We start from the raw sequence: 54964 nt of genomic DNA, 5'->3' as shown, positions 1-54964 counted from the left end.
ATCTCTTCTTTTGTTTTTTTTTTTAAATGAACCATATTCATAACTGAAGATTTACATCATCTCACTGATAACAGTTGACTAAATACATTGAGAAAAATTTTCCAAAATATATATGTCTTCATCAAGATTAAGAGCATCTTTAGTCAGAAAATGAGCTGCCATATTAGTACCTCTACTAGTGTGAATCACTGACCAAGTAGCAAAGGAATTAAGAACTTTTCTTGCATCATCGATCAATAAGCCCCCTAAACTCCAATCTGTGGCAGCATTATTCACCATGTTAACCACTTGTAATGCATCCCCCTCAAGGATGATATTTGTGGGACCCAATTCTTTGCAAAATATAGCAGCTGCCAACAAACCATAAGCTTCTGCAGTGAAGGAATTGTCATTCAATTGTCTAGGAGCTATAAGAGTGCCAAGAACTTGACCCTTACAATCCCTAGCTATCATGCCAATGCCATCTGCGCTTTTAGTAGCAGCATCCCAATTAATCTTATAAGCTCCATCTGCTTTTTTTTTTTTTTTTTTTTTTCCATTTGAGTGGGGATTGAGCTAACCTAGTTGACTCCTTGTGGGTAAGGATAATGGAGTTTTTAAATTGCACCAACTCCTCTCTTGCACGCTTGAGAAATACAACTGGGTGTTTGAAACCTTTCCCCTGTGTAAGCTCATTTCTTCTTGTCCAAATCAGTCTTGTGGTCACAACAGCCTCCTCAAGCTCATCCTGCTCCAAGTTTTGGACCATTTGGTTCCAAATATCCAGAAAAAATCACTCTGGCTCCAAACATCACTTGCAACAGCACAACCCCAAAGCACATGGCTTGAAGTTTCAGAGCTCAAACCACAGATAGGGCATACACCATCATCTGCTATCTTTCTCTTCACTAGATTGGAAAGAGTGGGAAGAGCTTCACTACAAGCCCACCAAATAAACATTTTCACTGCATTAGAAACCTTCAATTTCCAAATGGCTTTCCAACATCCAGTTCCTCCTCCCATTGGATGACCTACGATCTTTGTGGAAATGATATGCACTCTTGAGAGAGAAGAGACCATTAGAATGAAGCCACACTAGTTTGCCGCCTCTGCCCCCCAGGCTAATTGGAATAGACTTGATCAACCCAACTTCCTGAGGAGAGAATAGCTGTTGCAAATAGTCTTCTTTCCATGCTTTCACATCAGAATCCTTCAAGTAAGAAATAAGAACATGACTACCAGAAAACACTCTCGGAGATAAAACTCTAAATGAATGAGGTCTTGGTATCCACCTATCTTTCCAAATTTTCACTCCTTTGCCATCACCAATTCTCTAGAATAGGCATTTCTTGAGCAACTTCAAACGTGCAAAAATATTCCTCCATGCATAAGAAGGGTTATAGCCCAGTTTAGCCTCCAACGGGTTCCCATCTTTGAAGTATTTCTGCTTGGAAACTTGTAAGGAGAGATGTGGGATTCTGAAGCATCCTCTAGGTTTGTTTGGCAAGCATGGCAATATTAAAGCTCCTGAAATCTCTAAAACCCAACCCAACTTGATCCTTGCAATGGCTCACTTGGTCCCATTTAATCCACTGAATTTTCGAGTGGTCTTCATTTTAGGCCCACCAGAATTTTTTCAAGAGCTTGTTAAGCCTTTGAGTAATAGAGAGTGGAAGAAGAAAGATTCCCATAGCATAAGTGCGAATGACTTGAAGAATAGCCTTCAGAAGCACCTATTTGCCAGCAGCTGAAAGGGATTTTGTTTTCTAGTTTGAAATCCTTGTCCAGATTCTGTCAATAAGAGAATGAAATACAGTAGATTTTGATCTTCTCACCACAGCAGGTTGCCCAAGATACTTCTCAAATGAACCAAATGATTAACAATTCTAAGAATAGTCCTCTGAGTAGCTTTAGGTGTGTTCCTGCTGAAGAATATAGAGGTCTTGTCTTTGTTAAGACCTGACCTGAAGCCAGTTCATAAGTTTCTAGGATCTGAGAAATCCTACACCACTCTTCAACATTAGCCTTGCAAAAAAGAAGGTTGTTATCTGCAAAAAACAAGTGGTTGATGCTAGTAGGGCCAATTCCAATTGGAACACTTGTAATACTGCCCCTAGCCTCAGCTTGAGATAAAAGGGAAGATAAAGCTTTTGCACAAATAATAAACAAGTATGGAGAGAGGAGATCTCCCTGTCTGACGCCCCTAGAAGGATTGAAAAGTAGCTTGGGGCTCACCATTAATCAATATTGAGTAGGATACATAAGTAATACAAGCCATAATGAGAGAGATCCATCTTTGATGAAAGCCCAATCTGATCATCACTGCTTCAAGAAAACCTCGCTCAACTTTATCATAAGCTTTGCTCATGTCAAGCTTAAGAGCCACAAAACCTGTTTTCCTTTTCATCCGAGAGTTCATTGAGTGGAGAGTCTCATAAGCCACTAAAATGTTATCAGTAATAAGCCTTCCAGGTACAAAGCACTTTGGTTCAAGGAAATGATTTCAGGTAGTGCTGATTTAAGCCTAATAGCCAGTGTTTTTGAAATTATTTTGTAAATCACATTGCACAAGCTGAACAGCCTGAAGTCAGTCAATTTTTTAGGTTCCTTGAGTTTGGGGATAAGGGTGATGAATGTATCATTGATCCCATTGAGAAGCCCACCCTGGTTGAGGATATGAAGAGTGAAATTGCATGTCCTTCCCAACTACCTCCCATTGCCTTTGATAGAACTGAGCTAGGAACCCATTAGAGCCTGGGGATCCCAATGGATTCATTTGAAAAACTGCCTCCCTAACCTCCGCTTCAGTGAACTGTCTCATTAGTGTCAAATTCATATCATGAGTGACCTTTAGGACCAAACCAAGCAAACAACTATTAATTCCAAGCGGTAAAAAGGGAAGAAAAGAAACCTGTAAAAGCCTCACCAATTTGATCCTGCTCAGTGACCAAAACACCATTCTGGTCCATGATACTTTTGATGGCATTAGTTTTCCTTCGCTGATTTGCCTGCATATGGAGGAACTTCGTGTTTCTATCACTATTTCTCAACTAGTGTTGCTTGGCTCGTTGCTTCAATTTAGTATCCTCTTAAGCTAGTGATTGTTCCACCTCGAGTTGCAGTTTCTTAACTTGGTCAATATGATCACCTGTGCCATGCTCTTGAAGTTCTCCAATTATAGACAAGCCCCTTCTGATTACTCTTGAATCCTGTCTAACTCTTCCAGCATTCCACTTATGTAGAGCTACCTGAAAATTTGCTAGCTTATTCCTAATCATAGTAGCCCCATCATCTCCCATTGTCCCTTTACACCAAGCCGTTTCAACTGTTTTAGAACAATTCTCCCTTGATGCCCAAGCAGCTTCATATCTAAAAATAATCTTCAACCTCCTCCTTCCTATAAAGTTCCTGGCCATATTGATGTGAAGAGGAGAAGGATCAGACTTTATAACGGGTGGCACATTACAAATAGCATCTGGGAACAAATCCTTCCACTCTTGGTTTGCCATGGCTCTATCAATCCTCTCTTTAGTGAATTCCCTTCCATGTCTGTTATTAGACTATGAAAACTTTTGGCCTAAGGTGGATAAATCATTCAGAGAGCAAAAATCAATACCCTGTTTTAAAGACTCCATTTGTTTATAAGGTCTATAGGTTGCCCCCACCTTTTCACTCTAACAAGTAATTTCATTGAAGTCACAGTGCAAAGCCATGCCATAGATGATGGAGGTTTGAGATATTTCAAAAGCTCCCAACTATCATCCCTTTTCGAGGTCTTAGGATGCTCATAGAATCCTATAAATTAAAATGGATAGTACTATAAATTTCATTATAGTTACAAATATTTTAATCATTATAAACGAGTAAAAAGATAAAAATACTTCATTTTAAATAAAATAGATCAAAAGATAATGATAAATAATTCAAGAAGGATGAAAGATATACCTTGAGAAGTAGTAGTCCACAATGGAGGATGACATGAGATAAAAACACTTGCCTTGAGTTTGAAAAAACACTTGGCCATCAATATCATCACCATCTCTTATCTTTTTTAAACTCATGACTCTCGAACGCATGTGTATGTATGTATATATGTAGATACGTATGTATATATGTATATACGTATGTATGTATGTATGGATGGATGCATAGATGTATGTATGTATTTATGTATGCATATATGTATGTACAGATGGATGGATGAATGTATGTATGTACGTACATTAGTTTGCATTGATATATGCATGTATACACCTTTGGTCACCCCACGGCTTTTCCTTGTCTTTAGTGCACAATTTTAGAGAGAGAGAGATCTTCAATTAAATAATTAACCTTGTGTGAAACTTTTCTTCGGTAGCAATCAATTATGTTTTTGTTGTACGTTAATTTCTTCTTATTCATCCCTAAAATCGTTAGCAAGCTTAAAAATATAATTAGATGAGATTATCACAAGATATGTGATGCAAAAAATTAAAAAAGAAAATAAAGAAAATCACTTACCTTCCAATGCAGAATATGTAATAATTAACCAAACAAGTACATTAACAAGTACATACCTCGCCTTTTGTTATGCCATACAAGGTTGCTGCAAAAAAAATTCCCAAATATTTTGAAAATGATAACATCTATTAATATAAAATATTTAGTAATAAGATGGTATCTATTAATTCCAAATATTTGAAAAGATATATAAATTTGATAATATTATAAGTGAAATAACTAATTTTTTTTTATAGTTTTAACAGTGTGGATAGTACTATAAATTTTATTAGAGTTACAAATATTTTAGTCATTGGAAAATGAATAAAAAGATAAAAACACTCAATTTTTTAACTATAATGATTAATTTCAAATGAAATAGATCAAAATACTATAATAAATAATTCGATTGGAATGAAAGATATATTTGAGAAGTAGTAGTCCACGAGGGATGAGGCATGAGACGGCCATCAATATCACTACCATCACTCCAATCTCCTCTTTTTTAAACCCACAACCACTCTTTTTTAAAGTTTTTCAATCTTTTAGTTTATATAATTTAATTAGTTTGTTTTTTAAAAAAGACAAGATTTATGATTTATTATAGCTTTTAAGTATTTTTTTTATTTTCATTTTCTAATGAATTTGATTATTTTAAATTTAGTTATTTTGTAAACTTTATTTTATTTTATATTTAATTTTTTAATACTCAAGGTTGATGAGATATTGTTGACTATGATTTTCTAAAGGATGGCCATTGGCATCCGTCAACGAGCAACGGTTTTTGTGTTTTTTTTGGGTTCATTTAAAATTCAACTTGGATGATCCAAGACCCGAATATATCTTCTAATGGGTATTTGGGTACTGAATATCTCATATATTAAGAATAATCTATTATTATTTATTACTTTATTATTTTTTTTACCTACTATTAACTATTATTCATTACTTTTTACTATTATTTAATATTTATATTATTATTTTTCAATACTTTTTTACTATTATTCACAATTATTCTCAACACTTCTCACTACCTAAACGTACCTGTGAGAATTTGTATTACAAATTTTAAATTTACAATGTGGGACTTAAATTCAGACTCGAACATAATTTTACTCATTAAGATTTTTAGTCTCAAACTATATATTTAGAAAGAAAATTTAAATCTTCCCAACAAATATGTAATAATAATAGAGAATATTCAAAAAAATAATTCTATTTGAAGGCCTTTACACCATATACTATTTATATAGCATAATTTGACTGGAAAAATAAATTTTAAAATTCAAATTTTATAAATTAAATTATGCTATGTAAATGATTTGTGGTGTAAAAATTTAATTTATTTTTTTTTAAACACACTACACGTTTGATGTAAAAGTCATGTAAAATGAATATTGTTTAGTGAAAAATGATCAGGGTACAAAGGCATATCACCAATGCATTGACCGATAGTGTTTTTTTTTTAAATATTAAAAAAATGATAAAGAAAAAAAAAAGTTCTATTAATCAGATGCATCAGAAAGCACCAACCTTAGGGTCCATTCCTTCCTAGAAAGGTAAGGTGGATGTCCTTTCTTTCCTAGAGAAGGGTAAGGCGGTGGTTAGGTTTTATTTACTATCAACTAGGGTGAGAAAGAGTGTAGTCAGAGCTTATGGCTAAAGAACTGGAACAATTGTGGGAAGGATTTACACTAATAGAGGAAGATCAAGAAGTAGTAAAATTCACAGAAGAAGAGGCAAGAAGATCTAATATGCGTGGACAAAACTGCTTACTAATACTTGTTCTGATGAAAAAAAATCAATAAAGAAGCCTTCAAAGCTACTATGACAAAAATCTGGAACCCAGAAGGTTGGCTAATCTTTAACGAGGTGGGAAACAACAAATTTTTAATTGAATTTCAAAAAGGTATGGATTTAGAAAGAGTTCTCAATGGAAGACCATGGTCTTTTGACAAATTCTTAATCTGCATACAAAAACTTGACAGTAATACTCCTCCTAGTGAAATAAATTTTACTCATGAACTCTTTTGGCTCCAATTACATGGTATGCCTTTGGCTGCCATGACTTTTGAAGGGGGGAAAGGATTGGGTCTACAGTGGGGGAAGTTATAACAGTTGATGTAGATGAGGAAGGAGTTGGATGAGGAAAGTATCTCAAAGTTAAGAGTTAAAATTGATATTACTAAACCCTTAGTTAGAGGAAGGATGATCAGAATTGAATGATAACAAAGGTGGATTGAATTTAAATATGAAAGGTTACCTCTGTTTTGTTTTCAGTGTGGCACCATCAAGCATGTAGATAGGGTCTGTGCCATGGAAAAAGCTAGAAGGAACACAATAGGAATAGCTAAAGCAAAATATGGTCAATGGTTGAGGGCCTTACCTGCAATTTCTATCGGCTCTGGAGATAAAAGATTTGGGGCAAGAAGCAAAACTCAGTCTGATTATTATCCATTAATTGCTGAGGGAAATGAAATAAGGGGAGGCATAGTTAATCTGGCTGAGAAACCATGGGAGGAACATTTACAGAAGAATATTGGAAACATTGAAGAAGACAAGACAATATCAGCAAACCAGATGGAATATGATGAAAATACCAAGGGAGGATTGTAGGAGGAATCTAGCAGACTTTTGAGGAATGGGGCTTCCAGCTCATCAGAGATTGAGGAAATTGAAAATAAGAAAAAAAAAATGGAAGAAAAGAGCAAGAGAAGTATCTTTGGCAAGGGATGCTAATATGACAAATGTGGGAACTTGTTCAAATGAAACCAATAGTAGGAAAAGACAGAACTCAGGTGTAGATAGCACTGAACAACCGAGATTATTCAAGAAACAAAAAGATAAGCTTAGTCCTAAAAGGAGCATCACTCAGGATTCAATGGTGGAGGCTGCTCAGCAACCCCACCAGAAATGAGATGCCTAAGTTGGAACTGTCGAGGGCTTGGGAACCCTCGAACAGTCAGAGAGCTTCACTTTATGGTGAAGCAAAAGAGCCCACATGTAAAGTAAGAGTAGGGGTGTAAAAAAAAAACCGATGAACTGGACCGGACAGGATCGAACCGATGGGTTTGGTCTGATACCGAGTTTGGTTCGTTTCGATCTGGTATCAGTTTTATTTTTCTTAAAACTGGTCAAAATCGATCTGGTTCAAGTTTTTCTTTTTCTAAAATCGGACCGAACCGGTTCATATATATTATAATTTTTTATATTGTATATAATTTTTATATACAATATATAATTATATAAAATAGTTTTGTATTATATGACAAATTACTAATTAATATAATATTAAATTTTAAAATATTATATCACTATAGTCTATTGTCTTAATAGTTATACTAATACTATATCACTATATATTATAGTATACTATAATATATCACTATAGTCTATAATATAATATATCACTACAGTCTATAATACAATTATAATATATATTATAATATACTATAATATATTATCACTATAGTATTATAAACTATAATATACTATTATATATATTATATTATATAATATATAATATATTAAAACAGAAAAATCGGACCGAACAGGATTGGAATCGATAAAACCAAAAGTACCAGTTTAGGGGGATAACCGGTGCGAAATCGGTTCTTGAAAATGCAAAACCGGTGCATACCGGTTCGGTTATAAATTTTGTCCAAAACCAAACCAAATCGGACTGGTTACACTCCTAAGTAAGAGGGAGAAGATGGAAAGAATCAGAAATAAACTTGGTTTTGACAAAAGTTTTATAATAGATAGTAAAGGATACAGTGGAAGGTTAGCAATAATGTGGAAATCAATGATTCAAATAGAACTGGAGTCCTATTTTACTTATCATATATATGTCAATGTTACTGATCCAGAAAATAGAAAGACATGGTTACTCGCAGGCTTCTATGATAATCCTTGCACAACACTCAGAAAGGGGAGTTGGCAATTATTAAGAAGGTTAAAACCAATAGATAACAGACCCTGGCTTTGAATGGGGGATTTCAATGAAATAGTACAACAAGATGAGAAAGTTGGGAGAGCTTTAAGGCCTCAAGCATAGATGGAGTCCTTTATTCAAGCATTGCAAGAAACTGATCTGAATATCTAAATGATATGGGATATAGAGGCCCAAAATATACTTGGGACAACAACAGAGAAGGTGATAATTTTACAAAAGAAAGGTTGGATGGAGTTCTAGCTAATTCTCAATACATGAATTTGTACCAAGAGATCAATGTCAACATATTACCAACTCGCACTTCAGACCATAATTCTCTCTTTTAGATCTTAATACTCAATTTCAATTTGAAAGAAGGAAGGTAAGAGTATTTAGATATAATATAGTTGGGGACAGAAGAGTGAATGCAAGGGAATAATCTCAACAACATGGAAGGGTAATTCAAATACTGGAAGTACTATTATAGTAGTTTCAAACAAGCTCAACAGTTGCAAGGATAAGTTATTGAAATGGTGCATGTTTCAGAAAAGGGAGACAAAGGGAATTATTGAGAATAGAAAGACAAAACTGATCCAACTTCAGGAGAGGAATACAAGAAGCGATATAGAAGAAATAAAACAAATAAAGAAAGAAGTGTCATTGAGATTAGAGGAAGAGGAAATTAAGTGGAGACAGAGAGCAAAACAAATTTGGCTTCAGAAGGGGAGAGAAATACCAAATATTTTCACACATGTGCATCTCAGAGGAAAAAAGCAAATTATATCAACAGCATTAGTGATGAAAATGGGCATTTATACAATTCATCACAAGGGATAAACCAAATCTTTCAGAATTTCTTCACCAATCTGGTTACAACTTCAAATCCTACTGGTCAATTAGAACGTCTGGAATCTATGCAACCACAAGTTTCTGAGGAAATGAACAGGATACTACTAACAGAATTTACATTTATTGGGTGGAAGAGGCAGTTTTCAGCATGAACCCTATGAGCTCTCCAGGACCAGATGGATTTTCAGCTGGATTTTTTTGACAGAACTGGCAAACAGTAGGTAATGACCTTTGTAAAGCAGTAACATTGGTTTTAAACACAAACAAATGGGACAGTTCAATAAATGAAACATTCGTAGTTCTCATTCCAAAATGCAAAAATCCCAAAAAGGTTATTGAATTTTGACCAATTAGTTTGTGTAATGTCATCTACAAGATTATTGCCAAGGTCTTAGCCAACAGATTAAAAATCATTCTGCCAGAAATCATAGCTGAAACTCAAAGTACATTTGTGCCTGAGAGATTAATTGCTGATAATGTTATAGTTGCTTTTGAGGTTTTACATTCTATGCAAAGCAGATTGAGAGGATCAGATGGGTATATGGCATTAAAGTTAGACATGAGCAAGGCATATGATAGATTGGAATGGAGATTTATAGAAGCTGTAATGCAAAGGATGGGTTTTGAAAATAGGTGGACAGAACTTATTCTTAACTGTGTTAAAACAATTTCTTATTCCATCTTGTTAAATGGGAACCCACAATAATCATTCACACCCACGAGAGGCATAAGACAGGGTGATCCTTTGTCACCCTATCGTTTTGTCCTGTGTTTAGAGGCTTTCAGTCAGTTACTTAACAAGGCAAAAAGAATAAGAGTGATTTCAGGATTTCGAATGGCAAGATGATATCTAACAATAAATCATCTGCATTCAGTCAGTTACTCAACAAGGCAGAAAGAATGAGAGTGATTTCAAGATTTCCAATGGCAAAATGACATCTAACAATAAATCATCTATTTTTTGCAGATGATAACTTATTATTTTGTCAAGCTGCATCATTAGAATGGAGTAGGATGCTTGATTTGATAGGTCAATATGAAATAGCATCGGGTCAAAGGGTGAACAAAGAAAAATCCTTCTTATTTTTCAGCAAAAATACAAGAGAACATACAAGATATAGTATACTCAGTATTGCAGGGATAAGGGCTACAAATTCTTATGAGAAATATTTGGGACTACTAGCTTTGATTGGAAGATCCAGAACAAAGGCTTTCAACAGTATTCTTGACAAAGTCATAGGAAGAATTAACAACTGGAAAATGAAGTTTCTGTCAAAGGCAGGTAAAGAGATTTTGCTCAAATCAGTGATCCAAGCTTTACCTACCTACTCTAAGGGACTTTTCAAACTACCTAAAGGATTGTTGGAAGACCTTAACAGATTGATGAAAGGCTACTGGCGGGGTCAAAAAAATCAGGAAAGAAAGCTTAGTTGGATAAATTGGAAACAAATGGGGAAATCTAAAGCTAAAGGAGGTTTGGGATTTTGAGATTTTGAAAACCTCAACATTGCTTTGTTGGGAAAACAAGGATGGAGATTGATTCATTTTCCTAATTCTCTAGCTTCACAAGTGTTACATCATAAATATTTTCCCAACTCTGAATTTTTTCATGCTAAGTTAGGCAACTCTCCATCCTATATTTGGAGGAGCATCTTATATGCTAGATCCTTTATTCAAGAAGGAACTAAATGGAGGATTGGGAATGGAAATTCATTAAGAATATGGTCAGATAAATGGTTGCCAAAATCAAATACTTTCATACATCAAATTGGCTTGAATATACTGGGAACAGATGCAAGGGTAGAGGCATTAATCAATGAAGAAACAAGGGAATGGAACCACGATCTGGTAAAAGAAGTCTTTTCGACTGAAGATGCTGAAACAATATGCCAGATTCCAATTAGCCTTTACAACAGGACAGATAAACTGATGTAGATAAGTACAAAAAATGATTTATTTACAGTTATGAGTGCTTATTATCTACAAGGAGAGCTTCAAGAAAGAAAAAAAGTTCCCAAAACTCCTACAATGTAAAAGGTTGGAGCAAAATATGGAAACTAGATATCCCTCCTGCTACAAAGAGTTTCTTGTGGAGAGCCTGCCTCAACATTCTACCTACTAAGGTCAACTTGTGCAAGAAAAAGATTTTGGAAGATCAGATTTGTCCTCAATGCTTAAAAGAACCAGAAACCATAGAACATATTCTATGGGAATGCATCTCTGCAAATGATATCCTAGGTCAATGTTCAATGAAGATCCAAAAAAACAAGGCATCATGTAAGAGTCTAAAGGTACTTCTAGAAGATATGCTCAGTAAAAATAAAAAATAAAATAAAAAAATGGAAGAACTGTCCCTAATCTTTTGGAATTTGTGGTGGAGGAGGAATGAATTTATTTTCAAAAACATTTTGATTGATCCTAAATCAGTACTGAACAGGGTTCATCAAATGTTACAAGACTTTGTAACAATGGAAACAAGGGAATCCAACAGAGACAATAGGAACACAACAAGAAGTGGTACTTGGCTGAACCCACCACAGGTTTTAGCAAGATCAATTGGGACGTGGTAGTCAATAAAAATCAGTGTATGATTGGAATTGGAATTGTTGTCAAGGATGAGGAAGGCAACATATTGGCCACCATGAGAAAGAAACAAACTCTACTTCATGATCCGCTATTTGCAGAAGCAAAAGGAGTTGTCACAACAGTAAACTTTGGAGTTCATCTGGGAATGAGGAAGATAATTTTAGAAGGTGATTGCAAAAAAGTAGTAATGGATATTCAGAAACAACCAGCAGATGAGAGTTATTTTGGTATGATCATATCAGAAATCCGATCAAGTATCTTATGTTTTGATGTTTGTACTCTTAAACATATCCATAGAGAGAGCAATGTAATAGCACATACACTAGGTAAAAATGCTTTGTCTACTTGATGGAATCACAATGTATGGTGGATATAGAGGAAACTCCCCCATTGTATTCAGCACTTGTTATGATACAGTTTAATCAATGAAATGAGGTTTATCAAAAAAAAAAAAAAAATACCAGATGCATCGGTACCAAAGCACCTCCCTTATATTTAGTTCATGTTATTAGTTTCATTTCACTAAATTAATAAATATAAATTTGACTTGTATATTTATTTGTAATATATCAATTTGCAGAGCTTATGCATTACAAAGTACATCTCCGTGTCTATGGCATTGCTCTCTTTTTTATTTGAATAATGGTAGATAGAAATTTAGGATGTGTAATTCTTTATTAAAAAAATTAAATTAAATGAACCCCTACATTTAATCATCTAAATTGAATAAACCCATTAGAAGAGAGATTCGGGTCTCGGATCCAAATTGAATTTTAAATGAACCTAAAAAAAAAAAAACAAATAGCCGTTGCTCGTTGACGTCATCCCCTTTGAATTTTAAAAAATAAATACAAAATCTTGTTCGCTGCCGCAACGGTAAAAAAAACAAAAATCCCACCAATTTATATACAGATATCCGGAGTGATTTGAGCGAGCGAGCGAGCGAGAGAGAATTGAATTGAGACAAATATAGGATTTCCTTCTCTCTTTTCATCAATGGGAAACTTTTCGTAAGGTCCCTGAATCAATTATTTCCCGACATTTTCTTTAGTTTTCTATAATCTAAACATTGTGGGAAAACTTAAGGGAGGGTTCTCTGAGCGGCGAAACCTACCAGCACTCCCAAAGACCTCAAGCGGCGGCGATCCAAAACAAGATGGGTGAAGAGGAAGTTAAGGGAGGACCGGTGGTTCCAGAGTCGGTATTGAAGAAGCAGAAAAGGATTAATGAGGAATGGACTCTGGCAAAGAAGCAGGAGCTCGATGCTGCGAAGAAAAAAAGAGTTGAAAGCCGTAAGCTGATTTATTGCAGAGCTAAACTCTATGCAAAGGAGTATGATAAGCAACAAAAAGAGCTTATTCGATTGAAGCGTGAGGCAAAACTTAAGGGAGGGTTTTATGTTGATCCACAAGCTAAGCTGTTGTTCTTTATCAGGATCCGTGGTATCAATGCGAGGCACCCAAAGACCAGGAAGATTTTACAGATTCTGCGTTTGAGACAGATATTCAATGGTGTCTTTCTGAAAGTAAACAAGGCAACGATGAATATGCTGCACAGAGTTGAGCCTTATGTGACCTACGGGTATCCAAATTTGAAGAGTGTCAAAGAATTGATTTACAAAAGGGGATATGGAAAACTCAAAAAGCAGAGAATTGCTTTGACTGATAATTCCATCGTTGAATAGGCTTTGGGTAGGTAAGGAATCATTTGCACGGAAGATCTTATCCATGAGATTATGACGGTTGGACCCCATTTCAAGGAGGCAAACAATTTCTTATGGCCATTCAAGCTTAAGGCACCCCTGGGTGGTTTGAAGAGGAAGAGAAATCACTATGTTGAAGGAGGTGATGCCGGAAACCGTGAAGATTACATCAATGAGCTCATCAGAAGGATGAATTAGGTCCATGCAGCAGGATATTATCCTCTCAAAATTTTGAGGTTCTACCTACTTATAAAAAAATTGAGTTTCTTGCTGCCATGTTTTTTGTTCAACGAATTTATCAGACTTAAGTTCCCTCTCTTTAGCCAACCAGACAGGATTGTGTCCTCAAAGGCACATTACAGTTTGTTAGTTTTGACATGCATGGGTTTCGGGTTTAGTTTCTATTTTGATAATTTACATTGGTTTCCTCTATATATATTAGGTTTGCATATTTTTAGCCAAAAAAAAAACATTGTAACTATCTTTTATGTGTGTTCGTTCCAGGTTGAAAAGAATTTGCGGAAAGAAGTTATAATATACATAGATGGCGATCAAAGGCATTCGATCAAGGTACTTTCTTTTTTTCATTTTATGGATTATTTATGAATTTGGTATCATCAGTATCAACTGTTATTCAGGGGTTTTGTTTTCTTATGATTGTTTTTTTTTTTTTTTTTTCATTGTTTTATTTGGTTTCAGAAACCGACGAATTCAATATCAAACCATGGCTGGAAAAGTGTAATTATCTTACTTTCTCTATCTCTCATTTTTTAATTGAATGGAAAATCCCAAATATAGTGTTTGGCTGCCGTCGTTGAAGAAAAGCGAAGTATTTTCTTGCTTGGTTGCCTTGATTGAAAGGAAAATCAAAGAGAGAAAATCCGAATAAGTTTGTTTAATTTTATAATTTTGTACTCAAATCCTGATTGCTGCACTAATATTTGTTGTTCTTTCAAATTCCTAGCAAATTAAAGCATCTTTGTTCAAACCACTTAAGCTATAGGTGGAACCTATTGAGATGACATTTCTCTTGTTCTTTAAAATATCTAACATATGCACTTTATGCCTTAAAATGACCTTTTCTTTTCTTCGTTCCCCCTTTTATGCCTTAAAAAATATTGAGATGACCTGAAGATTTAGGGATTGGGCTTAAAAAGAGAGAAAATAAAATATAGATTTATTGAACATTTAGGAATTGTGCTTATAGTTTAGATATTTTCTGCTAAGCATTTGATGCTATCTGTGAGGGAGAGAAACATACAACAAAATATAAAGTAAATTTTAAAAAAAAAACAAAAATCCGTTATCTTTTTGCTGTATGACCTGTTTATTTGGCACTTACTGGGAATCGTAGTATATGAGATCCAACATGTGCATGCTGGGATCTGGATTGGCTATATGAAGCTGGGATCTGGCACCATATTCTTAGTAACATCTGGAATTATCTTGACAAAACCTGACATCTAACTTTTAGTGTGTGGGATATTATGTTGGACCCCTAAGAATAAGGTTTTTGTGAATTTTTAAGCTTTTTTTGGTTGGCCTAGTCCACTCGATCCGAAAATCTATTGAAAGTTGAATCAATAATGTGCTTGTCAGTATGCATGGTGTTTCTTTATAGATGTTGGATTCACAGACACCCTTATCTACAGATTAGCTAAGAGAATTTGATTATATGAAAGTGTTTAATACCTGATCGACCTCGATATATAATTCCTATTTACATGTTAATGCTATGTGCATCTAAAGTAACATAGCATTCCTTTGCCGAATCGGAATATTTGATGCATTCTCATTTGTTAAGAATAAATTGACAAGAAGCTATTGGCTATGCTAATCATACCAAGTTCTATCAAAAACAAAATAGAGAACTCAAATTTACGGGAGACTTCAAACATGCCCTAAACCTGTAATAAAGGTGTGATATATATATATTTTTTTTTATCACCAAGAGTTTCTGTTTAGGGGCTGTTCAAATTTCTTCTCAATGCCTCGTGTAGTTGTTCAATGAGACTTGGGGACTGGTTAAAGTTCTGCAATATGTAAGATCAGGAACTTTACAAACAAAATTGGATTCAAGCTTGAGTTCATCTGTTTTGTATTCCTTGACATAGAGCTTAGTTGATACTAATGGCCTATTTACTTGATCAAATAAAATCTTATTTTACCTTTAAAAAATGCTCTGCGTGAGCTACAACTCTCAAGCCCACTTGGATTGATTTAACTTACTTGCAGGCTTGATGCAGCTGCAGCATAGATCTCTTGAAAGGTGTTTTGAAAGTGGTCTTGTAACTTGCAGTAAGTGCATTCCTTTCACCCAGTTAGATCAAATTGCTATACGGTGTTTATTTTGGATTTTCCAGCTATTATATCGACTCATTTCTTTCAGGTTGCATTCTTGAAAGGGTTTTTGAAAGTGGTCTTATAACTTGCTGCATTAAGTACATTTTTGTTTAGCTTTATTTCAAATGAAGCTAAACAAATCCATGGTTTTGTGAGTATGTTGCTGCTAGCTTGAGCATTTTTTGTATGATTCTTTTTATTGGATTTATAGTTTTTTTTTTTGTGGAAATAAATTAAAATGTTAGCGATTCAGGAACTAGATGGCTAGATGCTATATGCTGAGTGGTAAATGAAAACAATAAACCTCAAAATGAACTTGTAGGATTGTGCTTATAATTTTGATCTTTTGTACTTAAAACATGAGATGTAAATTGGTGAGGGAGAAAATAATTGATATGTATATTAAAGTTTTTATTGAATAATTAATGAATTTATTTCAGACTCATTTAAGTAAGATTTCTAATGTTTGACTTAAGGATATATATTTAGAGCCATATTTTTTTATTTTTTATGATCAGTGCATTTTGTATTTCTTTGTAGATGTTGAAATGCTTCACAGACGTTCTTATGCTTAGAAGTTCAGAAATGCCTATTACTTTGATAATTTTATATTTCATTATCTACAGTTTAGAAATGCCTGATTGAACTCTTTGTTAGAACTGAACTGATTTCATTTATACGTGTTTTCTGCCGTTTGAATAAATTAGAAAGATCAATACATTTACAAATTTATGCTTAGCCATGTGATGAAATGGGTACAACTCTTCAGTATGAATAAGAGGATATGGCCTTGCATACTGCGCGCGCGCACATGGGAAAGTCGTGGAATGATTAAAGGAGTGTGTATGTGGGTGAGATCGAGATGAAAGTAAGTAAGAAATAATTATCCGAACAAACACACAATTTGACAAGTTCATTCCTCTAATTTTTACAAATATTTCTTAAGCGAGATGATTTGAGGTGCTTGTTTGGATTTTTGTAAGGTATTCATACGTATATACATACATACAATGCGTAAATACATATACATACTATATACATACATACATACATACATACATACATATATACATACATACATCCATACATACATACATACATACATACAAACTAACACACACATACATACATACATACATCCATGCATGCATGCATGCGCTTTCCAGAGTTGTGGGTTTAAAAAATATGGGAGATTGGAGTGATGGTGATGATATTGATGGCCAAGTATTTTTTCCAACACGAGGCAAATAGCCGATGTTTTTTTTCTCAATCTTCATTTTGGTTCTTTGGCCATCTCGTGCCATCATTCCTTATGGACTACTACTTCTCAAGGTATATATCTCTTTCATCCTAGTTGAATTATTTTCCATTGTCTTTTTATCTGTTTTATTTAAAATTTTATTGCAAAAAAAATAGTGTGTTTTTGTCTTTATATTTTGTTTACAATGATTAAAATATATTTGTAACTATAATCAAATTTATTGTATTATCCATGCCGTTAAAAATATAAAATATTTTAGTTATTTCACTTACAATAGAATCACTTTTATATTTTATCTTATCTCTATATTTGAAATTAATAGATACGATAACCGAACATTTTATATTAATAGATGCCATCATTTTCAAGATGTTAGGAAATTCTTTTGCAGTGCTATCCTAGAAGACAAAACAAAAGGGGGTACGTACTTGTTTGGTTAAATATTGTAATATATCTGTAAGAATCAACTCTTGTACTCTTCATCTAATTATTTTTTAAACTTGTTAAAGTAAAGTAGAAGCATGATGATTGATTGATGCGGAAGGGAAGCTTCACGCAAGGTAAATAATTTAATTGAATATATCTCTCTGTCTCTCACTCTCTATTTCTCTCTCTATTTGCCTGAACTCTCTTGGTTATCGTATTCTAGGGTAAATACTGCATGAAGAAAACTCGTGCAATGACTAAAGGTGTGTACGTGGGTGAGGTCGAGATAAAAGTAAGTAAGAAATAATTATAAAGGTTAAACAAACAATTTGACAAGTTCATTCCCCTAATTTTGACAGATAGGTAAAATCTTCAATATTTCTTAAGCGAGATGATTTGAGGTACTTCTTCGGATTTTTGTAAGGTATTCAAACGTATACATACTATATACATACATGCATACATACATACACATACATGCATACATGCATACATACATACATACATACATACATACATGCATGAACTTGCATCCCCGTCCATGCATACATACATACATATACACACGCATGCATACATACATGCATACATGCATGAACTTACATCCCCATCCATGCATGCATGCAAACTCAAACTAGCATACATACATACATACATACATACATACATACATACAAACAAACATATTACAAAGTCGTGGGTTTAAAATAGATGGAGTGATGGTGATGATACTAAGGTGATGATACCAATGCCGAAGTATTTTTTCAAACTCGAAGCAAATAGCCAAGGCTTCTTGGTTGGTTTCTCAGTCTTCTTCATCTTGGTTCTTTGGTCATCTCGTGTCATCATCCCTTATCGACTATCAAGGTATATCTCTTTCATCCCAGTTAAATTATTTACGATTGTCTTTTGATTTGTTTTATTTAAAATTTTATCAGCATAAAAAATGGTGTATTTTTGCCTTTGTATTCTCGTTTACAATGATTAAAATATTTTTAAACTATAAAGAAACTTTTTGTACTACCCACGCTGTTAAAAATATAAAAAATATTTTAGTTATTTAACTTAATATATTTTATCTTATTGAAATATTTGAAATTATTTGATATTATCTTATACCAAACATTTTATATTAATAGATGCTATCATTTTCAATATGTTAGAAAATTCTTTTGCAGCACTCTTGGAAGACAGAACAAAAGGAGGTATGTACTTATTTGGTTAAATATTATAATATATCTGTAAGAATCAATTCTTGTATTCTTCATTAGAGGGTTCATCTAATTATTTTTTAAACTTGCTAACGATTTTATGGATGAATTAGAAAAAATTAAAATACAAAATAAGCTTGAATGATTGTTACGGAAGGGAATCTACACACAAGGTAAATATTTTAATTGAAGCTCTCTCTCTATCTCTCTCGCTCTCTACTCTATCTTTGCCTTAACTCTCTTGATTATCGCATTCTAGGGTAAAATTGTGCACTGGAGGCGAAGAGAAGTCGTTGAATGACCAAAATTGCGTACGTGGGTGTGGTCAAGATGAAAGTAAGTACGAAATAATTATAAAGGTTAAACACACAATTTGACAAATCCATTCCTCTAATTTTGACAGATAGGTAAATGTTCAACATTTCTTAAGCGAGATGATTTGAGGTGCTTCTTCAAATTTTTGTAAGGTATTCATACATATATATACATACATACAATGCATAAATACATACATATATACAAACATATACGAATGCATACATTTGAATATGCATACATACATACATACGCATTCCAGAGTTGTGGGTTTAAAAAAGATGAGAGATCGGAGGGATAGTAATGATATTGATTGCCAAGTATTTTTTTCAAACACGAGGCAAATAGCCGAGGCTTTTTGGTTAAAGTAAGTAGGAAATAATTATAAAGGTAAAACACACAATTTGATAAGTTCATTTCTCTAATTTTGACAGATATGTAAAAACTTCAATGTTTCTTAAACGAGATGATTTGAGGTGCTTCTTCGGAATTTCATAAGGTATTCATACGTATATATACATACATACATATATACATCCATACATACATACATCCATCCATACATCCATGCATGGATTCATACATGCATACATTCATCTATATATACATGCATGCATGCTTGCAAGCAAAACATACATGCATGCAAACTAACAGGCACATACATACATACATACATACACGTTGGAGTGATGGTGATGATATTGATGGCAAATAATTTTTTCAAACTTGAGGCAAATAGTTGAGGCTTTTTGGTTTCTCAGTCGTCTTCATCTTGGTTCTTTGGCCGTCTCATGTCATCTTCTCTTTCATCCCAGTTGAATCACTTACGATTATCTTTTAATCTGTTTTATTTAAAAATTTATCAACATAAAAAATGGAGTATTTTTGTCTTTGTATTCATTTACTATGATTAATTTTTTTTTTAACTATAATGAAATTTATTGTACTATCCATGCTATTAAAAATATAAAATATTTTAGTTATTTAACTTACAATAATAGAATCACTTTTATATTTTATCTTATTGAAATATTTGGAATTATTAGATACTATCTTATATCGAGCATTTTATATTAAAAGATGCTATCATTTTCAAGATGTTAGAAAATTCTTTTGCAGCACTCTTGGAAGACAGAATAATTGGAAGACAAAATAAAATAAGGTATGTACTTGTTTGGTTTAATATTATAATATATCTATAAGAATCAACTCATGTATTCTTTTTCATTGGAGGGTACTCTCATTTAATTATTTTTTAAACTTGCTAATGATTTTGGGGATGAATTAGAAAAAATTAAAGTATAACAGAAGCATGAATGATTGCTACAGAAGTGAAGCTCACGCAAGGTAAATAATTTAATTTAAGATCTCTCTCTATCTCTCACTCCCTATTTCTCTTTTTGCCTGAACTCTCTTGGTTATCACCTCACCCACATATACACAATTTGACAAGTTCATTTCTCTAATTTTGACAGATAGTTAAAAGCTTCAATGTTTCTTAAGCAAGATGATTTGAGGTACTTCTTCCAAAATTTCATAAGATATTCATACGTACATACGTATATACGTACATACGTACATACATACATACCTACATACATACATCCATACATACATACATACATACATACATACATACATACATACATACATACATGCATGCATGCATATTTACATACATAATACACATGCGTTCCTCAGTCTTCTTCATTTTGGTTCTTTGGCCGTCTCGTGCCATTATCCTTTATGGACTATTACTTCTCAAGGTATATCTCTTTCATCCTATTTGAATTATTTACCATTGTCTTTTAATCTGTTTTATTTAAAATTTTATCTTCATAAAAAATTGAGTGTTTTTGTCATTATATCTATTTACAATGATTAAAATATTTGTAACTATAATCAAATTTATTGTACTATCCAATGGGTCTTAGGTCCCTCACGCATGTCGCAAGGCCTCGAGCCCCACCCAGGTCCCACTTAGATTAACTCTAACACCTTTTGCAGAGATTTGAATGCTATAGGTTTCTAGAAAAAGACAATTTTCACCCTTCGACTACCAACAAAACAAATTCTCACATTGCCTATTGACCTAATTTCTTGTTTATCTAAAATGATAGTATGGCCGAGCAACATTCTTCCAATAATGTTCTTCCAATAATGTTCAGATTTGAATCAGAAACCCTTTACGCCTCAACCATTCATTTTCTCTCCTAAGTCCGTCAACACCATGATAGGAGCAGAGAGGCTTTTTTCTAGCAGGACTGATGCTAAGCTTGCTGCAGGATAAAAAATGTTCTGTGCTCAATATGATGCCACTATTATGACAATGTCTCGGAGGTTACTAGCAAGGGTGAGTAAGGTTGATCGGCTTAACAATCAAATATCTGAGTTGCATCAAAGGCTTGCTAATGAAAGTGGAAAGAATGAAATATTAAAACAAGAAAACAAGGAGTTGAAGAAATTTGTCGACTAGTACACTCATGACCTGCAAACCCAAATAGAGGAGCTGAAACGAGAGAGAGAACAGATACAAAGTCAACATCAACAGCTAACAGCAGAGGTTTAGCGTTTACGAGAAAAATAGAGATAGACTGTAATTAATCTCGCTGGTTTAGCTAAATAAAATATGCATCCAGCATATCTTGTAATCTTGACTAAGTTTTGAAAAACTGATAGTTTGTATTTTTATTAGTTCCATATCTATAAAATCAGTCTTGAGTTTCATCTAATTCAAATCAAATCTTCTTTGTTCTCTCTGTAATTCATTTGCATTCTCACTCTCTAAGCTTTTACCCCTTCTTTTTTAATGGCTCAGCAATCTTCTTCCAACAATCCCCTTCTTCACTACATGGAGTATTCTGCACCTCGGCCATCAGTTATTTCTCTACATCTACCATAGGTGTCATGATGTAGTAAGAAAATGATTTGACTAACAACTCGGATGATGACAACATTTATGAACTTGTGAGTCTTGGTACTTGATACTCATCATCAATTGTTGCATTTCCCTATGATTGCAATCTATAACTCGTGAGGTTGAAAAACTTAATGAGAAGATTTATAAAAATAGAAGACTTAAAGTAGGAGAATAACGATTTAAAATCCTTACTTGTCTCTTTATTTCGACTGTCTAATCCCTTAGATAAGGATAACATGTTAATATGTGAAAAATAAGAGTGCTTGAAAAATAAGGCTAAAAGTGTCAAGTTTTTGTAAGTCGTTTGAGATAATAAAATAAAAATATTTGGCAGATATTCATGACATGCATCATTCCTATTTCTTTTCTAATCATGCATAATCTATCTTCTGGCAGAGGTCTTGTGAAAATGTCTGCCAACTGATCGTGTGTGCTTGTGAATTCTAGTACAATATCACCCTTCTGCACATGATCTTGAAGAAAATGATATCTAATATGCATCTGAGTAGCTGATTAGATCGAAAGAAATGTGTATACCATTAGGTCAATTATACCAGCAAGATATTTAAGAATGCGCTTAACTGCAATCAAATGAGATTCTTTTGAAGATAATTCAAAACGTGCACATAATATTTAGTCTACTGGCTGTCAAATATAATATACTATCAATCATATTTCGATATACTTTCAAGTCAATTGGCTTACCGCTTTCGTCTTTATTAAGTTTGGTGGATGAGCTCATTGATGTTCCAATTTCCTTTGTACTTGACTTGCAATCCAAGTAAGAAGTTAAGTTCTCCCATCATGCTCATTTCAAATTCTTCTTGCATACTCTTAGCAAAAACTTGGCACATATTTTCATTAGTAGCATAAAATATTATATTATCCACATAAATCCGAATCAAAAGAATATCATACTTTTCATGTTTAATGAAAATCATTGTGTCGATTTTTCCTCTTGAAAAAACATTTTTAAATCAAGAAACCGCAAAGTCTCTCGTACCAAGCTCTAGGAGCTTGTTTGAGTCCATATAGTGCTTTTGTGAGCTTGAAAACATGATTTTGAAGAAATATGATTTTCAAAACCTCGAGGTTGCTCAACATATACCTCTTCATTTATAAAATCATTTAAGAAAGCACTTTTAATATCCATTTGAAAAAATTTGAAATCTTTATAATAAGCATAAACAAGTAGCATTCAAATAGCTTCTAATCGTGCGACTGATGCATATGTCTCATCATAATCGATTCCTTCTTCTTGATTGAAACTTTAGGCTACAAGTCGAGTCTTGTTTTTAGTGATGACTTTAGACTTATCTTTTTTGCTTCTAAAAACCTATTTTATTCCAATAATAGTATATTTTTGGGTCTAGGAACAAGTGTCCAAACATCATTTCTTTCAAATTGATTTTGTAATGTCTCGTCCCCGAAAGTCTGGAGAGTTAACTCATGTTATCTGATAATCAACTCCAACACTGCTAATATACTTCCAAAAACTCTAAATCAAACATAAACACTTCAAATTTAAAATAATCACACAAACTCATATATCAAATCCTTAATACAGTAATCCCAAAAATATCAACTTCTCTACATGTCACTTAAACTCACATTTCAACAATATAATTAACAAAAAATATCAATACTCATCGAGAACTTTCTATTCTTAATTCACTATTCTTAAGTCATCTTACCCAATACTTCATAGTCTTGATCCTTAGCTGAAAAATCTAAAATCATCTGAAAATATTGTGAAAATAAAGGGGGTGAGTTATCAACAACTCAGTAAGCAGAAAACATATATTAGTGTGTAAACATGAGCATTTATTAGAATTCAGAATGCTGAACAAAATATTTTTCCTTTCAGAATGAAAAATTAGAACATGTTATCAAAAATATCAGAGCGAAAGCTTCAGAAAATATTCTTATTCAAAGTCTTTTGGCATAGCATAACTGACCACCATCATACCAGAACATCATCACATCATAGGCTATGTTTAACCCCCGTGGTAGGATTGTGTAAACCCCAGTAGCTAACCGAGCAGAAACAAAATGTGAATTTTTCCCTTATTTATTCTCGAAGCCCCGAGTGTGCACACAAGAAAAACCACTAGAAAAACCACTTTGTTTCCAACGTGGGTGCACCAGAAACAAAACAGTTGGTACCAACCCAAACAGAAGCCACTATTAGCACCCATGGTAGGTTAAATAGATCACCATGCACAAACCAAATCCCGATTCAGAATGTCATGCCAAAAGTTTTTAGAAATCATATCATATAAGAGTACAGAACATATTTAGAATAGAACAAAATCATATCACAAAACATAATTTTATGCACAAACTTTCATATTTGCTCTCTTTCGCACAGTTTAGAAGTAAAATACAAAATAGCTCATGTCTACACCAGTCATGCCCGAAAATACTTTATTCTTAAACAGAATCTCATGAGTAATCAGAACAAATAACTGAGGTAGTTCAAATCTTTTTTCATAGCAAAACATGCAATTTTCAAAAATCAACCTCAGCCTATTTTATTTTTATGCAAATTTAGTATAGGAACTCCGCTTACCTGGACGACTTAGCTTTTCAAAATTTTCCTAAAGAATGTCGAGTCGATTATAAATCGTCACCTATAAAAATAATCACGTAATTTTCGTAAGTTTTCAATCAATCACGTATTTCGATATTTAAATCTAAACTTCTAAAATAACCTATTTTAATTCCTCAAAACATAAAACCCTCATAATCTCAAAATATATCATCACTTTCTAAAATCATCAATATCCACATAACCAACGTCAAACTCAAAACACCAATATTTAAACCCAAAACAGCCAACAAATCTCATAACATAAACCAATCACACAAACAACTCTATCATCCAATCCAACAGACCCCCTTACTCCTCGGACTCAGTCCGGCACAACCAACCAATTCACAGTAAATATGAGTTATCGCAAAAATACATTTAAACCTCAAAAGTTCTTTAGAAAAATACTTACAATGCTATAATATAATTTTTGAAGGATCACAGAGGTGCTAGAAGTGGCAACACATCAATGGATCAGTGTAAAATGCACTAGGCCATGGATCTCAAAAACCCACTTTTGAACAGGGACAAACTAAGACTCGAGATTACTAGGAAAGGGCTTAGGGATGACGGTGAAGTTAATGGTGGTGGTGGTTGGCTGTGGGTTGCGGCGTGGACGACGGTTGGAGTGCAAAAAGCTCAAAACGGAAATGTGGGTGGATGGGCTTCATTGGTGGTGGATCGGGATTAAGGATGGGTGGGTTAGGTAGCTGGGGCGTAGCCGATGATGTCGTAAATAGGTGGTGGCCAATGGCGGCGCGATGGCGCTACGCTAACACAAGGAGTGCCGTGCCTTGAAGCCGTAATGGGTAGGGCTGTACAACAAACCGAGAAACCGACCTAGACTGACTCAGACCAGCCGCCGGAGCTTGGAACCGGCCGAAACTGGTGAAGAACCGGTCGGCGTGCGGTAGAAAATAGTGTAAACAGATATCAGCCGGTTCGGTGTCGGTTCGAACCTGGTTCAAACCGCTGAACCGGCCGATTAAAGAAATGTTATTTTTTTTTATATATATTTTGTATTCAAAACGACGCCGTTCCACTTAAGTTTAATTGGAACGACGTCGTTTTAAGTCTGTAGTTATGTTTTAACATAACTGAAACCAAACGGCGTCGTTTTATTCATAACGTATTAAAAAAAAATTTAAGTAGAACGACGCCGTTTGGTCTAAACCAGACCAAACGGCGTCGTTTTGAAATTAGGTCTTCTTCTTCCCAGTAACGCGATCGCATTTTTCATCCTTTTTCTCTCTCCTCTGCAACACACTCTCTCTCTCTACTCTCTCAGACGAAACTCGTCGATGAACCGACCGTGAACCACCAGAGTCGAGACGGCCGATGTTTCTTCTCCCCATCGATTGATTTTGGCCGGTTTCCTCCCCCAAAAATAAACTATCGGTCGGCATCGATTTTATCCCAAAACTGCGCCAATGGGGTCGATTTTTACCTTTAGTAGTGGGGGTTGACGGTGGCACGAGCGGGGTTGGAAACGGAGGGGGGTGGTCGCCAGCTAATGGAGAAGAGGTTAGGAGGGATTGTGACGACCATGGCACATGGCAGCACTGGGTGGAGGATGACGCACGGACAGGGGGAAGAGAAGGAGAATGTATTGCGGGAAGAGAGAGGGAGAGGAGAAAAAGAAATGAAGAGAAAAAGAAAAGAAAAAGAGAAAAAAAGGAAAAATGAAAAGAAAAAGTGAGGGGAAGAAATGAGGTCCAATCCTCACATATTGGGTCACAAAAATGATCAAACGAAAATAATTTCAAAACATCGAGTTAAATAAAATAATTTAAATGTAGTGACTAGTTAAAATAAAATAATAATAAAAATTTAACAATACAATAATTTTAAAGTCCAACATTAAACTAATTTAAAGTAAAGAACAATTTAAATGCAAAACAATAATTAATACCAAGAAAACACATCAAAATAAATTTCACAACTTAAAAATTATAAAATAAATCCAATGAGAAATATGATAAATTTAAAACAAGAGAACCAATATTAAAATTAATTAAAAAAAATCATTCAATAAAAAAATACACTAAAATACGAGATATCACAAATTTAGCTTTTCTTGCATAGCTAGAATCCAAGATTCATCAAGAAGTACATCATCAATATTGTTTAATTTGAGAAAAAAAATTATGATTGCAAACATTTCTAAAAGATGATCGAGTACTTACATCTTGTAAAGGTTCTCACAGGATTTGTTCCACTGGATGATCTTTCATAAGTTTTCATTGTTTGGTTGCATCTTGCATTAAGTTTTGATGATCTTTCCTGATGTCTCCAAATGTCACGTGTCTTGAACATTCACTTATCTAAAATTCATTTGTTTTTACTTATGAAGGACTTCATGCATACCTACAAAAACAAGATTAGGACAAACATGGTTTTTCTTGGTACCCAAGTTCTTTGGGTCCTTGATTTATTAGTATTAGAAGAAAAAAAAAATTTAGGTACCCATATGGCCCTAATAGCCATGGTATGTTTTCTTCTGATAGAACAAACATGATAATTATGACCATTTTTATTACAAATTGTATGTGATATATACGAAGAACTTGAGTGATTGTAATAATATCTTTCTTTGAAAAAAATTTGTTTATCAAAAGAACTTTGAATACTGGATTTTGATTTAGAAGGATTATCAAAAAAGTTTTTATAAGGTTTGTATCTCAAGCATGCCTTGTCAAAAACACATCCTTGACTACTAAGAAGTTTTTCAAAATTTTTTTTTTCGTTTGTAAATTTTTAACAATCTTTTCTAAATCAGTCACTTTCTTTTTCAACTCATGATTTTCATAAATCGAAATGATGTTTTCTTTTTTTAAAATATCAATTTCATTTGTTACAGAAAATTTTTCTTTTTCAAAATAGTATATTTAATACCCAATGTGTGAAGTTCCTCATATACCTCTTGTAAGACATCTTACAATTCCTCATATGAAGGATTTTCAATATTGTCAAGATTTGTTACCTCGATGTCTTCTTTATCTATAAGACAAAGATTTACAGTTTTTTTATTGCTTACTTCGCTATCTGAACTGCTTGAATCATCATCACATGTAGCTTTCATTGTTTTTGCTTTCACTTTGTGGTCACTTTCCTCATTTTCATCACTCTTGCTTTCATGGGAAACAAATTTAAGTGCCAAGTTCTTCTTTAGATTTCATTCTTCTTCTCCTCTTTTCAATATGTACTCATGGGTGGTAAGTAACCCGATGAGTTCATTTACTTCGAGTTTTTTGATATCTCTACCTTCAAGAATCGTCATTACTTTTGATTCCCAACGTTTTGGTAGAAAGTTGAGAATTATTCTTACTATCTCCACATTGGTAGACTTTGCCGAGAGCTGTCAAGTTGTTTATGATGTTAGTAAAACGAATGTACATACTAGAAATAGATTTGTTATAATTCATTTTAAACATTTCATATTCATGAGTAAAAAAATATGAATTCTTTATTCATTGACTTGCGAAATTCCTTCATAAATAACTTCCAAGTTATCCCAAATTTCCTTTACTGTCTTGCAAGTTATTATTCTATTGAACTTATTCCTGTCAAAAGCATTATATAGGAGATTTATAGCTGTTGAGTTTCAATGTTGTAATTCTATCATCTGCACAATCGAATTCTTCTTCTTCCTTTTTGACCTTTACTCCATCAACAACTTTTATTCTAATATAAGGTCCATTTATATAGCATCTCCAAATTTTTCGACTTTGAGATTGAAGGAAAATTTTCATTCTAGATTTCCAGAATATATAATTGTCTTCGCAAAATAGTGGAGGTCGACTACTAGATTGGCATTCACTAAATGTAGCTGCAATCTTAGTCATAAGATCTTTACTCAAAAGATAGTTAATCTAATAAAAAGAGCCCTCACTCTAATAACACTTGTTGCCTAGATGACTAACACAAGAGGGGGTGAATTGAGTTGTATTTAAAAATTAAAAATTATAAATCAAATGCACAATGTAAAATATGAGCAAAATACGAAGCAATAATAAATATAAGGAGTAAGGGTAAAAGAGAAGCAAACTCAGTATTTTAACGGGATTCAGTCCCACTGCCTACGTCCTCGCCTCTACCTAACCCTTGAGAATTTCCATATCCAATCTCTTTTAGGTGGAGATAGAAACCTATTACACCTATGAGCAATACCACTACAAAGAATCCGTATAGAACACTCTCCATGTAGAACACCCTCTATACTTGTAATCACCTTACACGTGGTGATTCAATGTCTAGAACACCTTCTACACACATAAGGATTATACACACATTTTTTCTGATACAAGAGCTGATAGTGGGTAGGTTATCAGAAAAAACTCCTCCATGAGTGGAATGAGAACAATACATCGCAAAACTATATATCTCTCAAAATGAAAAAGGGTTAAGGCTTGTTTAGAGAAGAGAGATTGAAAGTTTTGAATGAATATTGTAAAACTTGCAATAATATATACTAAATTTGAATATCTCAAATGAGCTATTTATAGGCATATAAAACTTCATTTTCAAATTTAAAATGATTCACACGTCAAAAATAACATCATTCACTTTTCAAAATTTTCAAATCAAAGTTTTTCTTTTTTGAAATTGTCAAAGACAACATCATTCAATTTTCAAAATATTCAAATCAAAGTTTCTCATTCTTGAAATTGTCAAAGACAACAGCATTCACTTTTGAAAATTTTCAAACAAAACATGTACACGTGAAAGATGATTGATTGTCATCTTTCAAAATTTCAAAATTTAAACTTTTAATCATCAAATATGTAATGTACATGTGAAAAATGCAATTTGATATTTTATGAGAAAATATTAATTTTGAGCTTTAATCAAATTTCAAATTTTATCAAGTGATTTACAAAACTACTCTAAGAGTTTTATTTGTAAGCTTATTACATTTTTTGCTCATGCTTGATTCATTGATGTGCTTAGCTTTATTGTGTAAACGACTTGAGTTTGAAATTCCTTTATGCTTGAATTCATTTGTTATTATCAAAGTTCATATGTAGATATGTAATTATATGAAACTTGAAACATTGAATTCAACAATTACGGTTGCCTTTGAGTCAACGTTTAGCACCGGAAATTGTCTTAGATGCTTATCGTAGTTCATTATCTCCGACCATTGTTGAGACTCTTATTTGCACACAAAACTGGTCAAGTTCAATGCCCATTGGACTAGATACCGTTGATGTCGAGAGCTATAGACTTGAATTGGATAACTTTATTGTTTTAAATGATTATTAACATTAATGTTTTCATTATTTAATTTATAATTTATATGATTTTATTGACTTAGTTATGAACCCCAGACTAATTGTGGATAATTGAGATAGACGCACCATGGGATGGAGAACCCCTTGACCCCTTTATTGGTGAGAAACTCAATACCATCATGCAAAACTAGTCAGAGTTAAAGGTGGATGTGAGATCATAATATGTCCTAGTTTATGTCATGTATCACTCTGATGGTTTAAAAGTCTATAGTTAAATGACTAAAGAAAAGATAGTGCATCTGATCAGTAAAACTTCTTACAGGAAATCATTATCGAGTCATTGACTTAAATGCATGGATTGTCAGGACTTTTGCGGGATTGTAGCTATTTGAATCAAATCTATAACATTATTTATATTTTGGTACTGTAAATTTAAATTTATTACAAATTTATAATTTTAATTTTAAATTGATTGTCTGCACACATTAAATCATATATTTTTGTATTGTATGTGATGTAATCATTGTATTTAAATTTTTTTACAATATTTTAGATTTTTTAATTAATATTTTTCATATTTTTTTTTTATATATATATTTTTTAAAATATTTTTAATGAGGATGGGCATATTTGTCATTCAGATTGGCCTTGGCCCCATGGATTGCGCCATGGGCCCGTGGAGTCATGCCCAATCTAATTAGGGCCATTAGGCCTAAAGCTCACTTCAACTCCAAGTTCCGATAGGAGTCGGAGTCGAAGTGCATATTGGCATCGGAGTTTGAAGTCGAAGGTGGGCATTTTGACTCTATCAGAGTCAGAGCCCACCCCTACAAAAAGACTATCATTCCATTTCATATGATCTAATTATTACAATTATTTCAAATTTTTACATAAAATATAAAAAATAATTAAATTTTTTTAAATAAAAAAATATTAAAAAAATAATATTTTATTTAATTTTTATTTCATCACATCTCATTTCAATTCACTATTAGGTTATGTTTGAATGTTGAAGTAAGTTGAGTTGAGATGATAAAATATTGTTAAAATATTATTTTTTAATATTATTATTATTTTGAGATTTGAAAAAGTTAAATTATTTATTATATTTTATATTAAAATTTAAAAAAATTATAATGATGAGTTGAGATAAATTAAAATGAGTTTGACAACCAAACTCACCCTAAATCTCTTCTTACAGTTCATGCCTTCTCTATAATGATCCGGCCCGTGTTGACTCATGCCCCACTTTTTTTTTTTCAACCCCTCGGCCCTCCTTCTCCCCCAGAGTCACACAGACCGATACCTTCTGCGCAGACCCCGGCCACCTGTGTCTTTCCCGTCGTCAGTTTCCACGCCACGCCGGTAAGTCCTCCACCCGTATCTCTCACGTGCTCTCATTCTCTCTCCCTGGACTGCCGTGTCGCAGTGGCCACCTCCGCCAGGACTTTACGCCGCCCAGGCCCGCCGTACCGAGCCCCCTGCGTCGCGGACCACTCCCCGTCCTTCTCTCTCTCTCTCTCTCTCTCTCTCCCCCCAACCGCGTCTCGCTCCTTTGATTTCGCTCCCCAGCCGGTCTTCCGCTCTCACTGTGCCGCCGCGTGGCAGCAGCCACACTCCCCACGCCAACGCTGTCCCTCGTCCGTTAGGTTTTGGTTTCTCTCCCTCCCTCCGTCCGTCTCTCGCTTTATCTTACTCGGTCTAACTTGGTCTCTCCCTCCGCGATTAGGCCGCCCCTCCCCACCCCTTCCCCTTGCCACGCCGGCATGTCTCCCTCTCTCACCGGTTTCTCTCTCTCTGATTTCTTGCTCCCCTTTCTCACTCTGCTTTCTCTGTTTACTTTCTCTCACCCCGTAAACCCTCTCTCGGGTTCTCTCATCTCTCTCCATCTCTCTCCATCTCTCTCTGTCTCTGTTTCTCTCTCTCACATTTCGCTTTCTCACTCTGTTGTAGGATAACCCGTTTGACCCGTGGAGGCCTCCGGAGCTAGCCGCAGCGCCTCATCTCGCCAAGTGCCTCAGACCACCACGAACCATCTCTAGGTGGCCGCCACACTCTCGAATTTGACTGACCACTGCTCCGAGGTTGGGTAAGATACTCTCGAGCTTTAACCTCGTAACCAAAACGTATTTTTTGTGATTCTTATGATTGGTGTCTCTTGGAAGTTTGGGTTGTCCAGGTTTGTATGTTGGAGTTTGTAGTTGAGTGATTTCATGGTTGATTGATGTTTGGAGGGTCCCTTGTCGTAAGGTCGTGGTCAGGGAGGAGGATGGTTGTGAAATGTGGATTTGTGTTCCGATGTGTTGGGAGTATGATTGTTAATGGTGAGGTGTGTTGTGGTGAAATTTTAATCGAATCCAAGGAGGTTGGGCTAATGTATTGGTGGAGTAGTGCGTTGGACATTGTACTTGGGCCATTATAAACCCAAGGTATCATGATGGATTATTTTGTTTATGAGTTGTTTATTGGGCTCGTGTTGAGCTCTAGTTCGGGTTATAGAATGTTGTTAGTTAGGTTGATTTTGTACTTGTATGAGCTATTAATATGTTAGAGATATTTTTCTGGATTAGGTTGTAATATTGCCACAGTTCGGGTTCAAGGCTTAGATAGTACTCTCCAAAATTCAGGTAAGCGGTGCTCTTATGCTAGTTGATTTTGTGAAAAACCTGCATATTTTGTTGTGAAAACAACCGCGGTTCTTTTCTGCACTAGTCACTGTATCTGAAATTTGAAATTTGATATTTTTTTATCATGACTAGTGTAGACATGAGCAAATTTTTGTATACTGTTTTTCTACTACATAAAATGTGAATATGAAATCTGAAACTTTTATCTGATTATATGATATGATCTTATCAGTATACTATTATGTTATTGCATTTGTATTTGAAAATCCTAAGGCACAAGATTCTGTTTGACTTTGGTTATGGACCCTTTCACGGGTTATAATAGTGGCCTCTGTTTTGAGTGCAATTGCGTTGTTGACAAGGTGATTTATGTTCTGCTTGGTTATCCGCAAAATTTACAACCCTGCTAGAGGGGTAAACATGGCCTCTGTTTTGAGTGCATTACCTCGGTGACAAAATAGTGATTTATGTTCTGCTTGGCTAACCGTAGACATGCACAACTATGACACGGGGGCAAACATGGCTTTGTTTCTGATGTTGTTCACTACCAAATGATATGGACCCCTCAATTCCTATTGGATTGGAACCAGGAAATTAACATGGGAAAAAAGAAAATGAGAGAAGAAGGGCAAGATGACCATTACAAGGGGGTCATGCCTCCAGTAATCTCTTATAGCAATTGTAATTCTCTTTTTGATGATCTGCCAGAGGGCATATACATTCTTTTACAGAGGGAATAATTTTATTAAAAATATACTAATTGTGTGACAGAATATCGGAGTTTCTTAACATCCGGTCAAGTCATTTGCGGACAAGGATTTGACTACTCAACTTCACTTTAAATAGCTCATTTGTATGGTTTATTCAGCATGAAATGTTCTAATTTTAAAACCTATATAATGTGAATTGGGACATTTTATTTCCTGCCTTTCTTACCTTTATTTCGCAATTTGAAATCCGGGTGTTCCCAATGGGTGGGGTCGTGTATCCTGGCTTTACTCTGTTTTGATGAGCTCCACATCATAAAAAAAAATGTTTCCAACAATGCTAAACCTTTACTCACATGGCATGCTTCTAGTTAATTGTTATTATCTCAATGAAATCTTGATAAATTTTATACTTTGGATTGTCTTAATTCCTGCATTTTACAGGGTAAATAGTTTGAGTTCTGCATAAGTTTCAAGCCCCATATTCGTGTTTTTTAGGTAGAATAGGAATCTATAAGCGACTTCAGAGAGTTTAATAAATTTTACCATTCGTTCTGGGATATAGTGTATTTGTAGCTTTTTTATTTATTTAAAATTTCGTAAGTATTCTGCATTTTGACAGCCTGTTTCCACTTTCTAATGCTTTCCATATTGCAGATATTGAACTATTTATAATACCAGAATCGTCGTTAGCGTTTCCTGTCTGGGCGAGATGCTATCTATAAGAAAGATTAAGCACCAGATTACTGTGAATTCCTCTTCTGCTTTATATCTCTTACTTTCTGCCAGCAATAGCAACATGAATCGAGTATTCAGATGCAAATCTCGTGCTTATTGGGGTTGCTATTCTCTCTGCCAGTTTGTTAGCTCCTCTTTGACCTGCTTGGACTCTCACACTGTTGTCTTGGGATTACTGAATAGCTTTACCCTTCGGCCCAAGTATTCATCAACAGTGGCTGGAAGAATTTTGGTCCAGGCTCGAGACCCAGCTAAACTAACTATGGATATACAAAATGCAATGGACGAGGGTAGATTTAATGACACATGGAAATTATATGAACAGCATATGCAGATGGAGGGTTTCCCTCGGAAATCTGTGGTGAACAAGCTTCTAACAAGTTTTGCAGAAAGCCTTGATGTTCAATGGCTTGAAAAGGCTTATGGATTAGTAGAACAGGCTTTCGAGGAAGGTAAACAGACCTTATTTGAAAAGGATCCACTTGTATATCTTTCTTATGGTCTTGCAAAGTCTGGATTACCAGTTCCTGCATCAACAATTTTAAGAAAGTTGGTAGAAATGGAAGAGTATCCCCCTGTTTCTGCTTGGTCTGCAATTTTGGCCTTCATGTCACAAACAGCTGCTGGTGCTTACCTTGCTGCTGAGATAATTCTTGAGATGGGTTACTTGTTTCAAGATGGGAGGGTGGATCCGCGTAAAAAGAGTAATGCACCTTTGATTTCTATGAAACCTAACACCACTGCTGTCAACATTGCTCTGGCAGGGTGTCTTTTGTTTGGTACGACTAGGAAAGCAGAGCAACTCCTTGACATGATACCTCGAATTGGTGTCAAATATGAGACAAACTTATTGATCATTATGGCCCATATATATGAGAGAAATGGACGAAAAGAAGAGCTGAAGAAGCTTCAAAGATATATTGATGAAGCTCATAACCTAAGTGATATTCAGTTTCGGCAGTTCTACAATTGTTTGATTACATGCCACTTAAAATTTGGTGATCTAGATTCTGCATCCAACATGGTTTTGGAAATGCTCCGAAAAGCAAAAGAAGCCAGAAATTCTCTTGCTGCAGCCACACTCTTATATGATACTGCTTCAAGTGGGAAAAAATCTCCGCCTGCTGAGGCTTCTGGGCAAAGTTTGAGTCAGAAGCAATCAGAGGGTTCAGAGAATAATAGATTAATTAGATATGAAGAGTTTTCTAGGGACAGGAATTTCCTAAAACTTGAAGCTGAAGCGAAGCAAATGCTTGGTACGTTGTTGTCTAAGTTGCAAATGCAAGTTGAATTGCTTACAACCGAATGTGGAGTTCTTCAACCAACTGAAAGAATTTATGCAAAACTGGTAAAGGCTTTTCTAGAAGTTGACAAGACCAAGGATTTGGCAAAATTCCTCATCAAGGCTGAGAAAGAAAATTCCCCAGTTTCCAGTGATAGCTCAGCCTTGGTTCATGTTATTAATTCATGCATTTCACTTGGGTGGTTAGATCAGGCACATGACCTTCTTGACGAGATTCGTTTTGCTGGGATAAGAACTAGCTCTTCCATATATTCCTCTCTCTTGAAAGCGTATTGCAAGGCAAACCGAGCAGGAGAGGTGGCATCGCTTTTACGAGATGCTCGTAAGGCTGGCATCCAGCTAGATTCCAGCTGTTATGAGGCGCTTATGCAATCCAAAGTGCTTCAGAAAGATACACAGGGTGCCCTCCATCTATTCCAAGAGATGAAAGAGGCTAAAATACCACGAGCTGGCCATCAAGAGTTTGAGATGCTAGTTAAGGGATGTGAGGAGGGTGGTGAGGGAGGGTTGATGGCGAAGCTCTTGCAGGAAATTAAGGGCGGGCAGAGAATTGATAGCGGAGTGCATGATTGGAACAATGTAATCCACTTTTTTTGCAAGAAGAGATTGATGCAAGATGCTGAGAAGGCTCTTATGAAGATGAGGAGTCTGGGGCATCCCCCCAATGCTCAAACTTTTCATTCCATGGCTACTGGGTATGCAGCTATTGGGGGAAAATATGTGGAGGTGACAGAGTTGTGGGGTGAGATGAAGAGTCTTGCCTCTTCTGCATCAATGAAGTTTGATCAAGAACTTCTGGATTCTGTGCTATATACATTTGTTAGGGGTGCATTTTTTGTTCGAGCAAATGAAGTTGTGGAGATGATGGAAAAAGGAAACATGTTTGTTGACAAGTACAAATACCGAACTCTCTTCTTGAAGTACCATAAAACACTTTATAAGGGCAAGGCTCCTAAATTCCAGACAGAAGCTCAACTGAAAAAGAGAGAAGCAGCATTGACTTTTAAGAAGTGGGTGGGCTTGTGCTGAGCAAATTCATGGTCTATTACACGCCTTGTTTTGGACAATAATCTGGTGAGACTTGCTGCTTCAAAAATGTTCTAGAGAAAACTAAAATTGGTGTAGCTGTGGCTGCATTAAATGTGTATTACCTGCCTCTTGTTTGCACTTGTATAGGCAACAAAAATTTTATTACCATCCTTTGTTGCTTTTGAAAAAATCAAGCATCTTGTCGCTATGAATAAGATCCTCCATCGTGATCATCAGCCACTCAATGTTCTCCCTCCCCATTGTCAACCGAGAGTTCAAATACATTTTTACCTATACAGCAAGTATACTAAGAAAGCCCATCTTCCTAGATTGCTTGACATGAATAGTTGGAGTGGAAGCCCATGAGAATAACAAGTTTTGTTATTGGACTTAGCAGTTACTATTTCGACAATCATTTTGAAACTTGGGATTTTAAGTAAGAAGAAAAACTTTGCATCCTTCAACTTCCAGTGTGGGAATAACAGCAGTTTTGTTTGATTCTGACCATTAATATGGATGGAAAATAGGTGATTTCAGACAAGCTTCATGGTCATTTTAATATAGGGTGCGGATTACAATTTTTTGGTAGTTTGGGGTTGCAATATATCACTTTTGGTAGTTTAAAGTCAGTTTAAAATGTCTGGTAGTTAAAGGGTGCAAAGTGTATTTTTTATCAACCAAGGCTACTTTTTGGAATTGGACCTTAATTAGACTACGTTTGGCAAAAGATTAGAGATGCCCCAATTTAATTTTTCATTGTGGTGTGAGTCAACTATCACTACTTGTAGTCTTGCAGACAATGAGTTTTCTCTTGCGTTTGTTTGATTTCTTTAGTAAGTAAATCAGGGAGTTTTTTACTTTATTTAGTTGAACAAAAAAGTTAGGAGGAATGATTATGTAACGGCCCAATGGAAGGCCCAAACCACATGACCTATTTTCCAAAAGAACTGGTTAATGATACAATTGGGGCCCCATTAGAACCTTACAAAAAGCAAGAACTTCTCTTTCCCAAGCAATGTGGGATCTCATACACCACCTACCCTTGTCCTTATCATATGGGGGGTATCACAGATTATGTGTTAGTATTTCTTGCATTCGTTTGATAGTAGGGATAAACTTGACTCACATAAGGGTTAAGGACCCTTCCTTGAAAACATTGAATTTAATGCCAGAAATCCTTGTTCCTTTATAAGAGTGTTATGCAAAAGATCCATCAAGATTCATGATACTCCAAACTTAGATGCCAAGCTATAGATTCTTTACTAAATTCATTAAGAAGGGGTTGCTGGCAGCAATACCAAGGAGCCCTGAATTTGAATTTTTGTCTCTGTTTAGATATACCTTAAGTTTAGAAACATGCCCATATGATAATCTCACACACAACACAGCATTGTTGAATTCATTGCTCAAAAATCAGATATCCACATGCTTATAAAAAAAAAAAAAAAATCAGATATCCGCATGTCTAGTTGCTGCCCTTAAGGGGACAGCACAACAACTACCAGCTAAAATTTTAGAACTAAAAACCCACTATAGCTTGCTGGAAATTTCATGATATAACACCATTGAATGAAAGTTCATTCCATAGCTAGATAGTAAGCATTTGATTAGGGATTGACATGTTAATGTGTGTATGTTTATAGGTGATTGTTGACTCATTCATTTGTGCTTGAAGTTAAGAGGTAAGTAATTGCAATCAAACCTTTGTTCCTTCAATGTGTATATAAAATGTCTTTATTTCCTTTGTATAATATATTCGTGAAAATGTCTTTATTTCATTAGTGTAAATGTGATGTTTTTTTAATCAAATGTTGTGTTTAATTACTATTTGGTAAAGCGTATCCATTTATGGTCCTTTTGATGCACTCTATTATAAAAGCATGTGAATGTAAATGAAATTTTATGAATGCTTCTTCTATGCAATGGTATATTTATATGTGTAGTGATTTTGAATGGTTGAAAGAAAGAAAAGAAATTAAAGTGATTTAAGATCGTATGTCCTGTATGATGACGAATAACGGATAATGGGGCGGATGACAGTGCCAAGAATGGCTCATTATATGTGCACCTGGTAATGTCCATCTCCTTTATGATGGGATTTTACCCGATTCCTTGAGTGGAATCCTGATTGTCAAGATACGAAGCCTTGCACATAGAGTGTAATCGTGTGCAATGACATTTTGAATGTAATATGATGTAGATGTTTAGATTTATGCATATTGTTTAAAAGCAAAAAAGTAAGTTGTGGTAATTTTTACTGTTTGATATGCTGCTTACTAAGCATTCAACTCACTTTTGTTTTTATGTTTTGATTGTCTAGCTGGGAAGTATTTGATGTTGAGTCCACAGGTTAGGTGTATCTTATAGTGACCATGGCAAGCCAGACTTAGTAGTTTTATTAGACTATCGATAATTTCTTTATGTATTTTCTTGTTAAATATGGAACGTTTTGGAAAGCAAAAGAATGGTTTTTTGTTAAGTGCTTCCTTGTGACTGTTATCTATGAAAATTTTAGTTTTTTTTAAACATTTATGGAATCTTTTATACCTGGCTCGTATGTGATATTATGTTAGTGACATTCCTAATCCTAGGGGAGCGGACCTTATAATTTTGGTATCAAAGTCCAGGCTTAAGAGATTCTGTATATTTTTAAATCTAAAAAAAGAAAAAGAAACCTAGGACAAGGTTTAGCTGGGGTATATTCTGGCTTGCAAAGAGTCAAGTTAGAATTGATTGTTGTTATTTTCTGTTTCTTTATCTCCCAATTGCTAAAACTACTCAATGTAGGCATTTCAAGAATGGCACTTACAACTAAGAATCACCCAAACGCACACCAAGATGAATCCCTTGATGTGTGCAATGAGGATCATAGGAGGGCTCTGAGGGATTCTGAAGCCCTTGCACATGTGGCGACTAGCCTAATTGTGGCTTTTATTAACGGACCATCTGTGGATGTTGGACACATTTGGGAAGTAACTTTGATCAGTTCTGCCACCTGCATTCCCCTATGTTCAATGGCAAAGCTGATGTTATGGAGTCCGATAACTGGATGAACAGGTTGGAGAAGATTTTTCGGGCCATCGACTGAACCAAGGAGCAGATGGTTGAATTTGCCACATTCAATCTGGCTGATGTGCTGATGAGTGGTGGACCTCCACCAGAAAGCTGATAAAGCAAGAGCTTGGTCAAGAAACCCCAATTACCTGGACATGATTTAAGCAGGTATTCAGGGACCGATTCTTCCTGAGGTCTTGAGGTCTTTAGAGAGGCCAAGGCCCAAGAGTTTGCAGATTTGAGACAAAGACATATGTCAGACGAGTCACTGAAGGCTCTGAAATCTGAGAGAGGATTGCATCCACGAATTCTTGACAGATTAATCGCACTGAAGTTAAGGAATGTTCATGAATTAGTGGGCAGGGCAATTATCTTAGAGGAGTATCTGCAGTCAAGGGTGGAGCAATTTAATAAGAGACAACGTAAGCAACAGATTACTAAGCAAAGCCGAAGCAACATGCCCTTCCAGAGCAGTGGACAGAGGCCACCATAGAACAATAGGCCACAACAGAATGCTACTGGACAACGTTCCACGTGTCAGACTTGCGGCAAGATGCACATGGGGAGTGCTTGATGGGAACCAACACATGCTTCAACTGTGGGAAACTAGACCATCTTATTCAAGATTGTTCACAGATATGTACGCCCCCCATTAATGAATGGTGAGCAGAACAGTGGTCCAGATCAGGACTTTCTCCTCACGATGCCAAGATGACGAATGTTGTGGTTGAAGGTACCCTCCATTATTTTCTTCCCATGTATCAATTCTGTTTAACCATGCTCTTCATTTCTAGCAAATATACGTGGTTGAGTGAAAGAACCCCCATTATTTTCTTCCCATGTATCAATTCTGTTTAACCATGCTCTTCATTTCTAGCAAATATACGTGGTTGAGTGAAAGAACCCCTGAATCGCTTGAATGTATATTATCAGTTATTATTCTAGTAGAAGCAATGGCAGGAAAAAAAAATTAAGACCCCCATCTGTATTTAAAATGGGGGAAAAATATATTTTACCCTTCCCAAAAAAAAAAAAAAAGAAAATAGCCTTTTTCTAAAAAATACATACTCTCTCTCTCTCTCTCTCTCTCCCCAAAAAAAAAAAAAAAATCTAACAAAAACCAAAAACTCTCCCCGATCCCTAAAAGGATACTTCAAAAAAGAAGTTTAAAATTTTTTTTTAGCTTACAAAAATTTAAGATAAACCCTAACTGTCACCCCCGAGTCCTAGATTCTAAGTTTTGGTTGAAGTTCAATTAGGGTCCATGGGCAAGGGTATGGACCCTAATTGAACTTTTCTCTCTCTTAAAACTTTTCTCTCCATACACATGCATCTTGTTGCTTTGTTACGTTGATTGGTTCTGTAGTTTAGTTGATTAAGATGGGTGAGGGTATGAATAGGAAGAAGATAGCTTCGAATGTTGTTTTCAGTGAATTTAAGTCTTTTGTGGTTGTGAGAGATGGTTCTGGGGTGCTTATCACTGAACGTGGTTGGAAGTTTGTAAAAAAACTGCACTTGGGTTCAGCTGCAACAAGTTGGTTTATCAAGGCACTAGACGACTGCTTGAAGTTAAGGAGAAGAGAGTTCTACACAGCTCATCGAGAAGGAGATAGGGGATTCATAGCTCAACGATGTTCCAATCCTCAAGGAGCATTCATGGCATTGGTGGAATATAAACAGGGGGGCCGTCGGAACTGTATTTTCATTCCTGAGGATCGTGAGGGAGCGGGATGGAGGAGGATGATGGAGGTGTTGAGGGAGGTGCTGCCTCAACAACTCCAGTCGACGGCAGTGCTACCTCATTCCAGCGGCAGCATGGATGCTTTACAGAAACCGAGTTATCTGGACATTACTAGAGGTACTGTTAGACTGGGCTCTAGTCCTGACATGCATGGGAGGGATGGTGGTTTGGTTGGGGTGCAGAGTAGTGGGGAGGATGGCAGGGGACGTGATGGCGTTGACAAGGAAGGTATGGTTCGTCTCTTGTCAGATATGCAGGCTCAAATTAGTACTCTGCAGAGTAATTTGGAGAAAGTGAAACGCAGTGTTGTGGAGGGGGGTTGGAGGGAGTTGGGCTTGGGGCTGGAAGACGGTTTTTGTTCCAAAGGGAAAGGCCTCTCTGCATATGGGCCAGGATACGCCCAACAAGCCCAGCAGGTCCCCTGCGTGGCTCAACAGGCCCAGCCTGTCAAGCGACAGGCCGTGGAGACTGCTTGGAGACGTCAGCCTCCAAGGGCCGAAACTCCTTCGTCGTCGGGTGGGCCTCAACACCCACTGCCGACAATGGACTAGGGGCCGCCGTCAGAGGGGGTGGGTCTCCCGTCGTCACCTGGGGTGTTGGAAATAGTGGCAGAGCTCCGAGAAACAGGGGAGAAAGGTGTGATGGAGGTTGACGGAGGATGTCGAGGTGCTCACTCATCGGAACTAGCACAGAAAGTTGCGACGGAGGGCTCTGAGGTCTCTCTGACGTTATTGCAACAGTTCTGTCCACTGGGGAGTGAAGTTTCAAGGTCGATGGTCATGGATCTAATTTCGGGACCTGCAACGTTGGGTGCGACAGAGGTAGCCGATGCCCCTGCGACGTCGGGGTACGCCCAGATCACGTCGCCGACCACCGTCGAAGGCTCAGGAGTAGCTCAGGTATTGCCCATGTTGGCGGAAGTGGAAGAAGAGGCTCTGAAGGCAGTGGAGGTCGAAAATGATGAGCCTGTTGGGAAAACTTTGGAGGATGGGGAGGTGGATGAGGGGTGTAACACTCGGAACTTGTGGGTGGAGGATATGGAAGGGGGGATCGATGGGGGCACTGGGTCATATTCAGTGGTGTTGAAGGAGGCTGATTCTATGGTCCAACCAATGGATCAACTTATGGGCAGCGGCTTTGAGGGCGATAAGGATGAGTTGGAAAGTCCTATCCCGTTACGTATTATTTCTCCAAAGCCAGTGTACAATATAACAGACGATTGGCTGTTAAAAAAAGTAGAGGAAGTTCAAGAGTGTGTGGGAATTTCGTTTGCTGGGTATGAAGAACAGTTTAAGGCCCTGTTGATTGCAATGGAGGCAGGTAGACCTACGGTTATGAAATCAGTAGTGAAACGGGACCGAGAGTTGAAACGTCTCAAATGCTCTATTAATTACGACAACAAAGAGGGAAGTGTGGGAAGGGAGAGGTTGAAGGGTAAGGGCATTTCGTTATTTAATGAAACCTAAAATCCTCTCATGGAATGTAAGGGGGATCAATGACGTGAATAAACGTCTCCGTATTAGATCCCTCATTCGGAGTTGGAAGGCTGACATTGTATGCCTTCAAGAGACTAAGTTGTGTGGCGTTGATAGATACATAATTCGAAGCTTGTGGGGCTGTTCCTTTGTGGGGTGGTGTTCTCTACCCTCATCGGGGGCTTCGGGAGGGGTGTTGGTAATGTGGGATAAGCGTGTGGTGGAGATGGTCGAGGATTGCATGGGGAAATTCACAATGGCTGTATCTTCTAGGAACACTGAGGATGGGTGGTTGTGGGCTTTAGCGGGTGTGTATGGGCCCAATGTAGAAAGAGATAGATGCTTTTTGTGGGAGGAATTGGCAAGTCTTCACTCCTTATAGGATTTACCCTGGGTTTTTTGCGGAGATTTTAATATTGTTCGGTTCCCTAGTGAAAGGGCAGGGGCCTCTACGTCGTCAGGGGCAATGGAAGCCTTTTCAGAGTTGATCTTTGATCTGAATCTTGTGGATCTTCCGCTGGTTGGGGGGGCCTACACTTGGTCCAATAGCCGAGGGGGGTCCCGGCTGGACAGATTTCTAGTCTCCTCTTCTTGGGAGACGCATTTTCCGGACCTATGTTAGAAAAGGCTGCCATGTGTTTGTTCCGATCATTTCCCAATTTTGCTTGATTGTGGTGGTATTCGTGGGGGTAGACGCTCCTTCAAATTTGAGAATATGTGGCTGGAAGTTGAAGGATTTGCAAATAAGGTAAAGGTTTGGTGGGACAGTTATTCTTTTGAGGGTATCCCTAGTTTCATAGTGGCGGGTAAACTTAAAGCTCTCAAGTATGACTTGATGAAGTGGAATGAAGAAGAATTTAGACATACGGAAGTACATAAAAATATCCTTTGGGATGAGCTGCAGGCTTTGGAGGAAGGGGTAGTTAATGCGGACTCTTTATTACGGAAGAAAGTGGTGGTGACAGAAATTGAGAAAGTATTGTTGCTAGAAGAAATATCTTGGAGGCAAAAATCAAGGGCACTTTGGTTGAAGGAGGGGGATAAATGTACTAAGTTTTTCCACAAGGTGGCTAATTCACATAGGCGCAACAATGCCATTGAAGTACTCCATTCCGGTCCTAGTGTGTTACATTCTTCCGAAGAAATCCAAGACCACATAGTGCAGTATTATGAGGATCTCCTTGCTGAAAAAGAAGAATGGCGCCCCAAACTAGATGGTTTACCCTTTGCTCAACTGGATTTGGATGTAGCTGGATGGTTGGAGAGGCCTTTTGATGAAGAGGAGGTGCATCTCGTGGTGAAAAGTATGTGCAGAGACAAAGCACCCGGTCCGGATGGTTTCTCTTTGGCTTTCTTTCAGGAGAGTTGGGACATTGTGAAGGAGGAAGTTATGCAGATTTTCCATACTTTTCATTCTAGTCAAAAGTTTGAGAAGTCACTAAACGCTACTTTCATTGCTCTCATTCCGAAAATAGCCGGTGCATATGAATTGAAAGACTTCCGGCCTATTAGTTTGGTAGGGGGGATTTATAAAATCATATCAAAGGTGTTAGCTAATCGTATGAGTTTGGTTATGGACAAACTCATTTCCAAACCTCAAAATGCATTTGTAAAGGGGCGGCAAATCCTAGACTCAATGTTGATAGCAAATGAGTGCTTGGATAGTCAGTTGCGAGAGGGCTCCCCGGGGGTTCTTTGCAAGCTCGATATGGAGAAAGCTTATGACCATGTATGTTGGGATTTTCTCCTTTATATGCTTAGAAGATGTGGTTTTGGGGATAGATGGTGTGCTTGGATTAAACATTGTGTCTCAACCGCTCGATTTTCGGTCCTAGTCAATGGAAGACCTTGTGGTTTTTTTCAATCTTTCAGGGGTTTGAGACAAGGGGATCCACTATCCCCTTTCCTTTTTGTCATTGTAATGGAGGCATTGAGTCGTATGGTGGAGGCCGCTGTAAGGGGGGGAATTCTTGCTGGTTTTTCAGTGGACAATAATAGTAATACCAGCTCCATTTCGCATTTACTCTTTGCAGATGATATGCTCATTTTTTGTGATGCTGTAAGTGGCCAGATTCAAGCTTTAAGGGCAGTTTTGTTGTGTTTTGAAGCTGTTTCAGGACTCAAGGTGAACTTGGGGAAGTCGGAGCTGGTTCCGGTGGGGGAGGTGAACAATATAGCCTCTTTAGCGGAGTTACTAGGTTGCAAAATTGCCTCTCTCCCTATGACATATCTTGGACTCCCCTTAAGGGCGTCTTTCAAAGCAAAGAGCATTTGGGATGGGGTGGTAGAGAAGGTTGAGCAACAACTTTCAGGATGGAAACGGCTATATCTATCGAGAGGGGGGAGATTAACCCTCATTAAAAGCACTCTTTCCAACCTTTCCACTTACTATCTTTCTCTATTTCCATTACCAGTGGGTGTGGCAAACCGGTTAGAAAAGTTGTTTAGAGCTTTTTTGTGGGGTGGTATGGGGGAGGAATCCAAATTTCACCTTGTGAGTTGGCAAAGGGTGAGCTGTCCATTGGCGAATGGGGAGTTAGGGGTACGAAACTTGTGTGTTTTCAACAAGGCACTCTTAGGGAAGTGGCTGTGGAGGTATCATAAGGAAGGGAATTCGCTGTGGAGAGAGGTTATTGATCATAAGTATGGTTGTGAGTGGGGGGAATGGTGCTCTAAGGAGGGTAAGGGGTCTTACGGGGTAAGCCTGTGGAAATTCATAAGGAAGGGGTGGAATACCTTTGAAAAACATCTTAAGTTTGAGGTGGGTGATGGAACACGTACCCGCTTTTGGTTCGATGTATGGAGTGGGGAGAGTCCTCTTTGCCTGGCTTTCCCAGGTGCTTTTAATTTGGCTGGAAATCAGCAAGCCCCAGTTTCGGAAGTTCTATGTCGTGCCAATGGGATGGTCACTTGGAATGTCACTTTTACAAGAAATGCTCAGGACTGGGAATTAGAAGAGCTGGCAGAGTTTTACAGTTACTTATATTCAGCAAAGCTAGGGGTCAATGGGGGAGACCGTATGTTGTGGACTCACACGAGGAAAGAGAAGTTTTCTGTTAAATCTTTCTATAAGGCTTTGACAGTCCTACATCCCACTTTCTTTCCATGGAAGAGTATATGGAAGGTGTTAGTGCCTTCTAAAGTTGCTTTTTTCACTTGGACAGCTGCTCATGGGAAGATATTGACGGTTGACAATTTAAGAAAACGAGGTATGGTGATCATGGAGTGGTGCTACATGTGTAAAAAAAGTGGAGAATCGGTAGATCACTTGCTCTTACATTGTGAGGTGGCTGGAGAGCTTTGGGCTGGTATTTTTAGTAGAGCTGGGCTAAGTTGGGTTATGCCCAAGAGTGTGGTGGACCTATTAGCATGCTGGAATAGGTCTCATAGTAGTGCCCAATTAGCAGCCGTGTGGCGGATGGTTCCTTTGTGCTTAATGTGGTGTTTATGGTTGGAAAGGAATGACAGATGTTTTAATAACAAGGAGTGTGCAATGGGGGAAATTTGGAACTTTTTTGTATTCTCTATTTTCCAGTGGTTTTCTACTATTGTATTGAGGGCAGGGAATGTTCATGAGTTCTTATCTTCTTTCTAGTCTATTAGAATGTAATTAGGTGCCTCTCTTAATATATTTCCTGTGTACTTGGGCACTGCCTAATTTCATTCACATCAATAAAGATTATTACTTATCAAAAAAAATTGTGTGATTTAATATTTATTTATATATTGCTATTGTTTGATTGTTTGAATTCTTGAGGCCTTGATTTTACATGGTAATAAGTGGGTTATTCTAGTGGGCTAGCTGTCCACCCTATTGAACAGCTTGTGGTGACAGCTTGGTGCTCAAGTAGTTTAGGATAGAGTAATGCTATATGCAGTCATAAAATGTGCAAGTGTTGTGCAATCGCTTTGAAAAAGAGTAGGATCTATTATTAAAAAATTATTATTTTTTCATGTGGGTCCTGTATTTATTACTTTTTTCAAAGTGATTGCACGACACTTGTACACTCACGACTGCAACTATCATTTCTCTTTAGAAAATAGTTGACATTATATATGGAATGTTTTCTCCACACAAAAGTCGAGCTCTTGTGCATATTCATAGTGCAAAGACTTTCCTTAGTTAAACAAGTATTATGTACTTGTCAAAAAAAAAAAAAAAACAACGAAGGTATTATGTGGTTTAATTACTGGAAATACGACTTGGGACAGATTAGGAAGCTTCTAATTTGTTGGGAAGCAGAATTTCGAATTTCTGCTGCATATTAGGCAAGTTGTTTATTTATTAAGGAATAAATTAGGAAAGATCTTTTGTTCTATAGCAGAAGTTGACTTGATTAGCAAGCTGTCAGTTCGGAAATATTCCATTTTGAGGCTGCAGAAGTTTTAGGAGTAAATTAGGAAGATCTATCTTTTTTGGCAGAGGTTGACCAGAGTTTTGCAATGTAACACCCCCTTCCGCTAGGTTAGGACTGTTACATACTTTCTTAATTGTTCCCGGTAAAGAGACCCAACATAATAAAAATATCTCATTTATCGAAAATAATTTCCAAAACACGTAACATAAAAAAAGTCTCATAGCTAGGGCTGAGCAAAAGTCTGTTGGATTAATTTTTTAATTTTTCAGTCAGAGTCAGAGGTGTCGTTGGACCGAATCCGACTCCAATCTGATCTAACTCTTGACTTTATGCTCCAACTCCAACTCCGACTTTTCCTTCTGACTCTAACTCTGAGATTGTACATATATAACGCCCCAATGAAAGGCTCAAACCACATGACTTATACTCGAAAAGGACTAGTCAATTGAAGTCTCATTGGAACCTTATAAAGAGTAAGAACTTCTTTTTTCTCAAGCAAGATGAGATCCCATATACCACCTACCATTATCCTTATCAAACTTGTTCTTTATAAGGTTTCAATGGGACTCCAATTGTATCATGGATAAGGATAAGGGTAGGTGGTGTATGAGATTCCACCTTGCTTGGGAATGAGAAGTTCTTGCTCTTTATAAGGTTTCAATGAGGCTCCAATTGTATCATTGACTAGTCATTTTGGAGTATACGCCATATGGTTTATGCCTTCCATTGGGGCGTTACAACATATGTTATACAAATATGTATTTATCTATATTTTTATCATATATACTAGTATAGTTATATAACTAGAACTTATGTAGTTAAATTCAATAATATACTAGTATGAGCTAATTATTATAAAATAATATACTTATACTATAATGATAGTCTAGTGTAGTTAACTAGATGCTAGTTTTTAAATAAGTCTAGTATAATAAGTTAATAACATATATACTAATTTACTAAAGTATAATAACATGTAATTAAACACTAGGAAGTCTAGTATATAACTAAGTAATAAATAAGTTAGACATTAGTATAATAACATGTAACTAGATACTAGAAATAAGTCTAGTGTAGAAATAAGTTAGATACTAGTATAATATAATAACATGTAATACTATAGATTCTTGGGTAAGTGGTTGTGGAGGTATCAAAATGAAAGGGAGGCTTTTTGGAGGGCGGTTATAGATTCTCAGTTTAGGGAAGCTTGGGGAAGATGGTATTCGAATGAGGTACGAGGCACTTATAGAGTGGGCTTATGGAAAAACATTAGGAGTCTTTGGGGGAAATTTCGAGAACATGAACATTTTGTTGTAGGCGATAGTTCGTATGTCCTTTTTGGTTTGATACATGGTGTGGTAACTATTGTCTACGAGATACCTTCCCTGCCATCTTTGCGCTTGCAAGGGTTAAGGAGGCATCAATTGCCTTTCTTCATTATTTAGTAAATGGCGCTCCATTCCTCAATGGAATATTGACTTCATTAGGGCAGTCGACTGGGAATTGGAGTCTTTTTCGGGGTTCTTTGCGGCTTTATATTCCGTAAGTATTCCAAGGGGCTCTGGAGACAAGTTGCATTGGAATCATTCTAAGAAAGGTATCTTCTCGGTAAGTTCTTTTTATCAAAAGTTTACGAACTCCGGTTTGTCTATATTCCCTTGGAAGAGTATATGGAAGACGAAAACTCCTTCTAAAGCAGCTTTCTTTGTTTGGACAGCATCTTTGGACAAGATTTTCACCATAGATAATTTTAGGAAACGACGGGTCATTGTCCTAGATTGGTGTTGTATGTGTAAGAAGCAGGGGTAGTCGGTTGATCATCGGTTTTTACATTGCGAGGTGGCTAAGGCTATATGGGATGATGTCTTTTCAAGAGTTGGACTGTCTTGGGTTATGCCTTGGAGATTGGTGGATTTCCTCTCAAGCTGGTCAGGACTACACGGAGATTCTCAGGTAGCGGCAATTTGGAGATTGGTACCAATATATGCTTGTGTTGGTGCATTTGGAGGGAGAAATGTTAGATGTTTTGATGATCAAGAGAGAACAATGGACGAGCTTAAAGTTTTCTTTTTTAAGACATTGTTCCTATGGGCGGGGGCTATAGTATGTAATGGGTGGTGTCCATGATTTTCTTCTTTCTATTGTATCCTCTAGCTAGGCGTGTTCTCATGTATACTTCCTGTGTATCTGGGCTCTGCCTATTTCTATGAATATATTATCTTGGATTACCGATAAAAAAAAAAAAAAAAAAAAACTATAGTATAATAACATTGAATTCAACACTAAAAATAATATGTAATACTATAGTATGATAACATGCAATTAGACACTGTAATATGAGTCTGATATAAAAATAAGTTAGATATTAGTATAGAAGTAAATTAAAAGTGAATAATTTAGTTTCGGTTTTTAATTTTTTGGAAAAATCGAAATTTGAAAGCCCACAATTTTTTTAAAATGGGCTAAATATGAAGCTAAAATAAAACCCAAAGCTGAAAGTCCAAATCCGACTCCCATTTGACAAAGTCGGATCAAAGCCTACACTAGTCAGAGTCGAAATCGGAGTTGGGGAATTCGATAAGTCGCTGCTCACCCCTACTCATAGCATGAAAATTTAAAACCGTTCTTTTTGTGTAGCAACATCTATAACTAAGTCTGAAAATCTCTTGAAACATGATCTATACCTGGCCGACTACTCATCAACACTATCTTCTTAACCTGGACATTTTAAAAACATAACAACAAACAAAATAATAATCAAAATGAGTCAAATGTTTTTTGTTTTTTAATTAGTTTTTTTGTTTTGGGATTTAAAGAGATGAGATATGAGATGAGATTTTATTTTCCAAACATCCCCAATCTCTATGTCAATCTCCATGTATTTATGCACAAGTAATGATTAGCTGGATGCTAATCTCTATCTATTTATGTATAGTATCCAGACATGCCCCAATCTCTATGTGAATCTCTTTTTAAGCATACATCACCACACATCGTCAGACTATATAGGCAAGACATTCTTTGTTTGCTTTGCTTTTTGGAAGTCTTGAGGGACTGAAGCCTTGGCGACACAAAGATTCAGCAGATGAATATAGAGTTTCTCCAACAGAAACAAATGTATCTAAAACAATTCTTTTAGATCTCCTGCATCAATGTCTTGTGCAAAAAAGCTCCAGGCAACAAGCAGCTTAGGATTCGGCCCTCCATCTTACCTAGTTTATAGGAGAAAGCTTTCTGTTTGAGGTACCCTGAAAACTTCACTCACTAAGTTTATCAAATCCAGATGTTGCGGAGGAAGAAATCCCATCTGTGACAGACCTTCTGACCCAGCAAGAGAAATCCATTAAAGGAAAGTGTCAAAGGCCATCTCATGATCGGTGGGATTTGGAAAGGAATTGTGGAAGATGACCTACTTGCCATAGAATCTGAGGTAAGAATTTTGCTCTAAATCACATTTAATATTGTCCGAGCAGTCAAGTGTGGACAGACAATCTGAGTTTTAGTAGTAATGAATATACCTAGTAACAGTTGTGTTCTGAAATTAGCTAAAACTAATAAATTAATCAACAGGGAAATTGTTTTATTACCTTACTGACCTGGCTATTTAGCTATGATCGTTGCCAGCGTAAAACCAACAAGCCGATTGCATCACCGTGATGACGATTGCATGCGGTGGAGGAAAGTCCTGCAGGGGCGACCTGAGAACACATTTAAAGCCTATAGGACACATGAACACAAGTAGAAAGGGTGTCACGTGAATAATAAGAATGCCCACATGTGATCTCATGTTGCCCCTGTAAGGCTCATCCACCTTTAATTTACAGGACTTTCTTGCCTCTTTCCCCCACAATTTGGTGATGCCAATGGAGAGAGATATTCCATGTTATATAGCCACAGCAACACTTTTAAATCAGTACTTTTAACTAAAAAAATGTACTACACCTCAGTACTGGCATGAGATTTCTAAGACATATTATCAGTTCGTACAACTTTGTACTCCCTATATGAAAATTGCATCGTACTACTTGAAATTTGGCAGAGATAAAAAAGCGGCTGACTTTTATACCATTTTAATGTTATTTCCTTGTTTAGAGGAAACTTCCAAATTAGAACTGATGATTATGACCAGATGTTAAAATTTGATTTGTTTCGAGGAATTAGAGTTTGGGGGGAAAAAGATGAGGGGGAGATGAAGAGGAAGTGATATTACTTCAACCCATCAATGAGATACGTAATGTTTACTCCTCTATCTTGCGTACCAAATGCATACATACAGTAAATGAGATACGTGGCCAACCAAAATCCAGAATCTTTTTTTTAACAATTATTTGTTGCGTCTCAACCAAATAAAGATAGTCTTAATATGTTTGTGAGCATATAAACCCATCAATTTCAATCATTTTTTCTGACATTTATTACGAGTTTATGCTGATATCTCTCTCTCTCTCATAATAATACTATAATGCCAAGAGTCAAAGAGTCATATATCAAGCCAAAGCATTACAATACAATTAAACTATACATATGGTAAAATATCAAATAAATAGATAGAAAATATGGACGGAAGATTACTGGAGAATAGGATGAACGCAGAAAACTAATCTGCTACAATATATAATAAATAAATAAATAAAGATTCAGAACTTTGTACACACAAGTTGGGGGGAGGTGCTTTAGAAAGTTTGACCACACAATCGATGTGCCACTTTCATAAAGAAATTCTTGAATATGCACGCACAGATCACAATTTGGAATCTGCAGTAGCATGAAATAAACGAATGCAGTTTGGATATCAAGAAAGGCTAGCAATTTTCCTACTAGCATACATTAAAGATTGCTATGGGTTCGTAAATATCATGCACCTTTCTTTCTTTCTTTTTCATGCCTCGAATGTAAAAGGACTCACTCGTATTCTTTACAATTTTCTATAACTAAAGAGATATAAAATATAACATTGTTTAAATTCTCTATAAACAGCTTTTAATACTGTTGGGTTTATAGATTGTAATTTTCTCTCTTTAAATTACAGAAACTATTTAAATATATGTTTGCTTTTTAATTCTGAGCTGTCTGAAAACCAACCTCCTTTGATATGGATAATGGCAAAGATCTCCCCTCATCTCATGCTTGGTCAACTTTGTTTATTTCAATTCTGCTCAAAAAAAAAAAAAACAAAAACAAAAGAAGAAGGAAGAGATAGAGGAAAGCGTCCTGCTGTTCCCACTTGAATATAGAGAAACACCAAGAACTTGTATAAGCTCATGAACCACATGGGCACATTTTGGACGGGCCCTAGGTTGGAACAATTTAATGAATCCATGGGTCTTAGGCCCACAAAATTAAAATTTTGGATTTGGAGAAGTGTGGTCAATTTCTCACCGAGCAATGCTACGTACAGTCTTTAAATGGAGACTACATTATAAGTCTAGTTAATTTTATTTTTAATTTTTTTTAAAATTACAATAATATTCTTATCAAAATGGTACTTTTTTCTATTTAATGAAGGGCTTGCACATGCAGTCTCCAAATAGAGACTACAAATAGAATTTCTCTTTCTGATTTAAGGTTACTTGTGTAGGTTGAAAATAAATTAAAGGGGTTAATTGCATAATTAGTACCTGGATTTTCAGGTTTTTATATATCGAAGTCGCACCCTTTCAACTTTCACAACATTCATATCAAAAGTTCAAAAAATTCACAATTAGTTACCTCTGTCATTTTTTATTAGAAAACTATCGCGAGGATTGGCATTAATCAGTCCTCGATTGGTTGACATGCCATACTGATGATACATACCATTTGTCAGCTGAAAAATTCTACTCAGATTGTCTGTTTATGTTTGGTTATATAGATAATTTTAGATTAGTAATAAAAGAATTATAGGATTTGTTTGTTTTGTTATAGACACTTTGAATTGAAGTTTTTGTTTGTTTTATGAAAGATTTGATGTCATGAAGTCTAAGTTTACTCAATGACCAAGTACAGAGGTCCTACAGTTCCATCAAAGACGAGACATATTTATGGATCGAGTAATGCTACTCATCATCTCAACTTCTATCATCCTCCCATCATCTTATGATGTGGCATTAAATAATTAGATATTATTTATTATATTTTACTTGTGAACCTATCATTTAATGCCACATCATGATATGATGGGAGGATGATAGAAATTGGGATGATGAATAGATTTTTTCTTTTTATAAACCAAATCTGTTACAGACACAAAAAGAGTACGTAAAATACTATAAATTGATATAATTTTATAGAATCTATGAGATTTACTTTTTAATAAAAATAATTTTACAATGTGACGTCGCATATCAAGCCATATCAAATTATAAATTTATTTTTATATAATTTTTTTATAACTAAAATATTTTTCTTTCTAAATATCAATTTTAATTGGCATTACTTCTGATGATGGGATAAGAATAACACGTATATGTACTTCAAGAATATATATAATAATTACTCATGATACTAACGCCTTCCTTTGCCTCTGTATCATACAGACGGCCCTTGTAGATTTAAGGATTCTTCTAATATTTGTGAAAAATGCATGGAATAAGATTGACGTGTACAAAATGAATTGTGGTGTCATAAACCTATAAGATTTACTACTATCTAAGAAGACAATTGAAGCCATGCCCTCTTATTCTATGAAAATGGACAATAAATTTCTCAAAAATTAAATTTTGTAGTTATTTGTTTGGAAGCGACACGTTTCTGTCGATACTTTTAGAAGGCGATAGCGAAGCTTAGATAGTTGGAAGCAATGGCTTAATTTTATGATAAAATTGAGCCAGCCGATTAGGTAGGTGGGGGAAGGAGGAGACCAAGTAGAGCCAACAATGGAGTGACAAAGGAGGCCTACTATAGTATACATTTGTTTATTCAAATATATGCATCATCTAGTCGTAGAGCGCGCGTGCACACACACAAATATGTACATATTTGATTAGATATTAAAGACTTTGATGTAAGATTTAAAGTAGAAACCTTTTGTTTTTTGTTTTTTATCCAAGGCATATTATTTTTTATTTTAGTCTGTCTTTTCCTTTATTATTTTTCTTTTAATTGATATCAAGATAGATAAGATTCTTCTTGTGGTAAAGTAACCATGTCACCGATTACTAATTTTCATCATCATGGTAAAAGATTGTTAGAAGGATATCACATATACATGAGAGAGAGAGAGAGAGAGATGAGTTTGTAGAGACAAGAGAGGTGGGGCAGCTAACTTGGAAGTTAATGGGAGGTGATGGATGAGATGCTTCAACTTTAGGAGACAAACATCAAACCCCAAAAGACTGTACTATGCCTTGAGTGGGAATTTCAAACTAAAAAAGAATATACCTAATTGCACCATTACCTCATTCATGATAAAGATGAAGAAAATCTTTGTAAAACTTCTTCTCTAAAATCCAAAACTGTTGGTTTGCTCCATTATCCATGGATATCAGAGTCTCAAAGAAATCAAAGGAAAAGCCATTTCTCCCCCCTCAAAATATGATTATGCCAACCTGATATACCCAGTGAGAACCAAAAACAGTTTGTCAGTTTGTTTTTTTCATTTTTTTCTGCTATTCACAGTCCACATGGCAACATGTAAACTCGAAAGCTGTCTAATTTCCTTTGTGGCCATTGGCTTAAAGTTAAAGTTGTTGATCTAAATATATGCTTTTTTAACTCCCCCACCCACCCAACCCAATACCCATAATGTTCCTTTAGGCCATCATAAAAATGTGTCAATATCATATCTTGCATGACTTTGTAGACAATTCATTCATTCATTTCACTCCTTTTATTGTGCTGAAGTGGTGGCCTATTCATTGGTAGGGGGCAGTTTTGTTCACATTGCTGTCCTCATGCCACGTAGCCCACCATACCCGACCAATAAAAGGACACTTTCGTAGGTGTCAAGTTTAAAGGGTCTCCTCTTTGGGCCAATCAGGTAGGTCTAACCTTATCCAAAGTACCCTTTCAAAAAAGCTGGTCTTTCACTTTACAGAATACTGTTGACCATATTCACCATCTAAAACTTTAACCCAAAAGATGGGTTCTAATAATATTCGTGGTGGGTAAATGATTATATTT

General features: G+C 35.9%; 1 protein-coding gene, 1 long non-coding RNA gene and 1 pseudogene across 7 annotated transcripts; 2 read left to right on the top strand and 1 right to left on the bottom strand.

Moving 5' to 3' along the window:
* The first annotated feature begins 12810 nt into the window (after nucleotides 1–12810).
* LOC109000592 lies at nucleotides 12811–13763 on the top strand (annotated as a pseudogene).
* Nucleotides 13764–31088: 17325 nt separating this feature from the next.
* Nucleotides 31089–50257, top strand: LOC109000587 (pentatricopeptide repeat-containing protein At1g03100, mitochondrial). 6 transcript variants are annotated; one of them, XR_004798191.1, is made up of 7 exons: nucleotides 31089–31197; nucleotides 31786–31921; nucleotides 32403–32459; nucleotides 33824–36281; nucleotides 37880–37918; nucleotides 39024–40023; nucleotides 50148–50257. XR_004798191.1 is itself a non-coding variant. In XM_035684939.1 (4 exons), the coding sequence occupies exon 4, from the start codon at nucleotides 33879–33881 to the stop codon at nucleotides 36234–36236; it is 2358 nt and encodes a 785-aa protein (XP_035540832.1). In that variant the 5' UTR covers nucleotides 31089–31197; nucleotides 31786–31921; nucleotides 32403–32459; nucleotides 33824–33878; the 3' UTR covers nucleotides 36237–36496. The 6 variants fall into 6 exon arrangements, 1 of the variants encoding a protein (XP_035540832.1); XR_004798192.1 differs by lacking the exon at nucleotides 50148–50257 and adding an exon at nucleotides 48582–48676; XR_001997744.2 differs by lacking the exon at nucleotides 50148–50257 and having other exon boundaries at nucleotides 39024–40124.
* On the bottom strand, nucleotides 49701–50826 carry LOC109000594. Its single transcript, XR_001997746.2, has 2 exons — nucleotides 50452–50826; nucleotides 49701–50273 (listed from the first exon to the last, which is right to left on the bottom strand). It is a non-coding gene; the product is annotated as an uncharacterized LOC109000594 (long non-coding RNA).
* Nucleotides 50827–54964: the final 4138 nt, after the last annotated feature.

This window comes from Juglans regia, chromosome 14, assembly GCF_001411555.2.
Source record: "Juglans regia cultivar Chandler chromosome 14, Walnut 2.0, whole genome shotgun sequence".
NCBI lineage: Eukaryota > Viridiplantae > Streptophyta > Magnoliopsida > Fagales > Juglandaceae > Juglans > Juglans regia.
This window is presented reverse-complemented; position numbering and strand designations above follow the sequence as displayed.

What these genes read in the sequence shown, in the direction of transcription:
- LOC109000587 (XM_035684939.1), top strand. Translation starts at nt 33,879, where the DNA reads ATGCTATCTATAAGAAAGATTAAGCACCAGATTACTGTGAATTCCTCT.